Genomic DNA, 72,089 nt, shown 5'->3' with positions numbered 1-72,089 from the left:
AGAAATTTCTTGAGCATGATTTTTTCATGGAACAATTATCTCGTGAAGCTTCAATATATATCATCATGGAAGGAAGTGAGCCACCTTTCTTCACACGCTTCTTCACTTGGGACTCTGCAAAATCTTCTGTGAGTCCTATAATCATTATCAAGTTATCACCAAAATTTGAGATCATTTTGAGAATCTAATTTTCCTTATGTTTTTGGTACAGATGCACGGGAACTCTTTCCAAAGGAAACTTACTATACTGAAAAATGGGGGTAGTCCAACTGTAAATGTAAGCCTCCTTATGTCTTATTGATTGAATAAGAAGTTGATCATGAGTAGTCTTATGAGTTTGTTATTATCTATGCTTATTTTGAATTCTCTATGGCATACTTGATTAAAATTTTGATTAAATTCTAGTACGTCTTATGGGATATTGACTACAACCCCATGATTGTCACACAAAACTCAGTGGACAGTTTGCGATATCTTGTAGTGAGAGATTATAGGAAGAATATTATATAAATATATATTGGTTTTTGGTGTTTTGTTTGGTCATAAGTTCTAAGTAAATATTGACCGTCCCATGATTGTCTCACAAATTCAAAGAATGTGTAGAATTTGGGACTTAAACTCTCTGTGTCTGTAAGTTTTGCGGGCTTCACATCTGAATTGATAAAATCCCTTCAAATCTTAGCTGTAGCACCTTTGGAACCAGTGCTAACTGAAAGGCCAAATTAAGTTGACTAGGTACCATATATCTTCCCATATTTTCATAAGATCCATCCCATTTGGTGGTTCTATTTAGGGTGGGTTAGGACGCTCAAATGTATATGCCAGAGTTGCGAGCCACGGTGTTTTTGTGTGTTATAAATTTCTGTTTGTGAAAACGTAAGTCTCAATTTACATTTTTACAAGTAAGATGAATTTTTATTTAACAGGTGAAATCCAAGTACACAGGAAGTATACAATAAAGAAAGCTTAGTATTCATAATATTAATCAACCATCAATAGTCACACCGTGTTATTATCTGTGTGATTAATGCAAGTGTGGCCCTCCTGCATTTTGACTTTACACAGGCAACTTGTCGCACCTTGTTGCCGGATTAGTGCTTAATATTTATTTCCTAATTCATTATCTAATGCTTGATTAGAAACCAAAACGGAGAGCACCTGTATCCTATGGTGGAAGGTCTAGTGCACCAGAAAAATCACAGCGTTCCAGAAGCATGTCTTTCAGCCCTGATCGAGTTCGTGTGAGGGGTAGATCTCCAGCTTTCAATGCACTGGCTGCTACTTTTGAGAATGCTAATGCCAGAAACCTTTCAACTCCACCTCCAATGGTCACAAAACTGTACCCCAAATCTGTGACTCCAGATTCATCAAAATTGGCTTCAAAATCATCTGCTATAGCAGCACTCACTGCTAGTTTTGATAAAACAGGACCAGCAAGAGAATCTAATATACCAAGATCGCCGAAAAGTAAGTATCTGTTAAGCTCCTTCCACACAAAAATTGTCTCACTCAGTTCCTTCAGAGGTACTAAATTTAAAGCATTTTTTCTACGGCTGCAGTGAGCCCAGGGCCCCCCAAGCCAAAACAACAGGAGACAAATAACAAGGAGAATTCTATGACCAGTAAACTAGAATCCCTCACCATACAGGAAGATGCGAAGGAGGGTGAAGCAGAAGATGAGAACCTCCCAGTTCACCCATATGGACGCCTTAAAACAACATCAGAAGATCCTGTTACGGATATTGATGTGACGAAGCGAGAGGTAACATAGTGGAATTGCATTACAATGGTTATGGAATCATAAGTATACGTATTCAATTTATCCTAAATTCCTAATATATGAGTTTGGCACAAGCAGATTTACTTGTCAGCAGAGGAGTTCAGGGAGCATTTTGGTATGGCAAAGGATGCTTTCCATAAGTTGCCCAAGTGGAAACAGAACAAGCTTAAAATGGCCCTTCTATTGTTCTGAATCTCTCCGTACTCTTCACTTTCTTCAGCTTGCTGCAGTTTATGTTGCATGCGTCGGAATGCTTGCCCACCAAAGCTGTACATGATCTTTCCTTATGAAAGTAGAGTTTGATTTTCGTTGACTCTTAACCGACGGAGCATTCTAGTTAACATTTTGCTTTCTTTCTTCCTACAGTGGGGGAACACAATTTCTCAGGAGTGAAAGGGACAGCATCAGTGCATTTTTAGCTGCTTCTGCTCCCAAGAAGCTAGTTTTCATGATTGAACAGAAACAACAAACAATTTTTCTCGTCTTATTTTCTCTTCGGCCTTTTGAGTTGGTTTGGAATCTTGGATGTCTAGGTTTGCATTTTGGTTTAGTTAGCTTCTTGGTATTCTTTCTGGTCACAGGTTTGTCGTGAGCTTGCATTTTTGTCCTTCATCTTTCAAATTTTTATTCAAAATTTGATTTATTTTTCTTCTTCTTTTTATGGGTTTCGGAAATTGATTTCCTGTAGAGAAAATTAGGGGGCTTGCATATGCATACTTAGGTTGTGTTGATATCCGAGGATGAGAAGAGTGTGTACAGCAGAATGTAAAAACCAATTCGCTCCTGTTTTGACAATAAAAGTGTGACTTGTGCCTTTCTCTTTGCCTCCCCTCCTCCCCATCTATGTTTTGTCTTTCTCTTGACTTCCATGTCCATTTAAATAATGCAATTAAAATCGAACGATGCAATTTATGTATGGAGCTTGTAGCTCAAGTCGTTAAGAGCAGCTTACGCACCCAAAAAGTACCATTTTATAATTGCACATTGTGAAATCCTTGGCATTTATGTTGGTATTCTGGACTGCATTTCTCTTCATTATTTCACCAAAGGCAATGCGACCCAGGCCCACCAGCATCAAAGCCCAGCTGGGGGCAGCTTGCCCTGGTCGGACTACTTCCATCAGAGCATGAGCTGATCCTTCATGAGCTCTGAAGCATTCGTCCCGAGTCACATCCACGAAAGCGACCAGGCTCCGGGAATCCTGCAACTCATTAAACGCCCAAGGGACACGTCATTCAGCAGGCCGAACGACTTGGCAGCAACATACGAGCGTCGGAAAACACAGGGTTGAGCTAACTAGCACGAAATTCAGTTGTTGTCATGGATCTAAGGTCATCTCCAACCAATCCGGCCAGAAGATTATAGGGTTAAAAATAGTTCAAAATAACATGAAAACCATCTTCAACAAAGGGTTAGGCTGAAGGGTTTGTGGGCTCCACCTAGCCAAAACCACCAAATCAGGCCAGTGGGTTGGCTGGAGATTCTTTTTTTTTGCCCAGCCTACTTTTTATTTTTTTTGACGAATTTTTTTTTTTTTAAAAAGTCTAATTTTTTTCCTACACCATTTCTCATATTTTTTATCATTTCATACTATCTTACCTCATTTTATTTCAATTCTTCACATTCTATTCTCTTCCAATAATCTTTCCTTTAATTTTTTCAATAATTTTCAAATAGCCAACTCTTTCAATAATCTTCCAATATGTCCCAAAATCTTATTTTAATATGGTAGTTTAATTTAATTAATTATATTAATTCAATTAAAATAATAAATTATGTTTAGCCTATGGCCTTTTGGCCCTCTCGGTTGGAGATGAATTTTTGTCACAGGGCTATGTTTAGCCCATGGCCCTTTGGCCCTTTCAATTGGAGATGGTATGAAATATAGCCTAACCAACTTGGCCAAAGGGCCATAGGCTAAAAAAATAGCTCGTTTTGATACGAATATAATCTCCAACCGAAGGCTAGGCCAAAGGGCTTGTGCACCCCACCTAGCCAAAAATTAGACCCCAGGCCAGCTAACTGGCCATAATCAACCAGCCAGCCCGATTCTCCCTGCCCAGCCTACTTGCAACGGCTACCTGGCGTCAGCTAGCAACGTTATCGTTGAAATTTTTTAGAAGAAATTTAAAAAATAATAAAAATTCTAATTTTTTTTTTCCTATAAATACCTAAGTCATTCCTACACTATTTCTAATATTCTTTTCACCATCTCATACTATCTTAACTCATTTTACTTCAATTCTTCACATTCTATTCTCTTACCTATTCCAATAATCTTTCCTATAATTTTTTCAATAATTTTCAAATGACAAAATCTTCAATCAAAGGGCTTGGACCCGAAAAGAAGATGAAGCATGGGTCTCGGAAGATAGTGTGAAGGGTAGTTCTCAAACAAGTGAAGGCATTTGGACTCGTATGTCCAAAAGTACTATGAGTTCTACAAAGGCACCACTCCATAGAATCCCCGAAACCAAGAGAGTTGTTCTTCACAATGGAAAAAACATCTTCAACCAAGTTTGAATAAATGGCCTCAAGTCGTGCTAAAGGCCGAAAGTAGACATGAAAGCGGCACCCATCTATACGACAAAGTAGGTGTTTTCATAAATTAATTTCCTTTAATTTTTTTTAATTATATTACATTTAATTTCGTAAATTAATTTTCTTTAATTTTTGTAATAATATTTTCTAGGAACGCCAAGCAGAGCAATTATATATGGATGCCATGAAAAAACCCTTTACTCATCACAGTTGTTGGGAAATTTATAAAGGGTGGGTGTTATTTCAAGATCCACCTCAAGAAAGATTTGGTCCTATGCCGGTGTTCGGGTCAAATACAGTTGGGAATGAACAAGTATCTCCTATCATTGAAGAAACAAGGGTAGAAAATCCGTCTCCGGGTCAATCTTCCATACCTAGGACTATGGGACGAAACAAGGCTTGAAAATTGAAGGAAAATGGGAAGGCAAAGGAGGAGTTAGCCTTTCAAGAGGAAATGACTTCCTCATTGCGATTAATGGCGGAGCAAATTGCCATTGCCACGGAAGAAAGGAAGCGTAGACACAAAGAACGGGCAAAACAAATACAGGAAGAGATGGATGATAGGAACATGGAAAGGAACACGAAGGATTATACTCCAATGAGTAAGGTATATTTTGATAGGAAAAAGAGGGAAATTATGACCCAACGTGAGTTGTCTACATCCGACTAAACTCCTACAATGGTAGATGAAGATGATGATTATAGTCTTTAAGTTTAAGTTGTAGTCTTAATTTAAGTTGTTGTACTCTTTAACATTCAAGTTGTTGTAGTGTTTAAAATTATTAAGATTACATAAAGATAAGGGCTTGTTTGGTATCCTAGTTGAAATTTTTTATTATTTCTCAAAAACATTTCTTGAAAACAATTTTTTTTTTTTTTTTAAGACTCAAAAACTTGATTGGTTTGCGATTTAAAAATCTTAAATCTTACAACTTAAACTAGACAAAGAGATCTAAAAAGAGGGGGTCGCAAGAGAGGGAGAAAGATGAGAGAGGAGAAAAGTAAGAGATGATTGAAGGAAAGAGAAAGAAGAGAGAGCATCAGATGAGATAGAGAGGAAGAGGAGTGAGAGAAAGATCTGAGAGAATGAATAGAGCGAATTGGAGGAGAGACGAAAAAGATGAAAAAAAAAGGAGAGAAAAAAGAAAAGATAGAGAGATAAATTTGGAGTGAGAGGGCAAGAGGGAGCGAAAAGAAAGGAATGAGTTTAAGTTTAAAAACTCTAAAAACTCACTTTTTATGTTTTTAGAGAATAGACTATATTTTTGAGTCAATCTTGAGTTCAGTTTTTAAAAATTGTTTTCTAGTTTAAAAAGTTGGATTCAAGTAGGTACCAAACAGGCCCTAAGAAATCTCACTTTAACGACATGTATCACTTGAAATCCTATCTGAAAAATTATTAAGATTACATAAAGATAAGAAATTTGGAGAGTTACTCACTTTAGCGACATGTGTCACTTAAAATCCTATCTGAAAATTTATTGAGATTATATAAAGATAAGAAATCCGGAGGCTTATTCATTTAGCGACAAGTGGCACTCAAAACATGTCAAAAAACCTTATTTTAATATGGTAGTTTAATTCAATTAACCATATTAATTCAATTAAAATAATAAATTATTGAGGGAGCTAAAAGAAGCCCCCTTCGGTTGGAGATGGATTTTTTGTCAAAGGCCTATGTTTTGCCCCATTGGCCCCTCGGTTGGAGATGGTATAAAATATGGTTTGGCTCTGTTCATTAAAAAATAATAATTTTTTGCAGGGCTATAGGCTAAACATGGCCCTTTGGCCTTATTTTGGTTGGAGATAGCCTAATTCACCTTCCTTCTAGCTCAACGATAAGATTGAGGACGCTCCCCAATACTCTTATACATAAAGGTCATGACCCCTAAAGCTTAGGAAGTTCATCAAATTCAATCTCTACAATTACAAACTTCAATTGATTCTTCAATCAATCACTCAACTACTTATGAGCAAAACTCAAAGCTCCTCAACTCAACCCAAAGCTTTCTTCAAAGCTTCTCTGCCTACAACTCATGAGCTCTAAAACATACACAGCTATGCTATCTTGTATTATGATTTGGTTGATGATCATTCGAACCACCCCTGATCACTTCTATGAGGTCATGTACCTTCTTTGTCAAGTTTGATACTATCATTATCGATAGACTCTTCTTGCATTATTCTTACTAGTTTTATTACTTCCTTACATTTTGAAATGTACTTACATTCCAGTATTTCAAGTTATGTAAAGTGTTTCATCATTCCACAAGTTTCCTTTAAACATTTGTAGTCTTGCTTCAACAATGCAATGATTACCTCCAATTTTTCCTTTCTATTTTCTCTTCTATTTACTTTTTAGGCAAACATACCACATTGGATTTCAAGCTTAAATCTCCAAAATATATAATCATTGTATGTTGGTAGCCTTCAATAGTGGCATGCCTTTTTGTTACTTTCTCTCAAGTCATCTCTTGCCATTGAGAATGAAAGCACACTTGAGACAAATCATGTGGTGACCTAAGTTAGGCTCTGTCTGATTTTTAACACCAATAGATGAGGAAAGGTGGGGTTGCACAGATTGTGTTTGCCTATGTGATGTTCTCCTAATTTAATTTTGTGCCACCATTATATCACATTTTTGCGGTAGGGAGTGGAACATTTATAACCTAGTTAATTTTCCTATGTTGTGGTCTATATTTAACTGAAGGGTGCATCATGGAGAGAAAAGAGAGTGGAGAATAGACTTGAGGAATTTTGTGTTGATTCCTCAGTCCTTATGCCTTTATTTATAGTAATAAGGTGGAGAGAAACTTGCTTTCCAAGTAATACAAAGTCTATTAGGAAAGATCTTCTAGATCCCAAAGGATTCCTAATATATCTCTACTTAGGATTTACACAATCACAATATGCACTAGAACATATGTCACAACACTCCCCCTTGAGTGTGCAAATACTTAGGTAGATGGCACATCAGATCTTCATGCAAATGTAAAACCAATTGATGAAGTCGTCTCGTCTAGTTGGCACAAGTAGTGAATGCGAGTCTCAAAACAAACGGAAAAATGCATGGGTGGTAAAACTCACAAAACCTTGCTATGGAAAAACCCAAGGTGGGACAAAAGCCCATAGTCAAAGGAGAAAAGTGAGAAGTTGCATTAAGTGAAAACTATACGTCTTTGGGACGCAAGTAGAATGTACACAAGGGTATGACCAACCCAGGATGGGTGCCTCGTCAAAACCTAGTCAGGTAGCAAAAATCTAGTTGGAGAAATGCTCCTAAGCATAGGGAAAAAGTGTACATTAAGGTCAAATGAGTATACTTCTGGATACTCCCCCTGAGTTTGATAGAACTTCCAAATGAAACTACAAGCATTGTAAGTGAGAAAGTTACGCATACCAATTCCTTAAACAAGTTTTTGGAAGGTAGACTTCAACAGTGACGTCGTGTAGAGGTCAGTAAGGTTGTCTGGGATCGGACTGCTTGACTTCAATCTTTTGATGCTCATGTTGATGTAGACACAATATGCTTGGCGTTGACTTATTGGATGTATCATGATCTGGTCGATACATACGACATTGTCTTCATGGATCGATATTGGGACTCAATGATGGATGAAAATTGCATGAGTTTGAATATTCTCAACAAGAGTTCTCTAACATATCTCTCATGTGATGAGATACAGTGGGTCTTGGAATAATTCAAAGGTTTCACAACTAAAGGTCTATATCACAGACCTCCAAGATAATGAAGTGTTCCTTAATGGTAAAGACTTGACCATTCAGGAACGTACCTTATGTAGTCAGATAGATAGTTTGATTCAGTGAATCATACAAGGTAGGCATCATTTTGAAGATCAAAAGGGTGTGATCTATTATGAGATGCATAGGGATAGATAAGCCCTAATCCGTAGTAACAGAAAAATGTCTTTAACACCAAATTTGGTGGTGGCGTGTAGGCGCAGTGCTGCTTTATGCCAAAAGATTATCAACACATAATATGTCTGATTCTAGTGCATTTAAGCTAAGTACAACAAATGCCAATTGTACTTAGATATGGTTGCCTCACGTTCCCATATGGAACGTTATGCTCCATAACCTCCGTAAAGGTCTCATTTGCATCTAGTGTACAGAAGATCAGGGTATACTCAAATGTAACACCTTCTGGGTCTAGTTCAAGGTTTGTCATGAGCTTGCATTTTGTCCTTCATTTTTCATATTTTTATTCAAAATTCGATTTTTTTTCTTCTTCTTTTTACTGAGTTTCGGAAAATTGATTTCCTGTAGAGAAAATTAGGGGGCTTGCATATGCATACTTAGGTTGTATTCACATCTGAGGATGAGAAGAGTGTGTACAGCAGAATGTAAAAGCCAATTCGCTCTTGTTTTGATAATAAAAGTGTGACTTGTGCCTTTCTCTTTACCTCCCCTCCTCTCCATTTATGTTTTATATATCTTTCTCTCGACTTCCATGTCTATTTAAATAATGAACTTGAAATCGAATGATGCAATTTATGTACGGGGCTTGTAGCTTAAGTCGTTAAGAGCAGCTTACGCACCTGACACGTACCTTTTTATAATTGCATATTGCGAAATCCTTGACATTTATGTTGGTAGTTTGGACGGTACTTCTCTTCATTATTTCACTAAAGGCAATGCAACATAGGCTCACCAGCATTAAAGCCTAGATAGGGCCAGCTAGCCCAGGTTGGACTACTTTCATCAGAGCATGAGCTGATCATTCATGAGCTCTGAAGCATTCATCCCGAGTTATATCCACATAAGCGCCTAAGCTCTGGGAATCCTGCAGCTCATTAAACACCCAAGAGACACATCATTTGGCAGGCCAAATGACAAGACAGCAATGTATGAGCATCGGAAAACGTAGGGTTGAGCTACCCATCACGAAATTCAATTGTTGTCATAGATCTACGGTCATCTCTAACCGACCTGGCCAAAAGGCCATATGCCAAAAAATAGCATGTTTTGACACGAAAACCGTCTCCAACTGAAGGTTAGGCCAAAGGGCTTATGGGCTCACTCGGCCAAAATCAGACCCCAGGCAAGTGAGCTGCCCATAATCAACCAGCTAGCCAATTTGATTCTCCCAACCCATCCCACTTTCAATGGCTACCTGGCGTCAGCATCACGCCAACTAGCAACGGCTAGCTGACATCAGGTTGTTGTTGAAATTTTTTTAGACAAAATTAAAAAAAAAAAAAAATTCCAATTTTTTTCCTATAAATACCTAAGCCATTCCTACATTATTCCTCACAACCATTCAATACTATCTTACCTCATTTTATTTCAATTCTTCACATTTTATTCTCTTATCTCTTCTAATAATCTTTCTTATAATTTTTTCAATAATTTTGAAATGGCCACATCTTCAATCAAAGGAAGGGCTTGGACCGAAAAGAAGATGAAGCATGGGTCTCGGAAGATAGTGTGAAGGGTAGTTCTCAAACAAGTGAAGGCATTTGGACTCGTACGTCTTCAACCAAGTTTGAATAAATGGCATCAAGCCGTGCTAAAGGCCGAGAGTAGACATGAAAGTGTCACCAATCTATACGAGAAAGTAAGTGTTTTCATAAATTAATTTCCTTTAATTTTTGTAATAATATTTTATAGGAATGGCAAGCAGAGCAATGATATATGGATGACATGAAAAAACCCTTTACTCATCACGGTTGTTGGGAAATTTGTAAAGGGTGGGTGTTATTTCAAGATCCACCTCAAGAAAGATTTGGTCCTACATTAAATACAGTTGGTAATGAATAAGGATCTCCTATCCTTAAAGAAACAAGGGTAGAATCCGTCTCCGGGTCAATCCTTTATACCTAGGACTATGAGACGAAACAAGGCTAGAAAATTGAAGGAAATGGGGAGGCAAAGGAGGAGTTAGCCTTTCAAGAGGAAATGGCCTCCTCATTGCGATTAATAGTGGAGCAAAATGCTATTGCGACGGAAGAAAGGAAGCGCAAACACTAAGAACGGGCAAAACAAATACAAGAAGAGATGGATGATAAGAACATGGAAAAGGAACACTAGGGATTATACTCCAATGAGTAAGACATATTTTGATAGGAAAAAGAAGGAAAATATAGCCCAACGTGAGTTGTTTACATCCGGCTATACTTCTACAATGGCGGATGAAGATCATGATTATAGTCTTTAAGTTTAAGTTGTAGTCTTTAAATTTAAGTTGTTGAGTCTTTAAATTTAAGTTGTTGTACTCTTTAATATTCAAGTTGTTGTAGAGTTTAAAATGATTAAGATTACATAAAGATAAGAAATCTAGAGAGTTACTCACTTTAACGACACGTGTCACTCAAAATCCTATCCGAAAAATTATTAAGATAACATAAAGATAAGAAATCTAGAGAGTTACTCACTTTAGCGACACGTATCACTCGAAATACTATCCGAAAAATTATTGAGATTATATAAAGATAAGAAATCCGAAGGCTTATTTATTTAACGACAAGTGGCACTCAAAATATGTCTGAAAACCTTATTTTAATATGGTAGTTTAATTCAATTTTTTTTTAGAAGAAGTACGATATTCATTGAAGATTGAAACACGTACAATTCGAGGATAGGGTGTTTACATTGGGCCTCAATAAAAACCTTGTCGGGGCTTTCAACCTGAACGAAGGGAAAAAGAGTGTCTCGCACCAAAATTAACTACTAGTACTATCCTCTAATAACAAATCGGAAATTACATCAGGAGGTTCTTCGAACCAAGAAACTAGGTGATCAACAGTTAGACTAAACCTCGCAAGGCGATGAGCCACCTTAGTCATTTCTCTACGACCAAATGTGATTTTCCATTGCTTGAAATCTTGCAGGAGCTACCTTGTATCCTCAAACATATGCCCGTAATAACCACTATACACTGCACCTGCATTTTGAATTGTAGAAATAACCATCAATGCATCCCCTTCCACCTGGACCTGTTGTAATTTTTCGCATAGACCAACAGAAAAGGGGTGATCTGCCTTATATGTACATGCCCACCTCCATATAGCACAAGGCATTTTGGGAACTCATTGGCTTCAGGTTTCATCGGAACTCCGAAGTTAAGCAAGTTCGGGTGAGAGCATTCCTAAGATGGTTGACCCACTGGGAAGTTCTCGCGTGAGTTCCCAAAAACAAAACCGTGAGGGCGTGGCCGAGACCTAAAGCAGACAATATCATGTTATGGCGGAGTCGAGACTGGGATGTGACAATTTGGTATCAGAGCCACTTTGCCGTGTGGTGCGAGTGTGCCGACGAGGACATCGAGCCCCTAAGGGGGTGGATTGTAACATCCCACATTGATCAACGGAGAGGGGGTGATGTGCCTTATATGTATATGCCCACCTCTATATAACACAAGGCCTTTTGGGAACTCATTGGCTTTAGGTTCCATTGGAACTCCGAAGTTAAGTAAGTTCGGGCAAGAACATTCCTAGGATGGGTGACCTACTGGGAAGTTCTCGCGTGAGTTCCCAAAAACAAAATCGTGAGGGTGTGGCCGGCACCCAAAGTGGACAATATCGTGCTATGGCGGAGTTATGATTGGGATGTAACACCTGTTCTATGACCCATCTGCGCAAGAACATCGCTGCTACTCGTGCAGCAGCAACTTCTGTGTGTAGTGCTGATCGTATGCCTACCTCCCTGCTCACCTGTGCCGCCAGAAACCTTCCTTCCAAGTTTCTAACTACCATCCCACAACCTTCAATCGACCTCTTCTCATCCCATGCTGCATCAATATTACACTTTAGCCACCTATAAGTCGGAGACTACCATTTATATATTCTTGCTAAGGAGTTTTGCGATGCAGCATCATTCCATTTTTTAAATTCAGCCAGCCACGTTTGTGCTTTGATTTGGGTATCCAACGAAGAAATATCAACACCATTCCAAATAAAATCATTACATACCTTCCAAATACTCTAAACAAGGACAAGTAGCAGCTCAAAACTCTCCTAAGTTACATTATGCGCCATATACTACAGCCATCCTCCAAATCCCTTCTCAATTAATCATATTAAATCAATTAAAATAATAAATTGTTGAGGGGGGCTAAAAAATAACCCCCTTCAGTTGGAGATGAGTTTTTTTGTCGAAGGGCTATGTTTTGGCCTATGGCCCTTTGGTCCCCTCGGTTAGAGATGGTATAAAATATGGTATGATACTATTCATTAAAAAAATTCTATACGGCTATAGGGCTAAACATGACCCTTTGGCCCTCTTTCGGTTGGAGATGACCTAATTCACCCTCATTCTAACTTATCGATAAGATTGAGGACACTCCCCAAGACTCTTATAAATAAAGGTCATGACCCCTAAAGCTTAGGATGTTCATCAAATTCAATCTCTACAATTACAAGCTTGAAGTGATTCTTCAATCAATCCCTCAACTACTTTTGAGCAAAACTCAAAAGCTTCTCAGCTCAACCCAAAGCCTTCTTCAAAGCTTTTGTGCGTATAACCCATGAGCTCTAAAACATACACAGCTATGCTAACTTGTATTATGATTTGGTTGATGATCATTCCAACCACCCCCGATCACTTCTACGAGGTCATGTACCTTCTTTGTAAAGTTTGATACCATCGTTATCGATGGACTCTTTTTGCATTATTCTTACTAGTTTTATTACTTCCTTACATTTTGAAGTGTATTTACTTTCTAGTATTTTAAGTTATGTACAATGTCTCATCATTTCACGAGTTTCCATTAAACGTTTGTAGTCTTGCTTCAACAATGAAATGATTACCTCTAGTTTTTCCTTTCCATTTTCTCTTCTATTTACTTTTCAGGCAAACATACCACACTAGATTTCAAGCTTAAATCTCCAAAATATATAATCATTGTATGTTGGCAGCCTCCAATAGTGGCACGCCTATTTTGTTTCTTTCTCTCAAGCCATCTCTTGCCACTGAGAATGAAAGCACACTCGAGAGAAATCATGTGGTGACCTAAGTCAGGCTCTGTCTAATTTTTAACACCAATAGATGGGGAAAGGTGGGGGTTGCACTTGCAGATTGTGTTTGCCTATGTGATGTTCTTCTAATTTTATTTTGTGCCACCATTATATCACATTTTTGCAGTAGGGAGTGGAACATTTATAACCTAGTTAATTCTCCTTCTTTTTTTTTTTTCCTTTTTGTTGAGAATGGGTCCTACATTGGGGGGAAAGGGGTATATGCTTATGAGTTGTTCGGCTATTATGTAGCTAATTTTATGGTGGAAGCTCAAGTTTTTTCACTTTTCTTCTAAGCAAATAATTTTACGCAAGTGACCATTTTTTACAGTGGTGGAAATGAGTTGAACCCTTGCATGACAGCATTGGCTCAAATCTCATCGGTAGCTAATCTAACATCTAATGAAAAAAAAACATTTTTTTTTAGAGTTAAAAGAATAAAAATAAAATAAAAACTTAAATGACAAGAGAGATTCGTAATCCATAACTTTGAATTTTAGGAGAGTGATTCCAGTTCTCAAGTTCAATCAATACAATAGTAAATGACCAACTTTATAACAGAGAGAAGAAACAACAACTAATAGCAGATTACAAAGTAGATGTGACACACCCTGACCGAGATTAGGGCATGCTGGCCGTCACGTGGAAGTGACGTAACCATGTGCATAGTGCGGAAGCTAAGAAATAATAATAAAAATACGAATAAATACAAACCTAGCTATACACAAAGTAAATAACATACATGTGCAAGCGTAAGTGTGAGAAACAATGTTCAGAGCATGGAAAACCTAGTGCAGTCCGGGAGAAACAACACTAAATAAACACACCCAAAGGTGGTCCTACACTGGTGATAATCTGTCAGATATGCCGAGAGATCCTCAGGGGAGCCACCAAAAGCACTATCCAAACTAGAACCTGGAGGGGTGCAAAACAGAAAGCGTGAGTGGGCAAAAACAAAGCTTTTCAAAATCATTTCAATAAAAAAGTTCTAACCCCTTGCCGTAAAACCTGTATACTTCCTAGAAAAATAAAATATACACATAATATAGAAAACATGCTCAGAAAATATGCCATGTCGTATACCTCTAAATAGAATGCAAATACTCAGGTAATGTCAAATCAATGCCATGAAATCTGTCAGCCGGAGTCACCTAACGTGACCTGTACGGCTGAATCTAGAGCTCAAATCCCCAACTCACTAACGATACCTGCACACGAGTCGGAACCACCTAAAGTGGTCTGTACGACAAGACTGGGTGTAAAATAAGTACGCTCAAGTGCTATGATCACGTGAAGACTGGGCGAATAATCGCGGGTCACCTACGAGTCAGAACCACCTAAAGTGGTCTGTACGACAGGACTGTGCACCTAACTTGGATCCAAGATGAGCGTGTGGTGCGGGAGGTGAACATCACGTGAAGGACTGTGCCCTACTCTGGGCGGGACCACTAACACCGGGGGTGCAGGTTATGAGCTCTCTATGCATCTCAAATCACCACTAACATAACATTAATCATAACTTACCTGGCACTTACCTGTGCATCCGCAACACCAATCATATGTATATATTCAACTAATAATGCATAATTAAACGGGCAAACATAATGCATGGCATATAAAACATATAAACACTTCATTTCACTTTCTGGGAAAAGCACAAGTATATAGGTATATACGGAAAACCAAAAGCCCACTCACTGGTATGTAGAAGGGTCGTAACCCCCTTGCGTCGAGTGACTGTGCTCGTCCTTGGGATAGGTCTCACCTATATGCGAAACAACTATAAAAACATTAATTTTTAAAGCACAAACCAACATTACGAAATAACTTTTCATACAATGCTCAATTGGGGTGTGTGAATACACCAACGTGATCTACTCAACCTCATGAATATCCCCATATTTTTAAAATAATTTTCTGACACCGCACGTGCCCCCACGTGCCGCCCACGCGCAGACACGTGCCTAGCACACTGACGGCGTCAGTTAACACCATCAGGAATATTCATTAAGTCTAACAGATTCCGTTAACGCCATTAGGAATATTCCGTCCAAACTGACGGAATATTCCGTCATCTTCTCCAGCGCCGTCGCCGGAAAATCGGGAAAAATTCTAAACTTAATATCTCACTCATTTTTCACCCAAATTTCACGAAATTGGTACCAAAATGAAGCTTACAACTAGAGGAACAAATCCTTACCACTTTCAAGCACTAAGACCAACGGAATCTCGCCAGGAAAACTCCACCAAATCCGGCCAAACCTGCAACCCACGATCTCGACGTCCAAAACCTTCAAACGAACCACCACGAGCCTCCTAAGGACCTTACCAAGCTTCCTACAAACTTGAAATTCCCAAAAACACAAGAATTAACGTGTGCATGAACAGTACCCCGATTTACACCTCTCGGGTTCGACGTGAAAACAAGGGTTCCCTTACTTGAAATGGGTATGGTTGAACTCCTAAGAACCTCACGAGCACAAATATGTAGTTTGTTTCCTCGATCCGTAACGTTTCCAATGGTTTTGGTGTTGTCTGTACGAAGAAGATAGGAAAGGGGGAGAGAGAGGGACTCGGGACAAGAAGAAGATGGGGATGAATGTGTGTGGGTGCGTGTGTGGTCCAAAAACAGCCAGCCAAATTCCAAAAACGACCACACAATGTAACAAACATACTAGGGGCAAAATCGTCATTTCACCCATACGGTACGAAAAGTCCAGAACGGGCTGTCACAAGATGGGTTCCACAAATAATTGATAGAATTCATCTACATCTTGCACTACTATAGCAATTATGTTATAGAAATCAAACTCGACAAAACTTATCTAAACTATTGTTGACACAACACGAAGTTAGTGAGGATTACAGGCACAAATCTTTGAAGATAAAATTCTGAAGTCCATCAGTTTGACATAAATCCCAAAGGATAATAATTGATTGGAAGATAATTACAATGGAACAACCAAAAGGCTTAAATAAATGGATTAGAACTCCTAAAACAACTCAAAGGACTCTAGTAATTAAAACGACATTAATTTGACATAACTCAGATGGAAAATCAAAAGTCCGATTTTTACTACAAATTTTAAAACGCTAAATCAAATAATCATATCAGGAAAATAAGATCCCAATAGAATAATTATTTTGAAATTAAAATAAAATAAGAAATCAAATACAAACTTGCCAAAGATAATATTTTGTTGAAATCTTCTCAAGCAACCTAAAAATTCCGATAAAATATTCTTCTTCCTCTTTTAACGCCATATTTGATATTTGGGTGGAATTTTTGTCTCTTGCGTCCTTTCCTGTTAATTTTAGACCACTTACTTTTCTTTACTTTTCTTCGTAGAAATTTACCCCATTCCTGTCTTACATCAGAGTCCTCCACTTGTAAGGAACTCGACCTCGAGTTCTCCTTAAAACAATCTTGGTGGCTAGTAGACAAGTCCCTTGTTAAGCAAATAAATTCTTCAACTTGAGAAGCTGAACTTTTAGTGCACTTAGGTGGGATAATCATGAAATTAATTTCATAAACAAGATTAAAATATACCAAATGATAATCAAAATATTTTTCCTTCCCCAAATTTTTTTTGGCCAACAATAGAATTTAACTCCAATTTATTAGATTGTTGATTCTCCAAAGGCATAACAAATTAAGAATCACCCATTTCTTGAGTCTCCATGTAACAACCTGTTTCTAATTTTATGGTTTTTATAATTTTAATGGTGTGAATTGACGAAAATGCCCCTTGAGGCAAGATTGTTGACTTTCGTTGACCGTCATTTTGTGTCACGTATGAGCTATTATTTTATCGTATTTTCGGAGTACGTGACAATACGAATACGTAGGTGAAAATATAATACTATAATATAATACCTCCGAACTCATACTTTCATTCTCCTTCCGTACAATACTATAATATAATATCTTTATAAAAACATAGTCAAATATATATATATACACACACACACACACACATATATAATAACATCACGCCAAATATAAATATATAATAACATAAAGTTAAAATAATTGTACTGAAATTAAAATTAAACATAAAAGAATTTTCACCTATGTATTTGAAACGTCACGTACTTTGAGAATACAATAAAATAATAGCTCATACGCATCATGAAATGATGGTCAACAGAAGTCAACAATCTCACCTCAAGGGGCATTTTCGTCAATTTACACCATCAAAATTATAAAAACCGTAAAATTAGGGACAAGTTGTTACACTCCACTTATAACATCCCACATCGCCCAGGGGAGTGATCCTTATATGCATATTCTCATCTCTACCTAGCACGAGGCCTTTTGGGAGCTCACTGGCTTTGGGTTCCGTAGGAACTCCGAAGTTAAGCGAGAAGGGGGCTAGAGCAATCCCATGATGGGTGACCCATTGGGAAGTTGCTTGTGAGTTCCCAAAAATAAAACCGTGAGGGAATGGTAAGCCCAAAGCGGACAATATCGTGCTATGGTGGTGGAGTGGGCCCGGGAAGTGGTCCGTCCCGGGCCGGGATGTGACAATATGGTATCAGAGCCTAACCCTGGCCGTGGTGTGCCGACGAGGGCGTCGGGCCCCTAAGGGGGGTGGATTGTAACATCTCACATCGCCTAGGGGAGTGATCCTTATATGCATATTCTCATCTCTACCTAGCACGAGGCCTTTTGGGAGTTCACTGGCTTCGGGTTCCATGGGAACTCCGAAGTTAAGCGAGTAGCGCGCGAGAGCACTCCCAGGATGGGTGACCCATCGGGAAGTTCTTGTGTGAGTTCCCAAAAACAAAACCGTGAGGGCGTGGTCGGGGCCCAAAGCGGACAATATCGTGCTACGGTGGTGGAGCGGGCCCGGGAAGTGGTCCCCCCCGAGCCGGGATGTGACAATTTGGTATCAGAGCCTAACCTTGGTCGCGTGTGTGCCGACGAGGACGTCGGGCCCTTAAGGGGGGTGGATTGTGAGATCCCACATCGCCCAGGGGAGTGATCCTTATATGTATTTCCCTATCCCTACCTAGCACGAGGCCTTTTGGGAGCTCACTGTCTTCGGGTTCCATAGGAACTCCGAAGTTAAGCGAGAAGGGGGCTAGAGCAATTCCATGATGGGTGACCCACTGGGAAGTTGCTCGTGAGTTCCCAAAAACAAAACCGTGAGGGAATGGTAAGCCCAAAGCGGACAGTATCGTGCTACGGTGGTGGAGCGGGCCCGGGAAGTGATCCGCCCCGGGCCGGGATGTGACACCACTTGTGGGAAATCATTCTCAACTAGCAACATTTCTTGTTCTTTTTCTTCCCCCTTGACATCCACCGTTTCTTGGCAAAATGAAATTTTAGTCTCCATCAGCGTAGCTTATTTTCTAATGATTGATTGGCCCATCCGGTAGAAATCAGGAAAGAATTTCTTAACAAATAGTCGCTCCCACCATAAACGCACATCACCATCTAAATGAGAAGCAGCCATCTTCACCATCTTCCTTTCTGTAATTGGTCGTGTCTTGAAAAGTTCTTCTACATCCTTAACCCACAAGAGAAACCTTCAATATAATCACTTCCAAGGAAAATAGAAATATCTTCAACATTAACTAGAAATATCTTTAACCTTGAATAGATAATCGAAGGGTGTTTGACATGAAGGACAATTAGTATTATGGTTTGCATTCCTTTTCACTTGTAAGTACGATATCTCGTATTCGACTCCCATGAATGGTGAGTCAAAATTTTCATCTTTAAATATTGTTGTAACTGAGAGATCTCATATTCGACCCTAGCCGCCCCTCTTCTTTCTTTCTTGCTCAAAATCAAAGAATCTCACTTGTCCCATATCTGTGGTCCCTTTCCTTTGGTTTCTTATTCTCCAAGCTACAATGTAGTAGTGCTTTATTTAGGGTTTTTAGTAAATATAAATCAGATGGTTCCATCGACAAGTTCAAAGCAATGGTAGTTACAAAATAGTTTCGCTAACAAGAAGAAATTGATTTCCACGACACTTTCAATCCAGTAACTAAGACAGTAAGCAAAAGACTTGTTATCTCATTGTTTGGTTGCTCGGTTTCCAACTGATTTCAATTTCTAAGGGAGAAATGAAATTATGGATAACAAACGGACCAAGTTCTAAATCTACCTCCATAGGTCATGAAGAACAAACATACCAAATCTTAAATCCTTATATTTGTATGTGAAGTTGTGTTATGTAGGGGTGGGCAAACGGGTACTGAACCCGCAGGTAAGGGCGTGTACTAGCGGTTCGGGGCGGGTCCATGTTTTTTTATATCACAACGGGGCATGATGGGCCGTGTCCAAGTAAAAAGCGGGGTAGAGTGGTTCCTAATTCTTAGAGACACAGGCCCCCGGCCCGAACCGTACCTAGTGTCTTTTGGTGGGGATTACAATCATTACATTTATGCCATTCAAATCTCACACACACAAATGTATGATAACAGTCTAGGGCCGAACTTTCTACTCCTCCCTCAATCTCTCCTCCTCGAATCTCTTTTCCTCTCTTGAGTCCTCGACGACAACCTAGACTTCAAATCTAGAAAAGCAAAAAACGAAAAAAATGAAAAGAAAAAAAAAGAGCAGAAAATGACCTAACAGAAAAGCAGGAAAAAAAACACGGATCTTTATTCACCCATTCTTCAAATCCAGAAAACCCAATTGAAAATAAAACCCAAATAGATCCAGTTCTCCCATCAGATCTCAGAAACTAGACAAATTGAAAAAACCCATTCTTCAAATCCAGCAGGTCTCAATCTCATTGGCGACACGGAGGATTTGAGCTTGAAGGCAAGAGCGGAGGGGATGACCTTTTTGTCGAAGACCCTCCATGGAGAAAGTGGTGGTCCGGTTCCTGAAACGATCGAGAAAGTTAATTCTCACAAAAGAAAAACTCCAAAATCCAATTTTCCCATAAAATCAATGAGTACCACAATGAAGCATGAAAAATGACGTCACATCATTCTCCGAAAAGGAACAAAATTTCACAACATTACCTCACCAGAGAAAAACCCAAATTACAGAAATTAGATTTGCACAACAGAAATCAGTGTTTTTCTAATTAAAAGAAAAAAACCCACTGACCCAATTTCATTCCCAAATGCATGAATGTCTTTCCTCAGAAAATAAAACAAAGTTCCAACAATTTTCTTTTAAAGAAGAAGAACGACTGAGAGGTCTGCCTGAATAAAGAGTATCAGATACATATATATATATATATATATATGTAGAGAGAAAGAGAGAAAGAGAGAGAGAGAGAGAGAGAGAGGGAGAGAGTCCTATTTGAATCACAGGGAGAGTTTTGGGTTGAAGAGATTGTTGTTTGCTTGAGTGTTGAGGTTGGAATCATCAGCAGTACTCACACATACCAACTGTATCTATAGTTAAATGTATCCAATTTGCAGAAAGAACAAAACTAAAAAAACGCAGTTGTAAGAGACAGAGAAGAGAGAGAGACAGAGAGAAAGAGAACTGGAAGTTTGGAACGATCGAGAAAGTTAAAGAAGAAGAGGAAAAAAAAAAAACAAGACAAGAGAACCTATGGACCCGGCCTGAACCGGCCCGTTTCAAACGGGCCGGATTAGGTCCGGTTCTTGTATTAAAATTTGTTATACCCGCCCAGTCCGATCTGTTTCTTTTAAATCCGGATCTTGTTCGATCCCTTCAAAATTGGGTCCGGCTTGGCTCGTGCCCAACCCATATTGTTATGTGTCATTTCCATACCAAATAAACTCCTTTATAACATGTATATACTATTTAGAGAGTGTGTACACTAAATGTTTTTATGTCTAGCAATCATACAAGAGCATAACGTTATTAATTACGTTACATAAGTGGTGGAAAGGTTAATAGTTTAAGACCTAAAATGTTATATGACTAATAAGAAAAAAAATACAAGTATTTAAACTACAGAGTAATAGAATCCTATTTGTCAATCAGAAGAGAGTGAAAAAAGCTATTTAGTCTTCTATCACAATAAAAAGGTTAAGCATAGTAATGCAATTTCACAAAACAATTTTTTTTTTTGTTTAAACATCACTTACATGAATTTTAGTATCACTAATTTAAAAATAAAATAAAATAAATCAGATTTTAAAAACGTTCCATTCCACTCTCTTCCTCTCTCATTCAATTTTAAAAACAAAAATAAAAAATTTATACACTAATAAAAATATAAATAACTTAATAATACTAAAGCCTGGTTTGGTATTGAAGTGATTCTGAAAAAAAACTGGTATCAAAAAAAGCTGGAAGCTGTTTTTGTGTTTGGTAAACATTCAGCTTCAGCTTTTTTTCACAGTTTTGGATGAAAAAAAGCCAAAAACAAGAAGCTGCAAAACCCAGCTTTGAAAAACCGGCTTTTTTTCACATCTGTTTTACATAAAAGTTTACCAAACACTATAATACTGCTTTTTTTTTTTTTTTCAAAAGCACTTTTACAAAAAAGTTTACCAAACACTCTGCTACTTTATTTCACAGCTGCTTATTCTCAAAGCACAACAGAAGTAGTTTTTTTTCAAAGCACAGCAATACCAAACCAGCCCTAAGTAACGGTGCAATCAATTTTAGATAAGATATATTTTGTTATAGTACAACACAGGTTTAGTTCCCATGACAGGAAAATATTAAAAAGAAGAAAGGTAGATGACAAGAGGAAGTTTCACGAGAGAGAGAAACTTGGCAGTTGCTCTGCTGCTGCTACTTCCTTCACTGCCTTTCAGTTTCTCAGGCAACATCAACAACAACAAGAGCCGATTCTCGAGAGAGAGAGATCGATCCTTTTACAGAGACGGAATGAGCAGCGACAAGGCTCCGAATCCAATCGCTGCTTCTGCTGCAGCATCTCCCACAAATGCATCCAGTAATACTACCACTGGCGGTGGTGGCTCTACTGCCGTTGCTAATGCTAACGTAAGCCTTCATCCCGGCGTTGAATCCTGTAAGGGTATCAATGGCCTTGACAAGCTCGTCCTCCATGATCCACGAGGCAGTTCTGCTGAGGTATTCCCCTCTGAAACGACGTCCTTCTCCCTTATATCCCTCTTTCCTTCGTTTTGGCTTTGCTTTTTCTTTTTTGTTTGATCGAGATCTGATGCTTGCTTGATTTCATTTTCTGTTTGAGAATTAGAAATGGAATTGTTCGATTTGTTTCAATATCTTGTTTGTTTATTTGGACTTCGATCCCGTTTGGTGAATCTAGGGTTTTCTTGATTTGCTGCGTTCCGATTTGTTCGATCTGCATGGGTGGAGTTCTTGAGTAATGAGGTGATGATGAAATCACGAGTGATTGATTTTTTTTTATTTGTTTATCAGGCTAATTTTAATCTTGAACTAATTGTTTTAAGGGCAAACAATGTGTTTTTCCACGGTTTCGGAGTGAGAACTTAAAGAGCAGGAATCTGTTTATTAGTTACTACCATGAAATTTCCTTGTACAAACCTAAGCTTGCCTCATCATTTACCCTTTGGAGGATTGAGAAGTGTCTTCGATTGATAAGAGTAGAAACCGGTTAAGTTTATTTGTAATTTCCCATATTTGTACAAATTTGGAGGATCGAGAAGTGTCTGCGGTTTTATTAATTTTACTGTTTTTTCATATTAGAAACTAGTTGTTGCGGTCGAATCTGGACAAAAATTCATATCATGGAAGGACTAAACTCATAATTTCCTTTCAGAGTGTAATTCAAGTCTGATTGGTGAGGAACGGTAGGTCCACCAATAGCAATAGGATCTTTCCAAAGGTTTTGAAGTTCATGGAGTATTAACTAATCTGCTATGACGCTTTTTTTCTTTTTTCCTTGCTAAATAGATATTTATAAGTAGATGCACAAGGTTCAGTCATTTCAATTGGAAGGACATTAAGATGAGTATCTAATATGAGAAAGTTACTGGTGTTATGTTGTGTACATTACCAGATTTGTTATCAAATTGAATATTTTTTTTTACCTTAAAAACACTCAAATAATTTTGATTTTGCCTGTTCACGGGACAAGTATCTAATGTGATTTCGTACTTAGTGTTTGTTAATTAATCTGATAAGTGCGATAGTCTATTAATGTTTCTGACATTAGCCTACTGTGTATTGCCTATGTAGAATGCCAATTTGGTTCACTTCTCTCCCTTGATGATACTTGAATTTGGATACAATTACTTGAGTGCATGCTAATGCTTTATTTTTCATTTACCGCCTGATGATTATTTTCTTGCTGCTAGTCTTGCTCTTGCTAGATTGATACACTAATATATCAATTGGTATTGCACCCTGAGTTATTATTGGTCTGCATAGTTTCACTTTCTATGTTTGTTTTGTTTTAGAATGTAATTTCAGGCTTCAGAAGCATATTTCCAAGGCTGATTACAGTGGCCTTTCAACTTCTGTTGCCTTATAGTTATTTGTTTTTGGGCTTTTCAGGTGTATTTGTATGGGGCTCATGTAACTTCATGGAAGAATGATCATGGAGAGGAATTGCTGTTTGTTAGCAGTAAGGTGCTATGCAGCAATTTTTGTTAATTCTTTTTATCTATTATTTTTTTAGGTGTAAATTCTCTTGATTTTTCCAATGGACATCACTGAAGGAATTTCCATTTCTTTTTTTGTTTCTTTACGGTGTTGTGTATTATCTTTAATGGTGATTCTTTTTACACATTTTATTTTTCTTGTTCATACTTTAGAAAATGTTTTTAAGCATTGTATTCATGTATCATAGCACCTTATACGATTATTTTGGATGAAAAACTGCTAATGATATGTATGCATTAAACGGATGGGAGCTTATTGTATTGTGATAACAAACCTTTGAGAAGGATGTAGTGCATGTTGGCATTGTGGTACTGCGTTATGTGGAGTGAGCAGTGTCGGCATACACCATTATAAAGTTATGTCATCCAAATTTTTGCTTATCAACTCAGTTCGTTTCTTATTCTTTTAGTTTTAAGTGGGCTCTAAGATTTGGTCAGGTTGCTTTTGTGACTGTTCTGTGCTCCTGGGAGGATAATTAGGATGTTGATTATAGATTCTTGGAAGTCTGGCAACACTGTTTTTAGTTCGTGTCATGAAACGTGAGACGACTAGGGATGACAGTTTTATCCGTGATGCTCAATTCTCTCAGCAACCCACACCGAATGGGGAAAGCATGGGGTTGGGGACGACAATCTTTTTTCTTCCAAATAAGGTTGGGTTATGGGGGTGCAGATTGAGGTCCCTGCCCCATACCCGTCCTCATCCCCATCCCTGTTCCCCATCTGGTTTTTTATTTTATATCATATTTTCTGTTTAACTGGATTTTGCTATCAAAATTTGTAGAAAGGGATATAACCTTAATTACTATCATGCATTTCACAATGGAAAGGGGACTGATAATACTTTGTGGCATATTTCTTCCTCCTTTTATTTTTGCCCTTCCTTTATTCACCCAAAAACAAATCATCTGACATGTATATATCTTATTTCTTCCGCAGGCTATCTTTAAGCCTCCAAAAGCAATTCGTGGGGGAATCCCGTTATGCTTTCCGCAAGTATGTACTCCTTTCTGATGGTCTTTCCTGCTTTATTTGATTGTTCATCCTCGTGAAGGGAACTTGTACGTTGTTTATGCAGTTTTCAAATCTTGGTCCTCTTGATGCACATGGATTTGCTAGAAACAGATTTTGGAGCATTGACTCTGATCCATCTCCGTTCCCAACAAATAGCCCCAATAAAGTTTCTGTTGACTTGATCCTTAAGCCTACTGAAGAAGATATGAAGACCTGGCCTCACAGGTGAATACTGGGAAATATGTTGATTTATTATTTGTTAAGGCATTGGAGGAAGATTCTAATTGGAATCTACTTAACTTCTGTTTTTTTGTCAACTTTAACTATAAGGTTTCTTTTACTTGATTTCATGTTCAACTGAAGTTATGAGTTCCGGCTGCGGGTAGCTTTGGGACCCGGTGGAGATCTGACATTGATATCCCGCATCAGGAATACCAACACCGATGGGAAGCCGTTCACATTCACATTTGCATATCACACTTACTTCGCTGTTTCAGATATCAGGTTATTCATCCACTTGATCTTGTTAGACATGCTATTTATTTAGCATCTAAATAAACCAAACGAGTAAAGGGACTCCAAAATTGATAGCTTTTTCATCTCATTTTCTGCCTTAAATAATCCTGAATTTGTGAGCATAGTATAGGTATCATTGTTGTAGGTGTTGGAACTTTTCTTTCACTCCATAAGTGATCAGAGTATGACGCATAAACATATCTCGTCCGTCTATGGTTGACTATGCTGCATTGTGGCAGAATGTGTGACTGAAATAGCATAATCACTTAAAATGTACTTGGTCGCATCGTTATGAAAATAACTTTGAAGACAAGCTCAGAAAATGGGTAAAATTAAAGCACTTTTTAACTGATGAGCATGTGATATTCTGCAAAGGTAGCCGTACTGGAAGGTGTGGCTGGATCGCCTCCTTTTCAGTGAGAGGTAATGCTTGTTGGGTATTTTGTAAAGAGGTTGCATGCAATACAGAGGATACAATTATAAAAGTGTGGTTCACTCCTCGTATAATGAATATAGATGCATGTCTATGTTTATGTAAACTCTATAAACCTAATTAAAATATTTAAAATGATAAGATTATCACATAAAAATTTAAAGCTAATCAGATCTTATTAACTGCGAATTGTGCAATATGACAGTCAGAAAAGAAAAACCATTGTTTACCATCCATGCTTGCCCTCAATTTAAATGCCATATCATGTAATATACAGTTTAAAGGACAACAACAGTTCTGGATGGTATTGAAATTTTCTTTGTGCTTCTGTTCAGTGAAGTTCGCGTAGAAGGATTGGAAACCTTGGATTATCTTGACAACTTGCAGAGCAGGAAACGTTGCACTGAACAAGGCGATGCTATAACATTTGAGTCAGAGGTAAGTTGAAGTCTCTCTCAATTTCTGTGTTTATAAGTTTTGTTAATTTTTCACTTTATTTTCCTAATAATAATTAGGTGGACAAGATATATCTGAGCACTCCTACAAAGATTGCAATTCTGGATCATGAGAAGAAGAGAACATTTGTAATACGCAAAGATGGTCTTCCAGATGCTGGTTAGGATTAATATGTTCAATCTTTCATATTGGAGTTATTCCTGCTGCAGTCTATTTTCTTTATTTTTAAAATTTCCGGGGTCCTGACTGAAGCTTATATAGTGGCTTTATCATAACTAACAAGAGAACAGAGTGAATTGCTTTATCCTACGACTCCCGAGATAACTAGGATTAATGGAGAGAACTCTTGTTCTTTCTTCATTCTTTTCAAAATAGTAACCTCATTGGTTTAAATGTTATTGTTCTATGATTTGATTAATTTAAAAGTTAATAGTGAAGAATTTTTTTAAATTTATCAACATCCACTGTCTTCAGCCATGTTTTACACTATCATATCTTTCCTAAATCTACAACCAGTTTTATTAGGTCTTTATGTTGATTAAGTCACTCTAATGATCTTCGTTGAATATATCCAAGTTCCACGGCTGGTTCTCTCATTTGATTCTTGGTTAATAGAAGTGAGGTGTTTTTTGTTGCTAAGAGTTATAATGTGAAATACCTGCCCTCATAGTGTTCATTGGGATCGTATTCTGTACTGTATAGTGATTTAAATTTTTTTCCCCATTCAGTTGTATGGAATCCCTGGGATAAGAAGGCGAAGGCTTTGACTGACTTTGGAGATGATGAATACAAGCATATGCTCTGTGTGGAGGCTGCTGCTATTGAGAAACCTATAACATTGAAACCTGGAGAGGAGTGGAGAGGAAGGCAGGAGCTTTCAGCTGTTCCTTCCAGTTACTGCAGCGGGCAACTTGATCCCCGAAAGGTTCTTCAGGGAAGCTGAAAGTTCCATCATTCTGGCCTATACTTTGTACAGGTACGTGTGCCGAGAGTTCAAACTAGTAAATATCTAATCATACATCTGGTGCTGGCCTTTCACTTCTCCACGAATTGTCTGATGCATCAAGTAGACCTAACTTGTAAATTCAAAACATAAGCATTACAATGAATTCATACTTGTCTTTCTAAGATGCCTATACTCGTTTTTGGTTGTTTCATTTTCTGATTGAACAGTCGCTATTTTGCATGATCAGCTTGTGTTTTACTATTTGTTAACAAAAATATGAGCTCGTATGTAATTTTTTTTTTTTTCTTTCTAATGAACTAATTGTATCTGCTTCTATTTTTCTCCCCAGTGAATTGTTAGTAAGCAAAACGAAGGGGAAATTGACTACTAATAGTTCTTTTCAAAGGAGGCAGCCAAACCTTTAGGGCTTGTTTGGTACACGTGATAAAATTGGAATGGATAGCTTATTAAACTAAAGGTATTTTGAAGGGAGAAATTATAAAATTATGACCATCTAGAGGATAGAAGATGAATTACTCGTGAATAAACTTATTAACGGAAACTAAAGGGATGTTGATGCATCATTTAGTTTGGAATGTGATTTGGCTTATGGGTAATGGTTATGGAGTAGATTGTTATGGTAGCAGGGGGTTTGGGTATTTGTTCAATCAACTCAAATTCTCAGAGTAGCTTTTCGAGGATTCGGGAATACCGACGGGTTGGTTTCATGGACGTGAACTGTTAAAATAGATGTTGTCGTTTGTTTTAATTAGTATGATTTCAAATATTGTTGGTGATAGTCTAATAGATCTTTCGTTCTGCAGGTATGTTGTTGCACATGTACATCGGTCGGGAAAGCAAATTCAGCCCGCTATTTTCGCTCCGAGAATTTTACTGTGTTGGGTGAAATGATCGATTCATGAGTACATATGACTCGATATAATATGGTTTTTTTTTTTTAAGTCGATGAAGTTTTTTTTTATTTTTTTATTTTTGGTGTGGAAGGAAATTAACTCGAGTGGAAATGGTCGACGCTTGGTCCGGTGGATGACTGTACGTGTTTTTCTTAAACGAAATGTCAGTGAATGTTCTTTTCGATTTAGATTCGATTCGATTCGGTTTATGGTAATTCCTTCTTATCTTAAAATAGTATGTAGAGTGGTGGTACTGCATCTCTTTTTTCTGTTGACAAAATATAGCTAGATGAAATTCTAACATATGGTAGCAAAAAATATAGCAACTTTTGCCAAGATTCGTGTGAGGGATAAATCCAAATGATATTTCTATCCATTAGATCTAGTAGTAGGCCCCTGTAGACCTGGTAATCAGTCCATAACAGGGAACTCGATAACGATTCTTTTTGTTAGCGAGTTATGTGTTTTGTATTGAGTTACAGGGTCACGTAAGAATTTATCAGGCCTAATGTCTTGACTTGGCAAATTAGTTGTGTTTGTGTCATACTTGTTATCTTTTCGGATTTTTAACTGGTGACTCGATAACAATATAACTTATTAGTGAGTTTATAACGGGTGACATGATAATGACATGACTAGTTAACAGGTTGTTTTGAAACTTGTTATTTTCGTGTTATGTTAACAGATCGTGCAAGAAATTGCTACGTCTAGGCTCATGATCAACTGCACTATGGTTGCATATTGAGGGGCTTGCCAAAGTTTTAAAATTTTGGGCTTTCCTTTTGTAAAAGTATAAATTTTTAAAATTTGGTTAAAATATCAAGTTTAATCAAAAGAAATGGTTTTTGTTGTAGAAAATTGACGAAAGGTCTTGAGTTTGAAATACTATGTGCTTTTTATTTTTTTTATTTTTATTTTATTCTTTCAAATTTTTACCAATTTCTGTTTGGTTGTTAATTTCTTTTTAATTATTAGTTCGTGGTTATGTAGGTTGTAGTTTTTAGACATCCATTCCAATTCAAGTCTAACTTTTAAAAAAGAGTGATGTGTAGACAAAATTTTTAGACCAAATTTGCAAATCAAATGTGTCACCAATAAGAAATAAGCACGTCAATCAATATTTGAGTAATAATCCAATCAACAATCACATCATACATTTTACAAATTTGGTTTAAAAATTTGGTATCCCTAGCATAAGCCTTCAAGAAATTAATGAATGCATGTCTCATCCATTGCCTGTGTATATATATCAATTAAAGACTCGAAAATATGATTAGTTTTTTAGTTTCAAATTGACAAGGTTAATAAGAAAAACACTTTACGAGTTATATAAAAACACTTTAAAAGTTCAGATAGATGGGAAACAAAACACATCATCTATCTACTTGTAAGCCCATGATTTTTTGGTTTTTCCCTTCTTTCAATACAAAATAAATTAATTTTTTTGTGTCTAAATTATTGAGTTTGAAGTGCTTTTCTACGTATAATTTTATCAAAATCTCATTGAAGTTGTTGGGGTGGGGGGGGGGGGGGGGGTGGGGTGGGGGTGGGGTGGGGGTGGGGTTCGTGGCGGTTATGGCGATGAAGTTCAACGACATTTCCTCGTCGTTGCAAGCAGAACTAGAGGTGGCTCGTGCGGGGCTTCTGTTGGTACGAGAAATCATTGCAGAGGCAATGGAATTCAAGGGGATGCTACGATGGTTCTTGTGACTCTTAACAGCCATGAAGCTGGTGATACTTCTTCGATGGGCAATTTGGTAAATAACACGCGCCACTTTTTGTATTCAATATCTCAAACAAAATTGATCCGTACCCGAAGGGAAGCAAATAGAGTGGCTAATAGACTGGTGCTTTTAGGACTCAACTTAAATAAATGGTGAGTGTGGTTTGAAGAACCCCCAGATGTAATTTTAGACCTCATTATGAAGGATAGCTTATCTTTGTAACTATGGTGTGGGACGCTTTATTTCCCTTCGACTAGGTTGAAATCCCTAGCAAGGTTTTTATCGAGGCCCATTAATTTGCACCCTATCCTTCCTATTTGTACGAATTCGAAATTTCTTATGAATGAATATTGTACATGATCTAAGAAAAAATGTAAATCTTGGTATCGCCATTTTAGCCTTCTCATTTTACGCGGATATCTTTTGTAATAAAAATAATGAAATCTGCCTACTTTATTACATTATCCTTTTTTAAATGGGAAAATTAGAGTCCTCTACAGTTTTTTATATCATTTAGATTAAACATCTGTGCCTTTTTACAATTTGATTAAAGTGTTTTGACCAATAGTCACCTATATTTTTAAAAATTAAAATAATTTTTGAATTTATCATTTTATCTGCATGATGCATTTTTCCATATTTAGTGGAGATATTAGTAATTAAACTATAACTTCTCTTCTTCCAAATATGTTTTTTCGATCACAATATTTATTTTTTTTTTGTTATGCAAACATTTAATATTATTTCTTTTTCCAAATGGTTTTTTCTTTTTCAAATAGTTGGTGATCAACATAAAAGGTCCGTGTAATTTTTTTGTGAAATTATATTTTTTTGGCTGTTTTTTTAAGTATAGTTGTTGACGAATTATTATTAGGTACACTACATTACGTATATATTATTTGCGGGTAGATTTGAATTTACAAAAATCATTAATTGGTACATTTATTTGCAATTTTGGTACGTTTGATTTGATACATATTGTTAATATTGGTACATTATTTTTATTTTGGTACATTTTATTTTGTACACATTGTGTATTGGTACGTTTATTTTATTCTCAATCTTATTTTCTCTTAACGTACTAAAAGAAAAACTTATTTTGGTACGTTTGATTTTGGGGAAAATATTTTAAACTATTTTGGAAAGAAAATATCTTAAATCATATCGTAGATAATTATTGCTGAATTGTAGCATTATTATTAAAATAAATTGAATCTAACCAACTTTTTTTTTTTTTACAATTATCTCTAACGGATAAGAGTGTAATCAAAATGCTAGATTATAAGAAATTTGTTACAATATAATGTGCATATAGCACCAAAATTATGACAAAAAAAAGTTTAATCAAATCACTAAAAGGTATGGATGTTTGATCTAGAAAATTCAAAACTGATGCGCCTATATCAAAAGATCCCTTTTTAAAATCCAGTGGTGTTTTCAAAGTTAAGTTGCCAGTTAAAATTGGATGGTAATAGGGCACAAATTATTCTAAAATGTAAACCCACGCCAAATGGATGTGACATTAGATGCCTCATTTTAAACTTTTGTAGACTAAACATTTATGTTTTTTGAGTTTTTTATTAAGCTTTTGAAACATTTGATTAAGATACTTAGACTTGAACTACTTCAGATTAATTGAAGTTAATTTACATTTAAATATCTGCTATATATTTTAAATAATTTCAACTATATTTAAGTCTAAAAAATTAAACTTTTCAAGTCTAAATGTAAACCCACGCCAAATGGAAACGTACCAATATTAAATGGAAACGTACCAAAATCAAAAGAAAACGTACCAACCCCGAATTAAAACGTACCCAATTATAAACTATATTAAAATGAATATTTATCATTTTGAAATGTTTAAAAATATGTTTGATTCATAAACAATGCTCTAGACAGTCTTGTTTTTTGGTAGATAAGTCTCTGGAACAACTTTTAGTTGATCGGAGATAAATCCTTATTATTGTAGATAATGCTAAATAATAACGATAAATCATATAATTTTGAATTAACAAAAAAGGCTATTGTCCGTTAATTAAAGTAATTTAAACTTTTACATTGTTAACGACTCTTTCTATAAAAAAATAATCATTAATTAAAGTAATTCCTCATTATTAGGAAAAAAAGTAAAAAAACTTATGTTTTGAAAACAAACGTACCAAAAATTCAAATGTACCAAAAACTAAATGTACCAAAATTCAAATGTACTAAAAAATTTGAAGGAACCAAGAAGCCAAATGGACCAAAAATTCAAATGTATCAAGTAACTAAATGTACCATTATAATCAAACGTACTGATATAACCAAACGTATCTAACAATGAGTTTTGTAACATTCTATTTAATTTACTAAAATAAATATTTTAATAAAAAATAAAAAAATCTTAAATCATCATAATAAGATATGCGTAAAAATAGGAGGAAAAAAGGGAATGCTAACATGAATAGACTTCTAATGAAATAAAATAAAAGTATCAAAATTGTAGGGAAAATTTTTAAACAAATTTGCAAAAGGAATATGTCACATCCCGGCCCGGGCGGGACCACTTCCCGGGCCCGCTCCACCACCGTAGCACAATATTGTCCGCTTTGGGCTTACCATTCCCTCACGGTTTTGTTTTTGGGAACTCACGAGCAACTTCCCAGAGGGTCACCCATCCTGGGAGTGCTCTCGTGCGCTACTCGCTTAACTTCGGAGTTCCTACGGAACCCGAAGCCAGTGAGCTCCCAAAAGGCCTCGTGCTAGGTAGGGATGGGAATATACATTTAAGGATCACTCCCTTGGGCGATGTGGGATGTCACAATCCACCCCCCTTAGGGGCCCGACGTCCTCGTCGGCACACCACGGCCAGGGTTAGGCTCTGATACCAACTGTCACATCCCGGCCCGGGGCGGACCACTTCCCGGGCCCACTCCTCCACCGTAGCACGATATTGTCCGCTTTGGGCCCCGACCACGCCCTCACGGTTTTGTTTTTGGGAACTCACGAGAAACTTCCCAGTGGGTCACCCATCATGGGATTGCTCTAGCCCTCTTCTCGCTTAACTTCGGAGTTCCTACGGAACCCGAAGCCAGTGAGCTCCCAAAAGGCATCGTGCTAGGTAGAGATGGGAATATACATATAAGGATCACTCCCCTGGGCGATGTGGGATGTCACAATCCACCCACCTTAGGGGCCCGACGTCCTCGTCGGCACATTTCCGGCCAGGGTTAGGCTCTGATACCAATGTCACATCCCGGCCCGGGCGAGACCACTTCCCGGGCCCGCTCCACCACCGTAGCACGATATTGTCCGCTTTGGGCTTACCATTCCCTCACGGTTTTGTTTTTGGGAACTCACGAGCAACTTCCCAGAGGGTCACCCATCCTGGGAGTGCTCTCGTGCGCTACTCGCTTAACTTCGGAGTTCCTACGGAACCCGAAGCCAGTGAGCTCCCAAAAGGCTTCGTGCTAGGTAGGGATGGGAATATACATTTAAGGATCACTCCCCTGGGCGATGTGGGATGTCACAGAATAGATGTTTTGTCTATGACATTTAAAAATGAGGCGTGTATATCAAAACGTCCCATAAAAAATTTGGTCTAAATAGTTAGTCTCTCTAGCATTACCCATTGGAAAATGTTACTGTCACTTTCATTTGTCAATAATTTTTTTTAATTTGAACTTAATTATTGTCTCTCTACACTGGACTAATAAAATCTCCCAAACTTTCAAATTTGCCCTTAGATAAATGAAAATAAAAACTAATGCTAGTCTTAACGCTCAAAATTGTAAGGTTAATGAAGTTAATTAAATCACTCTAGGTGGGCTTAGGAAATGAGCTGGAATTAAATGGAGTCAAAGATGTAAATGGTTTACCCCTCAAAACTAGACTACATCCACTGTGTTGCTCATAATATATAGATTTCAAGACTAAATAACTCTCGGCTCATACATTCAGTCTCTTTTCTCTTTGATTCGTCCAACCCCCATATTGGAGGTCTTTACTCCTTTATATAAGCCTCTCCCTCTTAAGGCTTCTCAAACAAGCATTTAATGTGCCAACAACTTTCACTAGCTTATTGACGCATTTCCACCTACTCGGCCAGGCTTTCATCAATGAAGTGATGTTCTTGTAACTAGGGTGGCACGTCCTTTTAGATCTAGGCGAATTGAGCATCTAATAGGACATTGGTTACTCTTCCTCAGCTCGCTGAAGACGTTCTTGGCTACCTTTACGTCCCATCCTAGATATTTGCTGCTGAATGCCAGTAGCCACATAAGTAAAATGGCACTTGAATAGTTCTTTCCATGGAAACTCAAGTTGTAAAGTTGTCAACTTGCCCACGTTCCATGCAGCCAGGCAACTCCTCTTTTGTCTCAGTCGGCTTGAGTGATTGGGATGGCTGTCTTTGACCCCTTGAGGCCTTGGGCTCTTTTGTCCTTTCTTGGGCTTACGCCATTGGGTGAGCCTAAAAGCGCCCAACATTACCCATAACCCACTGATAAGAAACAACACGTTTTTATCTCTCTTCACCCTCATCGTTTTTTTTCTTTTCTTTCTTTTTCGGTGATCCAAACACTAACGCCTGTAACCACTACTACTTTCCTTCTCTCTTTCTTGTTCTTGAGTTTGACTTTTATGTATCTATTGATTTGTTCTGTCTACTAGATATCTCCTCTTTCATTATGGTACAATTTTTAAATAAGTTTGGGTATTAAGGGTACAAGTCAACAATACAGTTAGAAATACAGTTAGTAAGTTGGTTAGTATTTGGTTGGAGTAGTTAGGCTTTCTCTTAGAAAAACAGTTGTGTAACCTTCATTCTATCAATTAATACAAAAGCATATTTCTCTCTCTAAAACTCTATGTGTTCATCTTTCTTCTTGATTTTCCCTTCAATTCTCAAACATTGCAACGTAGTTAACATGGTCTCAGAGCCACTAGGCACACGCCATGGATTATGGTGGTTTTTCTTCGTAGTAGTTTACATTTTTTTTTTCCTAGTTTAGTTTCTCTTCAAATTTCCATTAGATTTTTGGTGCTTCCTCGAGCTTGGGTTGCTTTTCTGTGATTGTTGAATTGTTGCGATTATTGGGTTGATTATTCTGTTTTGGAGATTTCACCACCGAGAGCTTTTCTTTCTTGGCGTTGGGTTCGGATACTGGGGGCGATTGGGTGGGGGATCACCTCTTCAATGTTTTTGTGGATTCTTGGGATCAACGACGGAGGAAGACTTGAAGGTGTTGTCAAGGCGGAGCCCGGACAACCGATTCCTCACCACCTCCAAGAACTGAAGCTCTTCGCTACATGATTTGTCACTTTGATTCTTGCTGGTCATAATTGTGTACGCATGTTGAAGAATCAACAACTTCAAATTTTAGTCTCAGACAAAATCCAATATCATGCTTCGTGGGTACATAATATTCCCAAGATCCCATTTCAATCCATGTTTTCCCATCTTGTTCCACCACCACATCAGGTTGTGAATTGTCATCCTGATAGCTAGTCCAGGTGTTTGATGAAATGCCCAGCTCAGAATTTTCATGTGAAGAGACAGGACGCGATGGTACCTTGGGTGCTCTATCAAGATTTTCCATATGTGCATCTTCCTGGGGGATCTTATTTCCATTGACATATGCAATTGCGTGCTGACGGTCACTTTTATTGGCAAGATCAAGATCTGCAGATTTTGGTATGGTTCTCTGCTTCTTCCTTCCATAATGTCTCACTGAACTTGCACTGGATTTGGGTATGGTTCTTGAAGTTCTTGGAGTCCAGTTGGTTGAAGATTGATATGTTTGATGGTTTTGCTCAGTCTCTTTATTGGGTTTGATGGTTTTGCAAATCTTGATATGTTTGGTGAAATGGGTATGGGTTCTTGGATTTTTGTGTTCATTGTCAAATTACTCAGACAGTTTTGTAGTATCCAATTCTTGTCTCTCTACTTCACTGATTTTCTACAATTCTGTTGAGGAGTTGTGCAATATATTCCTTATCACAACCTATATTTTCAGAGTTTAACCAACTCAGTTGTTAGCATGAATCTACAGTAAGTCCGGTTATATGTGTCTCAAAAGATGAAGTTAGAAGAAGTTGTTAATGGTAAATCCCACGAAGGGTAATTCCATGTTGTGAATAGGTAGTGTTGTGAATTGGTAAAATCCACAAAGGGCGATCCCGTGGACATTAGTGTAGTGTAGTGTTGGCAGAAAGCCATTAGAAATGGGCATGAAGCCATTAGAAGTTGAAATTTGTTGGCACGAAGCCGTTAGTAATTAGTTTTGATTGTGGGCACGAAGCCAATGTTAAATGAGATTGTTGACGGTAAATCCCACGAAGGGTAAACCCGCAAGAAATTGTTATAACCGGCCCGAGGGTGTGTTACAACTTTATAAGAGGCTGTTTCAATTAAAGCTCTTGCGAGAGGTAGAGGAATATTGGACTTTTTGGATGGGAAGATTGTATATGCAAAAGGTGCAAATTTCTATTTGGTTTGCAGTGAAGATCCTATTAGAAGGCAGTGGAAAGATGTCACGATTGAAGTATGAAGAAAGATCAACAACTTCAAACTATCATACACGACTCCAAATTGCAAGTGACAGAGCAATGAAGAATTATTTTCCCGGATCAAGTTGAATGAGTTGATGAAATTGGAGACGGGTTGATAGCATTTGGGCAAAAAAGATACTCATTTTGCCATTTTACACACCCATGAGAATGATGGAAAAGTTGTTTGCGTCTAACTTTCTATCTTTAAAAGCAAATGTCTGATTGAAGTATTTTGAGAACTGTTTTAAGTTTTTTTCTAGATTGAAAGAAGGCTATTAAATGGTAGTTGAATGAAAGGTTTGTTTTTATTTTTTATTTTTAATCACATTGCTCTTGACATGGAATGAATCTGAGGTGGATGAAGTGGGATTGCAAGGTTGCAGATGATTCAACTTTGTGTTCTGTTTTCTGGTTTCATAGTAGTGCTTGCAGATGTTCTTCCAATCTCAAACTGGGTTTCCCCAGTTGAGATTGAGGGGGAGTATTAAGGGTACAAGTCAACAATACAGTTAGAAATACAGTTAGTAAGTTGGTTAGTATTTGGTTAAAGTAGTTAGGCTTTCTCTTATAAAAACAGTTGTGTAACCTTCATTCTATCAATTAATACAAAAGCATATTTCTCTCTCTAAAACTCTCTGTGTTCATCTTTCTTCTCTTCATCTTTCTTCTTGATTTTCCCTTAAATTCTCAAACATTGCAATGTAGTTAACAATTGGAAGGAAGGTATTCTTGGTAAAACTAATGAAAAGGGCTTTAAAACTTTAAATTTAATATGACAAAATCCAATACCAAACTAGCCCAATAAAGCTGGCCCAAGTAAAAAAAAAATTATCGAGCTTCCGAATTTACCCCTAATGTCCAAGTCATGGCTCGTTTATTTGGTCTGTTTCCTTTATATCTTCTTCTCCGTCCAAATACCAAACCCTACCTCAATCTTCCTTCAACCACCCAGAGCCACCAAGATGCTCAAACCGCAAACAAACCTTCACCAAATTTGCAAGCACCACCCCACCCTAAAACAAACTTAAGCTGGAGCATCTCTATCCCTCCTCAATCTTCCTTCAACCACCCAGAGCCACCAAGATGCTCAAACCGCAAACAAACCTTGATTTCAGTCCATTGAAGTTGAAATTGATTGCGAAGTTGTCAAATGCATATTTCAGGCTGTTTGACTCCAACATGCTCATCAACAACACCACGACGGTGATATGCTTGGATGATTACCATTCCCTAGACATGACATGGAGGAAGAAGAAAGGAGTGAGGATGCTAGACCCGAGAGCTAACGACTTCAATCTTCTGTATAAGCAGATGAAGGGAATCAAGGAAGGGAAGGCTGTTGAGAAGCCTATTTACAACAATGTTTCTGGTCGCTTGGATCCTCATGAGCTCATCAAGTTCCCCCAAGATTCTTGTCATTGAAGGTTTACATCCAATGTAAGTGCATGTCTACTTAATTACTCATCTTAATCACTTTCATTAACTAATTAGTCACTACTTTATTATTTTTCATCACTACACATTCATGAAATCCTGGACTTGTTCTTAATTAGAATCTTTCTTCTAAAGTGATATTTTTACCCTTAATTCATCTAAATCGATTTCGTAAAATTGCACTTATTATTATTTTTTAGATGAGAGTATCCACGTAATTTAGCGAGAGTAAAACAAATCTTCTTTTATTTTTTGGATGTGGTACTCATTAATTGATAAATCCACATATGCAAACCTAGTGTTTTTTGTTCAATTCTTAATTGTTTTTATGTATCAGCTGCATGCTGCAATCATTGAACTGAATACCAGGATCTAGAATGATAACTCATTGACCAAAAAATGATGAAGATTATAACTCTAGTTGGCCACTTGCGTTGCATATAATCCTTTTAAAGATGTAGTACGTACATTTATTTACTAAACCGAATCAACTACTGTATGTAAACCATGTTCTGGTGCCTCTTTATTGACTTCTTAGTGTCTCTTGGATTCTGAGTTTGATTAAGACTTTGTAATCAATTCCATGTGTGTATAAGTTTACATTCACTATGTTGTTCATAATCATTGGTATACTAGGCTAAATTGGTAGTTTCTTAATGTTTTGGATGTGAAAATTTTTGTTTGTGGGTATTTGAAGTTTTTCATTGCAGTTGGGTGTTATGAGAGCAAAGAAGAAGTTGCCAAGAGAGAGGAGGTTATTCGGCGCATCAAGCAGGCGCCTTTTTCAAAAGGATGAGAAGCATATGTATATATAATAACATATGCAAATAAAATTGCAACTTGGACTGCTAAGGTTTAGCCTTCAAACAAAATTACAGATTTGGTGCATCCAAGTTTCAGAAATAGTGTTTTTAGTTTCATAAATAGTCAATTTTAGAAAATTTTTATCCATTTTCAGTTTCAGAAATAGCTTACTCGTTTTCAATTTCATAAATAGTATATATGTGTTGAGTTTCATAAATAGTCAGTTTCAGAAATAGTGTACCCGTCTTGAGTTTCATAAATAATTAGTTCTAGAAATAGTTTAGTACCTATGTTTAGTTTTAGAAATAGTGATAGTACCAGTGTTCAGTTTGAGAAATAGTGATAGTACATGTATTCAATTCGAGCAATAGTTATGTTTTAGTTTAAGATATAGTGATAATACCAATGCTTATTTTAAGAAATAGTGATAGTACCCGTGTTCAATTTAAGAAACAGTCAGTGTTTAGTTTTAGAAATAGTATAGTACCCATGTTCAGTTTCAGAAATAGTTAGTTTAAAAAAGGGTAAATTACACTTTCATACCTCAGGTTTGGGGTCTATTTCAATTCCTTACTACATCTTCAAAACATTTCACTTTCATACCTTAAGTACTATTTTATTTTAAAATAATATTTCCATTACATTTTCCATCTATTGATCCGTTAAATGCTGACGTGGCTACCAAATGTCTGCCATGTGGCAAATAAAATAATTTTTTTATTTTTTTTGAAAAAACATGAATTTTTTCAAAAAAAGAAAAAGAAAAAAGGGAAACCCACATTTGCATGAAGAAGAAGAGGGAGGAAGGAAGATGGGTCTGGGTGGGTGAGGAGATAGGTTAGGGTGGGTGGGGGGATGGGAGGAGGGTCGCCGGGCCCCCCGGGGGGGAGGGGGGACAGGAGGACGGTCGTCGGGGGGGGGGGGGGATGGGGGAGCGGGGTTTTGGGAATTTGAAACCCTTTTCTTCTTCTTCTTCTTCTCTGGGTCGTTGGGGGGGGGTAGGGACAATATTTTTTTTTGTTCTTTGTTCTTCAGGGTCGTTGGGGGAGGGTGGGGATGGACAATTTTTTTTTTCATTTCTTCCTCCCTCTTCTTCTTGCAGAAATGGGTTTCAAATTTATTTTTTTCCTTTTTTTGAGAAAATTTAAAAAAAATGATTTTATTTGCCGCGTGGCAGACATTTGGCAGCCACGTGGCATATATGTGGCAGCCACGTCAGCATTTAACAAATCAATGGATGGAAAATGTAACGGAGGTATTATTTTGAAATAAAATAGTACTTAAGGTATGAAAGTGAAATGTTTTGAAGATGTTGTAAGAAATTGAAATAGGCCCCAAACCTGAGGTATGAAAGTGTAATTTACCCTTTAAAAAATAATGAGGATGGTAGAGAGGGTGTGTGTATGTTTAAGAAATAGTCAGTGTTTAGTTTATAAATAGTTTATATGTGATATTTATATTAATCTAACTTTGATTCTATAAATATTTCAATAAGCATTTCAACACAATTTTGTTTTTGAATCTTCCTCAATTTAAATCCTTCTATTCAATTTTTCTAATTTGGTTTACTAGTTTATAAATTAGTAAATATGCAATTATTCTTTCTCATTTTAGTTCCTTTAATTTCATTTACAAATTTTTATACACACCATAAATGTAGTTGAAGCTCCTAAGCCCCATCACCCAAAAATAAAAAGGCATAACTTGGCCCAATTTTCCTATCGAGATTTAATCAATTTAATTTTAATTATATATGATTGCCACTTAATATTACGGTCTAGTGATATTTATCTTAACTTGTAAGTGAGAGGTCTTAGGTTTAATTCTCACCAAATGCGAATTTGAACCATATTATTGCTAGCCCATTATGAAGCTTAGCTTACTTCCCCACCCTTGTAGTGTAAAAATATTGTTTGTTAAAAATAAATAATAATAATTTTATATGATTAATGTTTTGCAAGTAAAAGAGTATATGGCTATGGGAAACAAATGAGGAATATGTTGAGTGGGTTCTAAATTTAATTACTAGAAGATAGCATATAGGATGGGAAGGAAGGAAGAACTTCTCACATCACATGGATTCAAACCAAAAACAATTTGTGCCGTGCTAAAAAATACCTGACAAGCCTCTGCTATACGCCATGCACTTTTCTCCATCGGTTTCGATTGTGTTTTCGAATTTTGTCGGAAATCGGGTTAAATGAAAGAATGTTTGAGTAAGAAGAAGAAATGAGTGAAGTTGCTGCCATTGCTTATGGTGTTTGAGATTGAACCAAAATAACCTACACTATTTATAAAATTGAACCAAAATAACTCATACTATTTTTAAAAAGAAAAGAAAACATGTAGTTAATGAACCAATTTTTCATATAGACGTAGTGCAAAAACACATTATTTCTAGAACTGAACTATTTCTTTATTATGAGTTTCCAATTTTAACCTTAACGACAAGCCTTTGACCGTTTAATCTTTGCTATGCTCTCTCCCCCGTTTCTTCATGACACGACGATGATCTCCTTTCAAAGAAGGAGAGGAGAGGATAGGATAGGAAAAGAGAGATAGTTGTCTTGTCAATCAACATTTGGATATTGCTGTCATTGTTACCTCGGATCCAGGCCGATCCAAAATGAATTGCAGGACCACCGCAAAATCGTAAAAAAAAAAAAAAAGTAGAAAACAAACGTTTGATTTTGACCAATAACACAAATTTCTTGGTGAAACCAACCCAATTACCATATTTATGATCAAATTATTGTGATACTTGTTGAAGAATTAAAGAGTGTTACTTAATTCAAACAATAATTAAGAATTATAACCTTAAAAGCACTTTAGCAAGAAAAAGAAAATAAGAAAAGAAAAACTGTACAGGTGGCGATCAATCCCAATAAAAACACATAAACAAGAGGCTAAGGATATGTTTGGCTTTTGAAGCAACCGAGGAAACTGGAACAAGAAGGAAAAAGAGAAACGGTGGCAAGGGAACTAGAAGGCTAATGGGATTGGTTGGGTTCTGCCAGGGGCAGTTTTGGAAAAAAATATTTACTGTTGATTGGGCTTTTAATTCAGTTTGTGAGTTTTTATGTTTGTAAGGTCTAGTATATGAATATTTTTGTTCTTATGGTTAAATAATAGTTTTTGATGGTTTTTATTAAATTAAAGTTAGTCTAAATCTTTTTCATTAAAGCTCTTTTTTATTTTTATTTTTTCACAGTATGTATTCTTGGTAATTAATTGGTATTACTCTTCGATTTGAATTAGTGTTTTTGCTTCTATTACAAACAAGTGGTAAATCCAAAATTTGGAAGATCGGGATGACAATTCGAAGAATGATGCATGAAAGTGGAAACTACAGTTTAAACTAATTGGGGAAGAGAAAGATGCTGATGAGGAGGCGAGTTGACAGAAGAGTTTAGAGCGGAGCCATTGTCGAAAAGACGACCGCGGAGCGTGGTAGAAGAAAGAAAGAAGTAAAAAATTGGAGGGGATCGTGGTCGTTGATGATGTCAAGGGAAGGTGTCGCGAGTGCTTGGGTGGGTTTTGGGTTCTTAGGTTTTCTTTTAGTAGAGAAATTTTAATAGGAATATAAAGAAAAAATATTTAGGTTCAAATAAAATTTCGGTACGCCAATTTGATTTAAGGGACGCAACTCTTAGCCCTGTGGCCTTTTGCGTTGTTAAATGAGAGTTGACATAAGTGCAGCAAACCGGGGTTACTTCAAGGCTCATACATACAACGTTATTATAGACAATATCAAATGAAAGTGATTATGTTTTTTAATTGAATTGTTTTTTTATTTCTAAAAATATTTAATTATACCGTTGCCAGGCATTGCCATGGATGGAATGTATGGCAATACACGTTTATTATCAACTTGTGGTAAACTCATGTTTGTAGATTGGCTTCAGCATTTAATTAATTATAAATAGCCATAAAAACAAAATTTTATGCCTCCTTTTCTGACCAATTGATTGGATTGGAGAAAATCATGTATTATTTTGTGATCCTACGGCAGCACATCCAGTAGCTTATGATTGACTTTACTAATATATATGGAACGTCGGCAACTTGGCTTTACTAAAACTAAATAATATTCCCTTGGAATATAATTATTTTCTAAAATTAATTTTATCTCTTTGTAATTATGTACTAGAATTCTATTGTTTTTGTTTCCACGTTCTCTATGAACAAACTCTCTTAAACTAGCCAAAAAATGCAACATTAATTCAGAGTGGTTGCATTGATATATCTGGATAATGGAATTAAAAATTCTCTCTCAATTTTTTTTTTAATTGGGCATTATTTTTTAGGAACACAACTTGTTATGTTAGTTTGAGGTTTTATTTAGTCCCTTCCCTTGAACCGGTCGTGGAGCTCTCTGTTAAGATTCGGGAGTTCCTTTTAGTGTTAAAATTAATGGCGGCAACTCTGCTATTTTATATATTTTAATTTTATCCTGTTTTCTCATGAAACCCTAGCTACTAATTACATTTGTAATGTTAGGTAAGTTTACAATATCCTCCTATATTTGTCTTTGCTCCAATTTCAGTCCTACTAATTTTATTACTAAAACTTGCTTTGTGGATGGGTGTGGGGTTGCTCTTTCATGTCTCTTGTGTTTAATTGCATTCGTTGCTGGAATATAGTTTGGAATCAAATGCAATCACACCTGGGAATAGAAATCCAAACGCGAATAATTTGTAGTCTATCATTTGGGGAATCGGCATTCTATTAGGATATCCATTCCTTTAATATTATTTTCTTTTCGCCAACCTTCTGATGAGATGGGTTGTCAAGTATATATATTGCATTCCGGTTCATTTCTGAAAATTAGAAAATGCAATTTTTGGAAGGTCTAAAGTAAATGAGGGCACGTTTGGTATCCTTTTTATATTTAGTCTTTGAAACTAATGAGCATTGAGTAGTTTAGCTACCATTATTACTTTTTTAAAATAAAAATATCAAATTCAAGAAGAATACAAAACAGACACTTATTAGGATCTTCAAATCTTTAATTATTGTATATACATGATGAAATTTCGTGGTTATCCACCATTGGATTAACATACAATATAGTTTCTATTGATTTCGAAATGAAAGTACTTTATATGAATTTGAATTGAATTTAAATATCAACTGTTGAATTTTGATCCAGTAGTGGTGACAAAGAACTTTCAAGGGTAATGATGAATTCAAGACTTCTCTTGGCTTATTGCAATAGAGATTAATTTAGCATAATCACCGTTTGGAGCCTGTGTAACTATTAATCATTCAAGAGGTTTTATAAATTAGTAACTCTTTTAGTTAAAGCAATTAAGAACAATATGTATACTATGGAAACAATTACGTAAATGCTAATAAACCACATAAAATGTCCACATTGAACAGCTTAAACTTATGAAAAATAAAAACCAAAATTAATAAATTCTTATCCTAATACATTTATAAACAGTGGTACATGTCCATGCTCGAGTTGATGATCATTATTTTTTTTCTTCATTTCATGTATATTTTTTCATGGCCTGCGGAGGATGAATGATGAACAATTGATGGTAGTTGGGAATTAAATTGCATTTGAGTTGGCATAAATTTGTGGTCACATTGCTGACTATCTAAAAATCCAAATGGTTCCATATTGTAATGTAGAGATAATTAGAGCAATGGCTCCTGATTTTAGCTCAATTGGAGCTTTGGTTCTTGAACTAAAAATTAGTGAATATTGGTCCTTAAACTTGTTATAATGTAAATCGATGGTCATTTTGGCTAATTATGTTAAAAGTTCTATCCGTTTTTCGTTTCCTTAAACTCTTTATTTTGGATAAAAGTTCTAACGTAGTTTACTAAAATAACTATTGTTTAGCATTATAGCAAATTTAGGAATCAATATTCACTGATTTTTTAGTTCATGAATCAAAACTTATCATTGCTCCAATTTTTTTGCATAATTTTTATAAAATGAATTGGTTGTCCTTTTAGTTGTCTAGACCCTCTTCGCCCTTAGACGCCTATTTGCCTACGTATTTTTCGCCTGTCATGATCCTACAAACCCCACACAGAGATAAAACAACTATACATCCAGTTTTCAGCCAAGTGACAAATCATTTGTCAAACCCGTATTAGCCGACCTTTGTGTTTGAATAAAATAAAAAACAAGGTTTATGTAACCACTTTCCATGTGCTAGAACATGGTACAAAATAACAACTTGGCTCTATTTAACAAGAGCAACTTATATTGCATAGGGTTCCACAATGTCATAAAAGTTGTTTCTTTATTTTTAAAGAACATTGTTTGACTCCTTATATATAACATACCATTTTTACTTTACCTATAAATCACAATTTGATACATAAAAGTAACAAGATCACAAAAAAAAAAGAAAAAAAAAAAGAAATTTCAACATATCACACTGTAATTAGTTTGAAAGAAAAATGACTCCTCAAGTACAAAAAGTCCAATATTTTCCATTTGAAACTCAAAACAAACCGGCTAATAGATAATATAATAATGCCAGGGTGTACGTCACAACAAAGGTCCAAGGACCACAGTTGTTTATTTTTAACAGCACTATGCTTTTAGTTTTTAAGTTTTAAAATCATGTCAATCTTGTATGTCCCTAATGTCATTGTATAAGTAGGTCTCGAATCCCCATAGCACAAACACTAACATCAAATTAAAGATATTAAGACATGGAAACTCGTAGTTGCATTCTCCTATCTGCTTTTCTCATCCCTTTCCTTCTTGGAACAGCTTGTGCTCAACTTAGGACAGACTTCTACAAAGGCACGTGTCCAAATCTTGAGTCCATAGTCTCTTCTGCTGTCAAAACCAAGTTCCAGCAGACTTTTGTAACTGCTCCAGCCACTTTGAGGCTCTTCTTCCACGACTGCTTCGTTCGGGTTAGTAGCTAGGTCCTTTCAAATTCCAGCTTTCGGTTTGCCAAGTTTACATGTGTTTAATGTGTTGCCTTTATTGGTACAGGGTTGTGATGCTTCAGTGTTGATTCAGTCACCAACTAATCAGGGCGAGAAGGATCACCCTGATAACCTTTCGCTTGCTGGAGATGGATTTGACACTGTGATCAAAGCCAAGGCAGCGGTTGATAGCGATCCTAACTGCGAAAACAAGGTTTCATGTGCAGATATTCTTGCTCTGGCTACTAGAGATGTTGTACAGCTGGTATAAAATTCTCCTTTTACCGTTATTAATTTGATTAGTTTTTCTTTAAATTTAATTAGTATCTGCTGTCATCATAGTTGGACAGAAGCCAAATAAGCTTTTTAAATTTAACCTAACGCTTGAGAATAAAGTTAGTCTAACTACTACCATTATGTAATTAGTTAATGATTAATCGTTATCTTATTTGAATAATCTTATCCTACGTTTTGTCTAATGCACATATTTCAAGCAGGCTGGGGGACCATCTTATACAGTTGAACTGGGTAGGCGTGATGGAAAGGTATCTACTATGGCTAGTGTTCAGAGACGCCTTCCTTCCCCTACTTTCAATCTAGACCAGCTTAACAGCATGTTTACCTCTCATGGTCTCTCCCAGACTGACATGGTTGCATTATCAGGTAGTCTTCTTCTATTTGCCAGTGATTCCTAAGATCTTTTTAGGGTTACCATTATTTTTATCTCTAATTTGTCGTGATGTTATCTTTTTCCTATTTATGTTGTTAGACTGTGAATCTACCACCGCATGCTAAAACAACACTTCTGATCAAAGATTTAGATTGACAATCATGCAAGAAAACATGCTGATAACGAAAAGTGTTTTTTCTAACTTGCATGCTTTTGTTAGGTGCGCACACACTTGGTTTCTCTCATTGCGGCCGTTTTTCCAAGAGAATCTACAGCTTCAGCAGCAAAACCCGTATTGATCCGACACTCGATCCAGCTTATGCATTGCAGCTTCGACAGATGTGTCCAACTCGAGTGGATCCCAGAATTGCCATTAACATGGACCCAACCACACCTCGAGCATTTGACAATGTTTACTTCCAGAATCTTCAGCAAGGAAAGGGTCTGTTCACCTCTGATCAGATACTGTTTACAGATACAAGAACAAGGGCAACCGTCAACCAATTTGCATCAAGTAATGCAGCTTTTAATCAAGCTTTTATACAAGCCATGACTAAGTTAGGCAGAATTGGAGTTCTGACGGGCAATCAAGGCGAGATTCGGCGAGACTGCACTCGTCCAAACTAGAATGGATTAAACTGGATAGCTTCAACTGGATAATCTCTCGAAAAACTATTTTTATATTGATTGAATTTTTTTTTTTGTGTTATTATGGGGGTGTAAAACTTCGTTATGTATAGTCACAATGTTTGAGTGTGAGAGTAACTCATCAGCTTCAGGATACAATTAGCAGTTAGTTGGCAGATGGAAACGTATCACTTTTTTCATTTCGTAGAAAAGCTCTGCTTGATTAGCTGTGCAAGAAATCTTCAAGTTGCTGGAATAATGCATTTTTAGCAGTTAATTTAAATGAAATACTTGAAGACGGAAATAAAAAAAATAATTTTATTTGGTGCCACATGGTCATAGAATATATTGTTTGTTAGCTACTGGACAGGTCTCTTTTACTGTCATTCAAATTCAGAAAGAATCAGTCGGATGATTATATAAATCCCTGTGATGCAAATGCATCTGCAAAACAATCAACACCTTAGGTCAAGGCCCAGAGCCTCACGCGTCCACAATGAATTGGGTTTGGGGGGGGGGGGGTGCTTCGGTCGAAGAACCTTTGAGGGAAAAAGTGTTTAGAGAAATTTGGAGAATTTTAGAAGAGAATTGGACTTGGGTTTTTAGGAGAAATGAGAACTATTTATAAGGGTGTGGCCGACCCCAATTTGGAGAAAAGGGGTCCGGCTACTTATTATGTCAAAATAATATCTCACAATCAATTAGAAAATTAATTAATTAATTTTGGTAATTAATCCTAATTTGAAAAGAATAAATAGGGGTTACCTTGTGGGGTGGATTTGATGAGGTTGATGAAATAGGTTTTGAATAAATACCTATTTTGTTCATCTTTGACCTTGATTGAATCGTTATTGTCTACTTCTTGCACGCGGGAGCTCCAGTGTGCCTCGAGGGTAATTTTGACTTTTTCACCCAAGAATCCACGTATCGCCTCCATATTTTTCTTGATTATTTTTGGCTCCACAAATACCCTACACCTGTTGGGCTGCTCGCAGAAAAGGGCAACAGGTGTAGAGATCTTCTTGCTTTAGGAAACATAGGTTGCTTCCTATTTTGATGTAGATTTCCTCTTTAATTGGAAATTAGATCTTTCTAGGAAAGGGAAATAAATTACTTCTAAAGTCTATTTAAGTCTACCTTAAGTAGATTAGTAAATCAAATTTAGAGAGCAATTTATTCTACCCTACAAGAGAGAGAGAGGTAGAGGATATTTATTCCCCCACCCCTAGCAAAGGACTGTCTTTCGTTACCTTCTTTGTCTTCACACCGCATCAAGGTAAAAAAAAAAATTAATTTTTCCTTGTCTTCATAGTTTTTGGGAGCCTCGAGGCTTGAAATTTGGGTTGACGGGTGATAGGAGCATATTTAAGCAACTTAGTTGGCTTGTTCTTGTGCATTTACGTTGTTATTTCTTAGTTCTTTAAGTCTTTTAAGTTATTTTCGTATGTTTTTAGGTTCTAAGGGCTAAAGGAGCAAAGAAGTGCATTTTGGAGCCTTTTGGAGCACTTTTAGGCTAAGGATGGATAGCTTATGTTTGGAGCAAAAGGAATGGACGAAATTGAAGACCTAATTGAGTTAGGATTCCTAATCACAAGAGGATTCCTAATCACAAGAGGATTCCTAATCAAATGAGGAATCCTAGTCAAAGAAGGTTTCCTACTTGAAGTAGGAAAGTTAAGCCAAGGTGTCCTATTTTGGTTTAATCTTTCCTAATCCTTAAAGACTCCATGTTCAGCAATATCAAGGACTCCTACCTATTCTAGGTCACAAAACAATGTCCCTTGCAACATTAAAGCCCTTGCCGTGTGTCCCTTGGTGTTTCCCTTCCTTGCCGTGCAAGGAAGGGCCTTGTTTCCTGTTTTAAACCACTTAAACACCTTCCTTTTTCATATCAAGCTTAGCCATAACTCACATACCCTTTTATATTCCAAAGTTCTTGCCTAATTTCAGAAATAAATGACATTCCCCTTTTCACAATTGACTGCCGCAAGTCACTTCCCCTTTCCTTCAATTTCTGAATTTGTGTTTCCTATTCTTGAAGGATTTAGAGTTATTTCCTTTCCTAAACTAAGTAATAAAGCCTTAGGATTCTTTCTTCCTTATAAAAACCCCTATGCCGCACCTTTATGACCCTAATCCCCCTTCCACACAACCTGCCTTCATTCACAGAAAATCACATCCTTTGCCGCAGCCTTTCCAGCTTTCCCCCTTCATAAAACAATCAGCCACACTTCCACATGCATTCCCTCTTTAATCATTCACTCCCTAGCTGTCATTCCACATGCATTCCCTCTTTAATCATTCAACCACACTCTCTCCCACATATTCACTCCCATTTCTCTCCCATTAATCCTTTTGTGACGTGCATAACATTCCCATTTCCAGCTTTCCCTCTTCATAAAACAATCAGCCACACTTCCACATGCATTCCCTCTTTAATCATTCACTCCCTAGCTGTCATTCCACATGCATTCCCTCTTTAATCATTCAGCCACCTATAAATAAACATCCTTGTTGCAGCCACAAACCATTCATTCATACACACTTCACACCATCACAACCCTTGTGTGCCGTGCACTCCCATTCCACATTCCAGCTTTCCTACAACCTGGCAGAACCACTCCAACCACTCCCCATCCCTCCAAAACACTACCCTACCATCACACATCCATTCCTCCATACAAATACCACCCCAAAACCTGTCCTTAGACCTTGTGCCACAACAAAGAGGAGGAGAAGAGGGCCTAAGTGTTCATACAATTCAAGTTTGAGTTGTTGGAATTTTTAGGTGTTTTCTCTCCTTGATTTCAATGGTTAAATTTACTTATCTTTGTCTTGTACGTATGAGGAACTAAACCCCCCTTGGCTAGGGGGGGATTTGAAACCATGATCATGCTTGCTATATGATTTGATTACCTCTAATTGCGTTTCATAAGTTGTGAATTCAATTTACTTATCTATTTGAATTAAACTGATTTGTGTATGTTGGTTGAGAGTGCACGCTTAATTATCATGCGTAAATCTAATGCTAGGATATAAGGAAGTTTCTCCTAATCGTTACAAACTTATATTCACAAGTAGTAAAAGTTGAGGACCTCAATTGCGTTAAGTAAATTCTTGGCATAAGTTTCATGCAATTCATAGTAACGAATGCTTCGTCAATGCTTATGGTTTTCAAAGAACTTAATGATTCTTGCTTGTATCTCTATTATGCAATTCATGTAGGGAACTTGTGGGGAATGCTTTGGGTTGTCGTATGCAATCATCCAATTCAATAACGTTAGGAAAATCTGAGGGTTAATTAGTGCAATTCACGGTTAATCTGGGGCGTTGAGAATTCATGGGTTATTGAAAAGCAATTAGAAATCGTTTTGTGTGCAAGTATGGCATGTGTGGAGATGAACCCCTTAGCTATTCCATCATCTATTGATTCATCACAATTTGTCTTACAATCTGTTTTCTTTACAATCTGTCCATTTAATTTAATTTCGTCCAAACACAATCCCCCCATATTTTGTTAAGTCTTAGTCATTACAAGCTATCTTACTTTGTGTTTTTAAGTATTTGGAGTCTTGTGGACTTGTTTTGAGTTTTTGATTGAGTTAAGTGTTTTAAAGGTTAGTTTTATTTATTTGAGTCAGTTTAAAGTGTTTAGCACCCCTAGTTAATCCTCGGTTAGAACGATCCCTACTTACATCATTACTACAATTGTCACAAATAGGGTTTAATTTGTGTGTCACATTCGTAACGCATCAAATTTTGGCGCCGTTGCCGGGGATTAGCAAAGTTGCTAATCCCTTGTCTGGAGTCTTGTTTAAATTGTTTGGTTTCTGTTTTGTTTTAAATTTTGCACCGTGTGTATGTGTTTTGTTTTTGTGCCGTGTGTGGCAACTTATTTTCTTACTTGTGCCGAGTCTATTAAGTTGGTTACTTATCTTGTTTGCTCTTGTGTGTAGGTACTAGTTTATGACCCGTAGCTCACAACCTGTTCATGAGCATATCTCCGACTTTGACTGCGATTTCGAGAGGACTTTGAGAAGGAACAAGAAATTGCAAGAGTTTAATCCTCCTAGTCCCGAACCTGAAGTAGAAAAGCAAGAAGTTGAGGTTGAAGAGGAGGCCACGGCAAAGTTTGAAGAGGAAGTACCAACCATGGCAGCGGACAATCGAACCATCAAGGAGCTTTCTGCCTCGGGTTTGGCCAATGCAGCCCCTCTTTGCATCCAATACCCCAATGCAGCCCCTGAGAAGACCGATGAGTTTGAGTTGAAGTCCAGTTTGCTACATCATATACCCAAGTTCCATGGGTTATCAATGGAGGACCCCAATAAGCATTTAAAGGAGTTCGAAGTAGTATGCTCAAGTATGACACCGGTGAATGTGGACAACAACATATTGAAGATGAAGGCTTTTCCTTTTTCTTTGTTGGAGAAGGCCAAGGATTGGTTGTATGAGTTGGCTCCCGGAACTGTCACATCATGGGAGAGTATGAAGCGAGCCTTCTTGGAGAAGTTCTTTCCGACATCACGAGTCATTCTTCTTCGCAAAAAGATTAGTGGAATTCAACAAAGCCTAGGTGAATCTTTTCCAACTTATTATGAACGTTTTAAAACTCTTGTTGCTTCATGACCACAGCACCAAATGAAGGAGGAGCTACTTCTTCAATATTTTTACGAAGGTCTTTTACCACTTGAACGGCAAATGTTGGATGCATCCGCAGGAGGAGCTCTAGTGGACAAGACACCCAGGGATGCCAAAACTCTCATTGCTAATCGAGCACTCAATGCACAACAATATAAAGGTGTTGGGCAGAGAGACACCCCACGGCCACATCATGTAAATGAGGTAAGTTCTATTTCTGAGTTACAATCCCAAATGGCTAACCTTACGTCTATGTTGTCGCAGTTTGTTGAAGGCCCCAGAGCGCAAGGAGCTACAATCTGTGGTGTATGCTCCATTCAAGGACACCAATCTGATCAATGCCCTCAATTAATTGAGAATGGAGGGTGGGAATCTGCCAATGCCGTGGGTTATGGGAATCAAAACCAACCAAGGGGTGATCCTTTCTCCAATACTTACAATCAAGGATGGCGTGACCACCCAAATTTCAGATGGAGAGATGCACAACAACCTGCCCAACAAAGTGGATTCCGACAACCCCCGGGTTTCTTTCCAAGGCCAATGGCACCACAACCACCTCCTCAAGCACAATCATCCCAAACCAACTCAGGTACGTCTATGAATGATGATAAAACATATCAATTATTAACCACAATGGCACAGGGAATGCAGAACCAAGCAAAAGAGGTTAATGAGCTAAAGAAGCAAATGGGACAAATGGCCGAATTTTTGGGACAATTTCGTGAAAATGGTAAGTTACCAAGCACTACGGTGGTCAATCTAAAGGGTGGTTTCGAATCTGCAAAAGCTATCACCCTAAGAAGTGGAAAAGAAGTGGGAAGCAAAGCACATGAATCTGCCCAAAACAAGGAAGATGAGAAGATACAAATTGAAGAAGATGAGCAATCCTACCTCACGGCAAGTGTAGCACCACCCAAGCCGCAACCATCTAAGCCTTCCCATTCGTCCATCTCAGGTAATGTTGTCCCAAATGTTGTGATTTCGAACACTAATCTGCCCAATGTTCCTTTCCCTCGCAGATTTGCACAATCGAAGAAGGAAGAAAGCGAAAAGGACATTTTGGATACCTTTCGAAAAGTCCAAGTAAACATTCCTTTACTTGATGCCATTAAGCAAGTGCCTAGGTATGCAAAGTTTTTAAAAGAGTTATGCACAACTAGGAAAAGAATTTCAAACAAGGAAGTTGTGAAAGTAAGTGAAAATGTATCTGCGGTTTTGCAACGAAAGTTACCTCCAAAGTGTAAGGATCCAGGGAGCTTTACTATTCCATGCATAATTGGAAACACTAGATTTGAACAATGCATGTTAGATTTAGGTGCTTCTATTAATGTCATGCCATATTCCATTTATGCATCTATGAACCTTGGTGAGTTAAAACAAGATGGCATTATAATTCAATTGGCCGATCGTTCTAACGCTTATCCCAAGGGAGTCTTTGAGGATGTTTTAGTGCAAGTCAATCATCTTATTTTTCCTGCAGATTTTTATGTCTTAGAAATGGAGGATTCGAGCCATGCTCCATCATTGCCAATCTTGCTAGGCCGTCCATTCATGAAAACAGCGAGAACAAAGATAGACGTGTTTACGGGAACATTAACCATGGAGTTTGATGGGGACATTATTAATTTTAATCTTTTTGAAACCATTAAATATCCAATTGAGGACCATTCTTGTTTTGCTATTGACATTGTGGATTCGTTGGCACAGGTACATTTGGATCAAATGAACGAAGATGCACTCGATGTAGCCTTAGTGCACGGCATAGGAGCAAGAAATGAGGGTGAGGGAATTCTTGCAACCCACGGCATGCAATCTGACCATATCGCCGTGCCCGCTTGTGGTGAAGTGATTGAAATGGTTGCTGCCCTCGAGTCATTGCCCTCACACTCTGGTAAGTCTCCACTCTCAATTTTGGATTCGGTTTTGACTAACAAGTTACTTCCATCAATTGTGCAGCCACCTACACTTGAGTTAAAGCTTTTACCTAGTCACTTGAAGTATGTTTTCTTGGGAGAAGATCAAACACTACCCGTCATCATATCAAGCTCACTCACGGCCCAAGAAGAAGACAAGTTGATAAGGGTGTTAAAGGAGCACAAATCTGCCATTGGATGGACCTTGGCGGATATCAAAGGCATTAGTCCCACCACGTGCATGCATCGCATCCTTTTGGAGGAGGGAGCCAAGCCATCTCGTGAAGCTCAACGTCGCCTTAATCCACCCATGTTGGAAGTAGTGAAAAAGGAGGTTATAAAATTGCTTGATTGTGGTGTTATATATCCTATTTTTGATAGTCGTTGGGTGTCACCTGTGCAGGTTGTTCCAAAGAAGTCCGGAGTCATGGTGGTGAAGAATGAAGAACAAGAGCTTATACCCACTCGTGTTGTGACCGGTTGGCGTGTTTGTATTGATTACAGGAAGCTAAATGCCGCAACAAGGAAAGATCACTTCCCTTTGCCATTCATTGATCAAATGCTTGAAAGGTTAGCCGGTCATTCTTTTTATTGCTTTCTTGATGGTTATTCGGGATATAATCAAATTGTCATAGCGCCGGATGATCAAGAAAATACCACCTTTACTTGTCCATTTGGTACTTTTGCATATCGTCGTATGCCATTTGGTTTATGCAATGCACCAGCCACTTTTCAACGATGCATGGTAAGTATATTCTCAGATTATGTTGAAAAGATAATTGAAGTATTTATGGACGATTTTAGTGTCTTTGGGGACTCATTTGATGATTGCTTGCATAATCTTACTTTAATCTTGAAAAGATGCGTGGAAACTAACCTTGTTTTAAATTGGGAAAAATGTCATTTTATGGTTAAACAAGGCATAGTTTTGGGTCATATCATCTCTGAAAAAGGAATTGAAGTTGATAAGTCTAAAATAGATCTTGTACGTTACTTACCCTCTCCTACTTCGGTTAGAGAGGTTCGTTCTTTTCTTGGCCATGCAGGATTCTATAGGCGATTTATCAAGGATTTCTCCAAGATTGCACAACCCTTATGCCGTCTCCTACAAAAAGAAGTGACGTTTGAGTTCAACGAGGAGTGTGAGAAGGCATTCAAGCTTCTCAAACACAAGCTTACCACGGCACCTATCATCCTTCCACCTGATTGGACGTTGCCTTTCGAGCTCATGTGTGATGCATCCGATTATGCAATAGGGGCTGTTTTGGGTCAAAGGAAGAATAAGCAATCCCACGCCATCTACTATGCTTCTAGGACCTTGAATGATGCTCAACTAAACTATTCTACCACGGAAAAAGAACTTCTTGCCGTTGTGTTTGCTTTAGATAAGTTTCGTTCATATTTACTTGGCACTAAAGTGATTGTATTTTCTGACCATGCAGCTCTTAGGTACTTATTCACTAAAAAGGAGGCTAAACCACGGCTCATTAGATGGATGCTTCTTCTCCAAGAGTTTGATATTGAAATTCGAGACAAGAAAGGGAGTGAGAACGTAGTGGCTGACCATTTAAGTCGTTTGGTGTGCAATGAGGACTCCCTACCCATCCAAGAGACTTTCCCTGATGAGCAATTGCTGTCCATTAAGGTATGTGAACCTTGGTATGCCGATTTGGTCAATTTTTTGGTGTCAAAACGTGTTCCAAGTACCCTAGCTAGGCACCAACGTGATCAGTTAAAGAAAGAGGCACGGTTTTATGTATGGGATGACCCATATTTGTGGAAGTTTTGTGCAGATCAGATTGTGCGTCGTTGTGTGCATGATTGTGAGTTTAATTCGATTCTAACCTTTTGTCATACTTATGCATGTGGAGGGCACTTTGGCACACAACGCACGGCCCTCAAAGTGTTACAATGTGGATTTTATTGGCCTAGTATTTTTAAGGATGCGAGAATGTTTTGCTTAACATGTGATAAATGCCAAAGAATGGGTGGTATTAGTGCAAGGGACCAAATGCCGCAGGTTTCTATCCTAAATGTTGAAATTTTTGATGTTTGGGGTATTGACTTTATGGGTCCCTTTCCATCATCATATGGTTTTATGTATATTTTGCTTGCGGTTGATTATGTGTCGAAGTGGGTGGAAGCAAAAGCCACCCGGACTAATGATTCTAAAGTGGTTGCAAATTTTATTAGAACTAACATTTTTGCAAGGTTTGGCATGCCACGAGTGATCATTAGTGATGGAGGGTCCCATTTTTGCAACCGGACCATTGAGGCATTATTGAGGAAATACAGTGTCAACCATAGGGTTTCTACACCTTACCATCCTCAAACAAATGGCCAAGCCGAGGTTTCCAACCGAGAGATCAAGCAAATCCTAGAAAAGACCGTTGGGCCAACAAGAAAGGATTGGAGTTTACGGTTAGATGATGCACTTTGGGCGTATCGTACGGCATACAAAACCCCCATTGGGATGTCCCCTTTTCGACTTGTCTATGGCAAGGCGTGCCATCTTCCCGTGGAGTTGGAGCATAAAGCTCTTTGGGCCGTCAAGAAGTTCAACATGCACTTAGATGAAGCGGGAAGTTATAGGAAATTCCAATTGAATGAGCTTGATGAAATACGGCACGAGGCGTACGAGAATGCAAGCATTTACAAGCAAAAGACCAAAGCTTTCCATGACAACATGATCCGTGGGAAATCCTTCTCCATTGGGCAGAAAGTGCTATTGTTCAATTCCCGTTTACGTTTGTTTCCCGGTAAGTTACGTTCCAAGTGGATTGTACCGTTTGTTATTACTAATGTTTTTGTTCATGGTGCAGTCTAAATCCAAAGCTTGAAAACGGGACATGAATTTAAGGTGAACGGGCATCGTTTGAAGCCCTATTATGAGAACTTTGTGGAGCACACCGTGGATGACACCCCCTTGGGTGCCGTGGGCTCCAATCTGGAGTGATTGGGTTCTTCGTCCGGCTGCAAGACGTAAAAGAAAGCGCTACTTGGGAGGCAACCCAATACACTGAATAAAATAAAGCATGTTCATTGATCTCCGAGAAAGTACAAGTGAGTACAAAAAAAAAAAAAAAAAAAAAAAGAGAGAAAGATGGAGCCTTCACAAAGGTTGTTTACGTGAAGCCCCACTACTTGGCAAAACTCCAGGAGCGGGAGGCATCGAAGATAGATCATTCGAGGCCTCAATACTTGGTGGAACGCTAGATGACGCAGGAAAAAGGTGCCTCTGGAAGAAAGCCGCAAGCCTTTGACGGTCACTTTGAATTCGACCTTCAGATTCTTGCAGCTGATCAAGCTTCCTCTTCATGCTTGTCGAATAATTATTTGCAAGCACGTGCAAACCTCTATTCTCGTGCTTAAGCTGTTTGATCTCTTGCTTAAGATTTTCCACCTCCGCCATCAATGATTCAACTTGACGGGATCGAGCAAGTAAGCGTTGACCCATGTTGGACACAGAGCCCGCACACTGAACACTGAGAGCTAGGGACTCTTGAACGGCCAACTCATCGGACCGTCCTGAAAGCAGCCTACTATCTTTAGGAGTGAGGAGGTTCCTAGCTACTATCGTAGCTGTTGTTGCATCCGTCATCATAGAGTCTTCACCTGTAAGAGGGCCATTAGAAGATAAGAAAGACGGGCACCATACATTACCCTGACGCGGTGCACCTGTATCACTGCCGAGACTCAAATCTAAGCAAATGTTAGATGGGTTAGCCATTTTCAAAAATGTTAAAAGAGAAGGGATGGATGGAGTAAAATCTCAAAGGGCCGGAGACGATTTTCACGGATGGGCAATCTTTAAAGTATGCATGTTAGAGGTGATCGACACCTCTATAAAAGGAAAGGCGACACAACCACCGATTCAAAAAAATTGAAGAGACACCACTCTTCAAATCTTAAAAGCCGGATTTTCCTGCGTAAAGTTCGTCAACACTCTTCAGACACAATCTCGGCTTTTCAGATAACGCATGCAACTTTGTCAAAAGATCTCTGACAAAGTTGAAAACGCGTGGAGGTCATTATCCCAACTACGCACTTTTGCCGACAAGCGTGGGTGACAAAGCCGCAATCTCGGCTTTTCAGATAACGTGTGCAACTTTGTCAAAGATCTCACACTTTTGCCGATAAGCGTGGGTGACAAAGCCGCATCCACACTACTACTTGCCATTACAATTCCTATATACGTCAACATTCATGGCAAGGCATACATCCAAAAACGCATGACTTTTCTTCTCGGCCGAGAATGTAGCTGCAACCAAACCTCTCAACATGCTCAGTTTTCTTCTTCCCTTGAGAACACCTATTCAACCATTGATGTACCCCCAAAGAAGATATCAGATGCCTGGAGTACAGATGAGGCAGGAGGAAAAGGTAGATCGAAGCATGTGGAGACAAGCGCAACAAATATATGTGCTGATTCATTCGCTGCTTCTTAAAAAGCAAAAGTATCTCATATCATCAAGGGCGAAAGCAAAGGTATCTCATATCATGCTCTGTCCCTGTCTTTTCCTTTGTCCTTGTTCTTACTCGCATGGCAAAGTGAAAGAGAGCAATCAGCCGGCACTTGGAGTCAGTCTTCCGATCTGGAACCGACTACCTGGAATCTATTCCCTGGTTGCTTACCTAGCGTTGCTCTCGAGTAGTCATCTTCAACGGTTGATACACTTCCAGAGAAGGGATCACATCTGCTTGGAGAACAGCTAAGACGAGTGACAATGAAACATCAATCTTGGGGATCGTCAGCAAACGCAACAACTGCATATGCTGAGTTATCCTCTAACCCTCTTCAATACGAATTGGAAAGATTGAACAAAGAAACAGGTCATCACCTCCACCTCGTGCTTGCCTGCCATGTGTCTGAATCCTGAAACCGCTCATGGTACTATTTTCACTCAAGATCAAGCGCCAATGAAATCACCAAGGAGAAGATGGAATTTACACTCCATAACCAGATTTGCGTCCCTAAACTCTTCTCTTTGTTATTTACATTCTGCCATGTTTAGTATGTTTAGTTGCTGTTTATGTGTTTACTTTTGTTTGGTGTGATTTTAGGCTTAAAACATTGAGGACAATGTTTGATTGAAGTGTGGGGGGGTAACTAAGTATGTTGATGCAAATTCGTCAGATTTTATCACCCATAACTTCCAATGTTGTTCCTTGCTGTTTTTAAGTGTTTTTAAGCTATTTTAGAGTGTTTTAGAGTGTGTTGACTTAAAAATCCGAAAATACCATAAAAATTTGAAAAATTGCTTTGAAAAACCCAAAAAGAGTTGTTTTTGTGTGTTTGTTTGTGTCGTAGGTCACCTTCCAACACAATGATGAGGATTTGGTTTTTAATTGCATGATGCTGTGAAAAAGAGTTATAAACGTGGAGAAAAGTTTGATTTACTCTTGGTATATGCTTGGTTATGGTTATAATGTATGACTTCACATGCAATCATAAAAGAAAAATTAGTTTTTGTAACATGCTTGAAGGAAGGAACTCAAACAAACGCTACAACCTTGTGAGACTTGAGCCTAAACGTTATTTGGAGAGTTAAAATCTGTGCATTATTGTTTTCTAAAGTCGTTGCATGATCTCATTATTCTTTGCTTGGTTGCTAATTAGAAGGTGTTTCATCATATAGTTCCAAATGCTAGAACTCATGCCCATTTCATTCAAAGCATGTTATTGATTTGCATAACACATATTCAAGAAGAAGTTGTGTAGTGACCACCACCAAAGCCAAATTGCCGTGTATCCTACTTCATTATATGTTTAAGTTAACCCCGTTGAGCCTTGTAAGCTTACATACTTTGTTAACCCACATTATCCTCACCTAGCCTAGACTAGGACCATCCATACCTTTGTTCTTAAAAGATAGTGAACCATGACTCAGATTGAACTCCTTTTGATTAATGTATGGCAGAAAACAAGTGTGGGGGAAGTATTTCTCATGTGAATTAGTGTGCCATAGGCACGGGTGGAAAAGAGAAAAGGAAAAAGAAAATAAAGGAAAAAAGAATTTCGTGGAAAAAGAAAAAGAAAAGAAAAAGTTGTGAAAAGAAAGAAAAAAGAGTATGAAATAAATGAAAATAAGTTCACATGTTTGTGGTAGTTGAGGAAAGGGTCCAAAAATGTTGAATATGGCCCTGAGTGTTGCTTAGTTCTTCCCTTTGTGTTAAAAGTTGATTTCTGTGTTTTAAAGTGAGTTCTAAGTTTCGATTTCATTACTTTGCTTGCTATTGCTTTAAGAACCTTTGTTTCCCTCTATCTTTCCATTGTTAACCAATACCCTAAGCCCCATTACAACCCTTGACTTCTATCTTGAGTGTTGTGCATTTCAATTTGTGGAGTTTGAAGTTGGTATGAGCATATGGTGTCAATGGTTCTCGCATCTAAGTAGTAGCATTCCATTCATGAGATCATATCTAAACATGTTTATTAACTCCAGAAATTGCTTTCTTTGTGATATATATATATGTGAGTGTTCTTTTCATGTTTACATCAATCTTCTCACATATAACTAGATTAGGGTGTGTAGTTAGAAATTCTGAGTGAAAATTGAGGGCATATCTTGTAAGGAATTGAGCAAATTCTCTAAGGCATGTTACTACATTCAAAACATGGTTTTAAATGCTTAATTGTGAACTAGTATGTGGTGACTATGATTAAGAATGTACTTAAGTGTGAAGATGACTTAAATCTGTGGAGATAACGATTTTTAACATGTCTTGTGCATTGGAAATCCCTGAGGCAACGTTGGAAGGTTTAGATTGTCTTTTGTTTGTTTTGTTTTGTTTCGTTTTGTTTAGTTTTTCTGTTTTGCTCGAGGACTAGCAAAAGCTAAGTGTGGGGGAATTTGATAGGAGCATATTTAGGCAACTTAGTTGGCTTGTTCTTGTGCATTTACGTTGTTATTTCTTAGTTCTTTAAGTCTTTTAAGTTATTTTCGTATGTTTTTAGGTTCTAAGGGCTAAAGGAGCAAAGAAGTGCATTTTGGAGCCTTTTGGAGCACTTTTGGGCTAAGGATGGATAGCTTATGTTTGGAGCAAAAGGAATGGACGAAATTGAAGACCTAATTGAGTTAGGATTCCTAATCACAAGAGGATTCCTAATCACAAGAGGATTCCTAATCAAATGAGGAATCCTAGTCAAAGAAGGTTTCCTACTTGAAGTAGGAAAGTTAAGCCAAGGTGTCCTATTTTGGTTTAATCTTTCCTAATCCTTAAAGACTCCATGTTCAGCAATATCAAGGACTTCTACCTATTCTAGGTCACAAAACAATGTCCCTTGCAACATTAAAGCCCTTGCCGTGTGTCCCTTGGTGTTTCCCTTCCTTGCCGTGCAAGGAAGGGCCTTGTTTCCTGTTTTAAACCACTTAAACACCTTCCTTTTTCATATCAAGCTCAGCCATAACTCACATACCCTTTTATATTCCAAAGTTCTTGCCTAATTTCAGAAATAAATGACATTCCCCTTTTCACAATTGACTGCCGCAAGTCACTTCCCATTTCCTTCAATTTCTGAATTTGTGTTTCCTATTCTTGAAGGATTTAGAGTTATTTCCTTTCCTAAACTAAGTAATAAAGCCTTAGGATTCTTTCTTCCTTATAAAAACCCCTATGCCGCACCTTTATGACCCTAATCCCCCTTCCACACAACCTGCCTTCATTCACAGAAAATCACATCCTTTGCCGCAGCCTTTCCAGCTTTCCCCCTTCATAAAACAATCAGCCACACTTCCACATGCATTCCCTCTTTAATCATTCACTCCCTAGCTGTCATTCCACATGCATTCCCTCTTTAATCATTCAACCACACTCTCTCCCACACATTCACTCCCATTTCTCTCCCATGAACCCTTTTGTGCCGTGCATAACATTCCCATTTCCAGCTTTCCCCCTTCATAAAACAATCAGCCACACTTCCACATGCATTCCCTCTTTAATCATTCACTCCCTAGCTGTCATTCCACATGCATTCCCTCTTTAATCATTCAACCACCTATAAATAAACATCCTTGTTGCAGCCACAAACCATTCATTCATACACACTTCACACCATCACAACCCTTGTGTGCCGTGCACTCCCATTCCACATTCCAGCTTTCCTACAACCTGGCAGCACCACTCCAACCACTCCCCATCCCTCCAAAACACTACCCTACCATCACACATCCATTCCTCCATACAAATACCACCCCAAAACCTGTCCTTAGACCTTGTGCCACAACAAAGAGAAGGAGAAGAGGGCCTAAACGTTCATACAATTCAAGTTTGAGTTGTTGGAATTTTTAGGTGTTTTCTCTCCTTGATTTCAATGGTTAAATTTACTTATCTTTGTCTTGTATGTATGAGGAACTAAACCCCCTTTGGCTAGGGGGGATTTGAAACCATGATCATGCTTGCTATATGATTTGATTACCTCTAATTGCGTTTCATAAGTTGTGAATTCAATTTACTTATCTATTTGAATTAAACTGATTTGTGTATGTTGGTTGAGAGTGCACGCTTAATTATCATGCGTAAATCTAATGCTAGGATATAAGAAAGTTTCTCCTAATCGTTACAAACTTATATTCACAAGTAGTAAAAGTTGATGACCTCAATTGCGTTAAGTAAATTCTTGGCATAAGTTTCATGCAATTCATAGTAACGAATGCTTCGTCAATGCTTATGGTTTTCAAAGAACTTAATGATTCTTGCTTGTATCTCTATTATGCAATTCATGTAGGGAACTTGTGGGGAATACTTTGGGTTGTCGTATGCAATCATCCAATTCAATAACGTTAGGAAAATCTGAGGGTTAATTAGTGCAATTCACGGTTAATCTGGGGCGTTGAGAATTCATGGGTTATTGAAAAGCAATTAGAAATCGTTTTGTGTGCAAGTATGGCATGTGTGGGGATGAACCCCTTAGCTATTCCATCATCTATTGATTCATCACAATTTGTCTTACAATCTGTTTTCTTTACAATCTGTCCATTTAATTTAATTTCGTCCAAACACAATCCCCCCATATTTTGTTAAGTCTTAGTCATTACAAGCTATCTTATTTTGTGTTTTTAAGTATTTGGAGTCTTGTGGACTTGTTTTGAGTTTTTGATTGAGTTAAGTGTTTTAAAGGTTAGTTTTATTTATTTGAGTCAGTTTAAAGTGTTTAGCACCCCTAGTTAATCCCCGGTTAGAACGATCCCTACTTACATCATTACTACATTTGTCACAAATAGGGTTTAATTTGTGTGTCACATTCGTAACGCATCAACGGGGGTCGAGGATGTGTGAAAAATTGGTTGGAGTGGGCCACAGCGTGGTTGCTGCCGTAGGACTGCTTGGCGCGGTGGTGGCTGGCTGGGCCAGGAGCGGCTCGGCTTGGGTTGAGTTGATGGGCGTTGGATTGAGGAGGCTCGGGCTCGTGCTGGAATGGGAGGAAGGGAGGTGCGGGCCTCCTTCGTGGGTTGGATGACTGGGCTTGGGCCCACGGGAAAAGTGGAAAAGGGAGGTGCGAGGACGCCAACCCCTGCTCTGTGGTATTGGGCCGTGAGGCCTGCGGGTCGAGAGAGAATAGACCAAGCCGTGAGGCCTGGCATAGCTGTTGGGTTCTTGCGGCTTAGATCTTCAAAAAATATATATTTTTTTGGGTAGCCATCTAATAAAATTTTTCTTATGCCTTTGTAGAATTTCTTTGATCATGTTTTCTTCAAGCCACAAGGGTGTTGATGGTGTTCCACCGTTGTATTGTTAAGGCTAGTCTTTGAGTAAGGGGGGCTACTTCAAGGCTTCTCACTTCAAAATTAGCTTCGATGATTCATTTAGAGACTTTCTCGAGGCGTGTAGGCATGCCATTCCATGGGGGGTGCGTGTGAAGTAAGTCAAGGAAGTTGGCAGCAGTGAGCCATGTGGTGGGGATCAGAAAGCCCTCAAGTTCTATCCTTATTAGTTTGTGTTGGGATTTACTCTTCCCATGTCATGTTTTTTCCAAGAGGTGCTCTACTCCAGGAAGTGCGCCCCTACCCAATGTTCTCCTAATGCGGTTTGCGGGATTGTGGGATTTCACAATCTAAGCCAATTCTTTGAGTTGGATTTGATTGTCAACAAATTTTGGTATTTCTTTGACATTAGCCAGATTGAAGGAGTTGGGCAACTACGATCTCGCCATAGGCTCTTTGACCACTCGAGCAAGGGAGACCATGACTAGGCCAATGAGACTTTGGAGATAAGCGGAGAATGAGAGTCTGATTCTTCTCCTAAGCTGTGTGTTCTGACTGTTTTCATCTTCGGTAAGTAGACTGCTTAGTCCTTTGGCTACTTTGCACTTTTGCTTGGTTGTCTTTCGATTTACTAATCGTCTTTCTCCATTTTCATAGATTCGGAATTCGGCTCGACCCGTAAAACTTCTCGAAATATGAAGAAGGTACATATTGCCCTTGGCATTCTTTTCGAGTATCATAAGTGGCGTTGGCTGCTTAGTCATCCTTGTCGAGAGAAAGATGGGTTGCCCCTGAGAAAGGAGATAAAGTGAATCAAGGCTGAGGTGTTGGCTCGTCCGATCATTGTAGTTGAGCTTGTCGCGCATGAAGGTGGGAAGAAGAGTTTTCCCTAGCCTGCTTAGGAAATGCCGGTTGGGAATAAACCAAAGACTTATTCAGCTGCTGGCGAAGGTTCGTCGGCTGCTCTTAAGCTAGTGATTGACTTAACTTCCCTTAAGGGCGAAAAAGATGAGGTTGCTAGATCTGCGCCAGTGGCACCTGCTGCTTCGAAGGTGGCTAGTTCGATTGCTAATAGGATTGCTCAGTGTAGGAGTTCTGCCGTGCCCTTAATACTAAAATTTATGTCCAAGCGTTCGTTGGGGGCTAAGTTTGGTTCACCTTCGGAGAGACTTATTACTATGAAGAGCAATAAGGTGGACTTTGCTGCTAAAATGGCACTAAAACCCACTCCCCAAGCTGCTGCGACTAATTCATCAGCTGAGAAGAAGGAGACTGTTTGTGTGGGCAGTCGTGAACAATCCACTAAGCCTGTTTCTGAGGAAGTCGTTGAGATTTGTGTACTTTTAAGACTAGATCTGCTTAAGGACATAGATGTGTGTGCCAAGTTTGTTGATGGCGTTAAATGGGTTGTTGGCCCAAGTTCCTTTGTGAAGCATATATCCGAGTATAAGAAGACTGCTCTGCTGGCTATTATACAGAAAATAGTGATTCTAGCAGCCGAGTCTATGCTCCTTGATCAAGAAGACACCAAGGTTGCCAAGGAGGTGGCGAGGACTGTGGTAGCCGAAGCTTACTCCTCAGTTGAGAAAGTCAAAAGGTTAGAATCTGAGCTTGCTGCTTTGAAGGGGTCTAATATCTCTGCCTGCACTTGTCAGAAGATCATGGATTTGAAGACTAAGCTTGACGCGATCCAAGTTAAGCATGAAAGTGCAGATAAGGAGATCGGGTGTTACATACATCAGATTTAAGACCTTGAGCGTGTTATCTTTGAGTTTTGCTTTGCTGCTTACGCAAAAGATGAAGAACTGATCTCTACTTACAACCAAGTGATCCACTTCAAGAAGGTCGTTGATAGGCTCGAACCTCAAGTGTTGGAACTCCAAGGTGCTTTGAAGATCAACAACAGTCTAAAAAATGAAGTGGAGAAGCTGCAGCGGGTCCGTGCTGGTCTGCTTGAGGAGAATGAGCAGTTGAAGGGTGAGAAAGCTGGGTTTGAGGCTTCACTTACTCAGAGTCAAGCCGATTTCTACAAGCTGAGTTATGTAGACCATCTTTTTGGGAGGCCATTTGACTTTGAGTTTGTTGGTAAAGTCTTCGAGACCTTCTTTATTTCTTCAGAAAACTTGCTTGCCTTTATTGAGCAGTTGGGGGTGAAGCACCGGATAGTGCCGCTGCTGAGGGTGTCACAGCTGCTGAAGGTGTGGTGACCAAGTAGATGTGGAGTGTCCAAGCTGCTGAAGAATAGTCTTCTAAGTAGTCTTTAGGATTTTCTTTGTTTTCCTTGTTGCTTTTTTGCCTTGCTTGAACTCCTTCGGTCTTTGATAGTCGTTGATCAATTTTGCTAGAAAGCTTAATAAACTTGTTTCCTTCGTTTTTCTCCATCTTCGCTTATTTTGTTTATGCCCTAACCTTAGACTTTATAGACCAGTGGCAGGAGTGCTACTTTTCTATAAGCAGACAGGCCTGCGTAGCCTATGCAGTCATAGGTGTTGGTGTAGAACTTTGCAAAGTTGTTAGCCATAGCGTCGGCAGCCGGACGCCTTACTTACAAAAGCAGATAAGTCCACGTGACCACTTGGCTGTTAACCTTGGCTTTCTCCAATTCCATAGGTTGTGTAGCAAGTATTACAACACTTTAAGACTTGGTGTAGGTTGTTCTATGCTTTGGAAGAAATGAAGCCCATTGACTGTGTAGCATGTTGGCAATGGATAAAGCTTCGTATATGCTCGCCAACTTTTTTAACCTTTCATAGAAATGTGTGGTTGTGTTTATTGTTCGAAGAGCAAGCCGTAGACAGTTTTCTGGAAACCGTAGGCTACCTTAGTGCACTCGGTGGCAGCTTTAAGGTTCCAGGGCAGCCGTCTATAGGGCGTACTGTGTAATAAGCCTTTTCCATCTCTAGGGCCCGATTCCCTGTGGATTAGGCCAAGAAACCCAAAATCCTTTAGTTAGCTAAGTCTTGAAAAGGACCGTTGTGGCTACTTCTAGGAATTCCGATGCAAGCCATTGTGCATCTAGTTATACTAGGGCAGCTCGGCTCATCCACGTCTGGATATTCGGAGTGTAAAGTTTATCCTCCCACTTTGGAGAGCAGACCTATGTGGGCGTCGGGGAATTGGTTTACCCTCTTGCACTGGAGAGCATGGTTGGTCTTTTGGGGGTGCAAATCCTACGATGAGTCCCTAAGAAGGTCGTGGTTTTATTTTAAAGTTCAGGAGTGATCAGTTGTTGTAAACATGTAGTCGAGCCAAGTTGCAAATTACTTCTGAATTCCTCATTGAAAAACGAGTGAAACGAACAAAAACTTAGCTGTAAAGTAGAGAATGCATAACAACTGGATAATCCTCGGCTTGCGAGGTTGTGCCCGTTGAGCTACTTGAGTTTTTCAGGCTTTGATGTAGTGGGAGGTCACACATGGTACTTCCACAGATTGTTGGCATTCCATTGCTTTTCGATCTCTTTGTCGTTCATGGTGGCGAGGGTGTAAATACCTTTACCGCCTATTTTGCTGATCTTGTACAGACCTTCTCAGATAAGATCCATCTTTTTGGAGCTTTCTCTGCAAATAATGATGAAGGATTTTCTCAGGATTAGATCTTTGGGCTGGAACTACTGAATCTTGGCTATTTTGTTGTAGCTGGAGAGGAGTTACTGCTGGTAGGCTGCAATGCGGGTGATGGTCTGGTCGCACTTCTCCTTTGTCAGATCTAGGCTTGTGGCCATCTCCTTATTGTTTTGTTCGATGCTTATGCTTGGCATGATGACATTGGGAGGAATTATTGCTTTTGAACCAAATGCCAAAGAGAAAAGAGTCTCACTGATGACACGTCGTTTGGTGGTGTGATATTCCCATAGACATTTGGGGAGTTCATTTAGCATTTTCCTTTCTTGTCGGAGAAGGATTTCTTAAGGCAGTCGAGAATCGTCTTGTTAGATGCTTCGGCTTGCCCATTACCTTAAGGATATCTCGGCGTGGATATATGCTGCTTGATAATATACTTTTGGAAGAATCTCGCTTAATCTTTGCCCACAAATTGTGGGTCGTTGTCGGTGATGATGGATCGAGGGATGCCAAATCGGCAAATGATATTCCTCCATATGAAGCGCTCTCTGTCTACCTGAGTCGTGGTTTTCATGGGCTCTACTTCTACCCATTTGGTGAAGTAATCGGTTGCTATAATCATCATGCCTCTACCCCCAGTAGCAGACGGCATTGACCCTACCAAGTTGATTTCCCACTGCATGAACGACTAAGGACTCGTCTACAGGTATAGCTCACTAGCAGGTAGTGCTGGTACCTGGTTGTAGCATTGGTAGTGGTCGCACTTTTGTGTTAACTCCTTAGTGTCATGATGCATGGTAAACCAGTAGTAGCCTACGCTAAGGATCGACCTTCGGAGTGATTTCCATAAACGCCTTTGTGGATTGAGCTTTAAACCTATAGGTCGTCAAAAGGCGCTAGGCAGTGGAGATGTGGTCCGGTGTAGGATTTTCGAATAAGAATGCCATTCCACATGTAGTAGTGAGCCACCTTTATTTGGAGTTTTCTAGACTCCAATCTTTTTGTGGGGAGTATGCCATTGGCCAGGTAATCCATAATAGAGCTTTGCCAGTTGGGAGTCATACTAACCTGTGACACTTCGGCTGTCGGCTCCGCCTCTATGATTGGCTTGTCTAGATAGTCCACCGGAATAGAGCGTTTGAGTTGAGGGTATAGAACGAAGCCTAGACCGGCTAGCGCATCTGTGTGGGCATTGTCTACCCGCTGAACTTGGGTGAAAGTGTAAGTTTGAAATGCCTCAAGTTGCTTGCGTACCTTCTATAGGTATTGCGCAATCCTTGGATGTTTTTCCGTGTATTCCCCAGTAGTTTGGTTGGTGATTAGCTGGGAATCGGAATGAATTGCGAGCTTTTTCACTGCTAAGTCTTTTACCATTCGGAGGCTAGCTAGTAAGGACTCGTACTCCGCATCATTGTTAGATACTTTAAAGCCTAGGGTGATCGCCTACTCAGGCATTAAACCGTCTAGGGTGATCTCCTTTAAGGTATTTGGAGACTTCATCTCTAGGATTGCTTGGGATGTGGTTCGATTCCTCGTTGGGTTACTACGTAACCTAGGAATTTGCCTGAAGATACTCCGAATGTGCATTTGGTGGGATTGAGCTTTATCTTGTACTTTTTAAGGATGTTGAAAATTTCCACCATGTTGCCGATATGGTCTGATCGCTGCTTGCCCTTCACTATAATGTCGTCGACATAGACCTCAATGGTTACTCCAATTTGCTTCTTGAACATCATGTTTACTAAGCTTTGGGAAGTGACTCATGCGTTCTTGAGGCCAAAGGGCATTACCTTGTAGCAGTAAGTGTCTCGCTTGATCACGAACACGGTTTTCTCCTTTTCGGGCTCGTACATGGCTATTTGGTTGTAGCCAGAGTATGCGTCCAAGAAACTGAGTAGCTAGTCCCCAGAAGCTGAATCTACTAATAGATCGATTTTGGGAAGTGGATAAGGATCATTTGGGTATGCTTTGTTGAGGTCGACGTAGTCTACGTACCCCTCCATTTACCTTCCTCTTTCTTCTTTACCAGCATGACATTGGTAAACCATGCTGAGTATGCTATCTCTTATATGAATCCGGCCTCTAGTAGCTTGTCAATATTCGCTTTGATGATCGTCACTCATTCGGGTGAAAAATGCATGACGAATAAGAGGTTAAACCCCTCCTAGCCTATTGTTCATTAGAAAGCAACTTACCTCTACTAATCAACCATATAAGAGTATTCAACTTAGGGGGGTACCTTAATCTTCCAAATGAAATCCTAGGTATTCTCATGCCCAAACTCACATTTATATATGAGACCATAAATGGACTTGAGGAAAAAATATCATTCATAGTGTCACTCTAGATAAGTTTATCTCATCCCGCACCAAGGCTACCACCAGGCCAACTAATGATTTTCTACACCAAATCCTTCGAAAGCACATTTCTAAGCTTTGACAAATCATACCAACCATCTTGAAAAAATTCAGAAATTGTGTAATTGGAAATTATAATAGTATCTCTATCAGTAACATCACTTAGGGGGTAACCTAGGACCGAAGGGTCATTCCAAAAACTAATTGATTAACCATTTCCAATTCTCCACTTCATCCTTTTCCTTAAAAGATTCGTACCATGTACAATTCCTTTCCATGTATAAGAGGAGTCAGATCTCTTATGGATCTTTGGGTCTAAAATAGAAAGGCCTTTAAGATACTTTGATTGATAAATTTGAGCCTAAAGGCCTTGATCTTTAGCATGGATTCTCCAACCAATCTTTGCCAAAAGTGCTTGATTCTTCTCAGAAGTCCACTTGAGGCCCAATCCACCCTTGCATTTTGGCCTGCAAACAATGCTTCATTGACAAAGATGGACACATTTCTTTTTATCGGTGTCACCTCATAAAAAAATTCATGTTCAACTTGTCAAGATCAACATATATGCTTACAGGTAATTTAGTAGTTTGCATAACATAGCTAGGAATGGTAGATGTAACAACTTGTATCAAATTAGTCCTTCCAGCCATAGAAAGAACCTTGCTCTTCCACGAAGTTAATTTCTATGCACCCTATCCACAATGCCCGCGTAGGTAGACTTTGTAACTCTGCTTTGAATTAAAGGCATTCCCAAATAATCACCGAGATTGTCAGACACAGAAGAGCCATAAATAGCATTGATGCTATTAATCACATCTCTGGGAGTATTAGGAGAGCAATGTAAAACTAATTTTTCAAAATTCACAGCTTGCCCTGAAATAATACAAAACTTTTTAAGGCACCTCTTGATCAATCTAGCTTGCTTGGGAGTTGCATAAAAAAAAAGTATAAGATCATATCCAAAAAAATAGATGTGAGATAGCAACCCTTGATTGAGAAGCCTTTACTGGTTTCCACCTCCCCTTAGTAACATTATTAGTAATGATATGTGACATTTTGTCAATACATAAAACAAACAAATAAGGTGATAATGGATCCCTTTGTCTGATTCCATTTTTAAGCACAAACACCTCCATCAACCATTAAGACAAATTTGGTAATGTACAATAGAAGCACACTTCATTATAAGTTGAATAAGGCTTATGGGCAAACCAGCCTCCATAAGAATATATTCAATAAATTGCCGATTTAGACGGTCATAAGACTTTGAAAGGTCAATTTTTCATGTGAAGAATCCCTTTTTGCCTCTGGAGTTCCTAAATTTATAAAGGATCTCCTGAGCCACAAGAATGTTGTCGGTAATATGCCTTCCAGGGACAAAACTAGTTTCATTTGGGCTAATTAAATCAGGCAAAAGTGGTCTAAGACAAGCCACATTGACTTTAGAGATAACTTTATAAAGAGTGTGGCATAGACTAATAGGCCTAAAGTGAAACATCTTCTGCATGCTCTCATTTTTTGGAATTAAAGTAATCAAAGTATTATTCAACCCTTGAGGGAGCTTCTTAACCCAGAAAGCATTGACCACCATCTCAAAAATGTCATCAGAACACCGAGCCCACTGATTTTGGTAGAAGCATGCAGGGAAGTCATTCACTCCTAGAGCTTTGAGACCTCCAATGTTGAAAAGGCTACCCTTCACTTTTTCTATCTGGACATCTTTACCGAGGTTTGCAATCATATTGATGCCTATGCTAGGAAAAAAAATTAGGGAGGGCAAACATTCAGTTAGATACTTTCCTATGTGAAAACAAATTATGAAAATATCCCATATCAATCTGTTAGAGCTCATTATAATCCACGACCCGCTCACCTTGATCGTTCAAAAGCCCGTCAATTATGTTTCTTCGCCTTCATATAATAGATGTCAGATGAAAACATTTTGTATTACGTTCACCTTCTTGTAACCATTTCAATTTAGACTTTTGTTGCCAAAAAACAGCCTCTTGATGAAGAATTTCATTAAACTCAACGATCAACTCTTCCTCCAAATTAATAAGAAATTTGTTAGGGCCATTACAAAGAGTCTTTTGGATCCCAGCAATTCTAGCAATAAGCCTATTTTCCTTTTGCTTTAGATGGCCAAAGATTTCAATATTCCACCTCCTCAGTGGCTCCACAAGTGCATAAGATTTAGTCATGGCAAATCCTTGGTGTTCACCCAGTTTTTCTCCACAAACTCATCAAAATTGTCATGCCTAAGACATATAACCTCAAAGCAAAATGGCATTCACTAGGAGTTAGGGAATGATTAAACTTAAGGCAAATTTTGAGGGGATAGTCGTCCGACTTAGTATTAAGGGGATGGTGAACATAAGCCTTCAGGAAAAGACTCCTCCAAACCATATTACAAACCCTTCTATCAATTCTCTCGAACACTCAATTATTAGTCCAAGTAAACTTTGGACCAATAAATCCCATATCAAGCATAAAATTCTTTTCAATCCAGTCTTTGAACCTTTTCAGTCTAGATAAAGATGTTTCTCCTAATTTATCGTTGACATAGAGCATATCATTAAAGCCCCCGGCCAGCACCTAAGGCAATTGGTGACAATCAGCAACAAAATTTAGGTACTCCCATAACTTTGCCTTCCTAGTGAAACAGGGGCTAGCATAAACAACAATAAAGAGCCATGGCTTTTGACTTCCATCATCCACATAAACAAAAATAGATTGATCAGTAATGCCTATCACCTTCACCCTAATTTTAGCATCCTTCCAGAGCATCCATAAACCACTGGAAAACCTGACAACATCCATAATCTCAAAAAATAAGGAAAACCAAGAGACTTAACAATAGACAGAGCTCACATTCCACTTGTACGATGCTCACAAATAACAAGAATTTCCATTTGGTGCCTCCGAATCAATTCAACAACATTATCTTGAAATTTGGTGCAACCAGCACCTCTAGAGTTCCATACTACAAAATTCATCATCAACATAACAAAAACAAGATAGTAATAAAATTGCCTAGTAAGGCATTGGCATTTCCTCCACAAGGGAAGCAGTTATCTCCTCATAATTGGATGAGCCACAAACATCACTAGGACCAGCTACCT

The 72,089-nt window shown here is 38.2% G+C and overlaps 3 protein-coding genes, 1 long non-coding RNA gene and 1 pseudogene across 5 annotated transcripts in view; all 5 read left to right on the top strand.

Annotated features, from left to right (window-relative positions):
* Positions 1–2,594, top strand: part of VLN5 (actin filament bundling protein P-115-ABP protein) — a 10,443-nt gene extending 7,849 nt beyond the window's left edge. The window contains exons 19-24 of one of the 2 annotated variants that reach the window (XR_011068806.2): positions 3–128; positions 212–277; positions 1,140–1,467; positions 1,560–1,762; positions 1,859–2,049; positions 2,147–2,594. Coding sequence is in view for 1 of the 2 variants with exons in the window: in XM_068476165.2 (XP_068332266.2) it covers positions 3–128; positions 212–277; positions 1,140–1,467; positions 1,560–1,762; positions 1,859–1,972 (837 nt within the window). In the remaining variant the exon portion in view is untranslated. Of the gene's footprint in view, positions 1–2; positions 129–211; positions 278–1,139; positions 1,468–1,559; positions 1,763–1,858 lie in introns of both variants that reach the window. The other variant, XM_068476165.2, reaches the window with a different exon arrangement.
* Positions 2,595–21,845: 19,251 nt separating this feature from the next.
* Positions 21,846–28,302, top strand: LOC137736982 (Galactose mutarotase-like superfamily protein). The gene is made up of 9 exons (XM_068476314.2): positions 21,846–22,291; positions 23,702–23,776; positions 24,748–24,804; positions 24,887–25,047; positions 25,186–25,326; positions 26,107–26,209; positions 26,287–26,386; positions 26,956–27,203; positions 27,998–28,302. The coding sequence occupies exons 1-8, from the start codon at positions 21,935–21,937 to the stop codon at positions 27,168–27,170; spliced, it is 1,209 nt and encodes a 402-aa protein (XP_068332415.2). The 5' UTR covers positions 21,846–21,934; the 3' UTR covers positions 27,171–27,203; positions 27,998–28,302.
* Positions 28,303–37,255: 8,953 nt separating this feature from the next.
* Positions 37,256–38,759, top strand: LOC148691784 (uncharacterized). Its single transcript, XR_015955334.1, has 2 exons — positions 37,256–37,782; positions 38,490–38,759. It is a non-coding gene; the product is annotated as an uncharacterized LOC148691784 (long non-coding RNA).
* Positions 38,760–45,204: 6,445 nt separating this feature from the next.
* On the top strand, positions 45,205–47,120 carry LOC137738258 (peroxidase 16). Its single transcript, XM_068477887.2, has 4 exons — positions 45,205–45,477; positions 45,560–45,757; positions 45,990–46,155; positions 46,383–47,120. Exons 1-4 carry the CDS (start codon positions 45,268–45,270, stop codon positions 46,787–46,789), a joined length of 981 nt encoding a protein of 326 aa, XP_068333988.2. The 5' UTR covers positions 45,205–45,267; the 3' UTR covers positions 46,790–47,120.
* A 3,635-nt stretch (positions 47,121–50,755) lies between these two features.
* LOC148691783 (uncharacterized) lies at positions 50,756–56,170 on the top strand (annotated as a pseudogene).
* The last annotated feature ends 15,919 nt before the right edge of the window (positions 56,171–72,089 follow it).

The sequence above is a fragment of the Pyrus communis genome, chromosome 13, assembly GCF_041283825.1.
Source record: "Pyrus communis isolate YQ-2024b chromosome 13, ASM4128382v1, whole genome shotgun sequence".
Classification (NCBI taxonomy): domain Eukaryota; kingdom Viridiplantae; phylum Streptophyta; class Magnoliopsida; order Rosales; family Rosaceae; genus Pyrus; species Pyrus communis.
This window is presented reverse-complemented; position numbering and strand designations above follow the sequence as displayed.

What these genes read in the sequence shown, in the direction of transcription:
- LOC137736982 (XM_068476314.2), top strand. Translation starts at nt 21,935, where the DNA reads ATGACAAGAGGAAGTTTCACGAGAGAGAGAAACTTGGCAGTTGCTCTG. An exon ending in TCCCGTTATGCTTTCCGCAA is followed by an intron (nt 24,805 to 24,886) that starts GTATGTACTCCT and finishes TTGTTTATGCAG; the next exon opens with TTTTCAAATCTTGGTCCTCT. An exon ending in ATGAAGACCTGGCCTCACAG is followed by an intron (nt 25,048 to 25,185) that starts GTGAATACTGGG and finishes GTTCAACTGAAG; the next exon opens with TTATGAGTTCCGGCTGCGGG.
- LOC137738258 (XM_068477887.2), top strand. Translation starts at nt 45,268, where the DNA reads ATGGAAACTCGTAGTTGCATTCTCCTATCTGCTTTTCTCATCCCTTTC. An exon ending in TCCACGACTGCTTCGTTCGG is followed by an intron (nt 45,478 to 45,559) that starts GTTAGTAGCTAG and finishes TTATTGGTACAG; the next exon opens with GGTTGTGATGCTTCAGTGTT. An exon ending in CTAGAGATGTTGTACAGCTG is followed by an intron (nt 45,758 to 45,989) that starts GTATAAAATTCT and finishes TATTTCAAGCAG; the next exon opens with GCTGGGGGACCATCTTATAC.